Source organism: Zalophus californianus, chromosome 13 (assembly GCF_009762305.2).
Source record: "Zalophus californianus isolate mZalCal1 chromosome 13, mZalCal1.pri.v2, whole genome shotgun sequence".
Lineage (NCBI taxonomy): Eukaryota > Metazoa > Chordata > Mammalia > Carnivora > Otariidae > Zalophus > Zalophus californianus.
The window spans coordinates 79,987,864-80,059,952 of record NC_045607.1 but is presented as its reverse complement, the minus strand read 5'-3'; the positions used below and the strand labels follow the sequence as shown (position 1 = coordinate 80,059,952).

General features: G+C 35.3%; 1 long non-coding RNA gene across 1 annotated transcript; it reads left to right on the top strand.

Annotated features, from left to right (window-relative positions):
- The first annotated feature begins 22,211 nt into the window (after nt 1–22,211).
- LOC113934239 lies at nt 22,212–48,742 on the top strand. The gene is made up of 3 exons (XR_003523600.1): nt 22,212–22,317; nt 34,194–34,265; nt 48,617–48,742. It is a non-coding gene; the product is annotated as an uncharacterized LOC113934239 (long non-coding RNA).
- The last annotated feature ends 23,347 nt before the right edge of the window (nt 48,743–72,089 follow it).

Here is a 72,089-nt window from a genome sequence, read left to right as displayed (position 1 = left end):
AAGCCATCTAAGATTCAATGTAATAACAGATTCCAATGGCCTTTTTAACAGAAGTAAAAAAACAAACAAAAACACTCCTAAAATATATATGGAGCACCAAAAGTCCCCAAATAGCCAAAGAAATCCTCAGAAAGAAGAACAAAGCAGGAGGTATCATATTTCCTGGTTTCAAGCTATACTGTAAAGATAGAGTCATCAAAACAGTAAGGTAGTGGTATAAAAACAGATAAATAGACCAAAAGAACAGAATCAAGAGCCCAGAGATAAACCCAGGCATATACAGTCAACTACTATTTGAGAAAAGATCCAAGAATACTCAAGAGAAGAAAGTGCCTTCAATAAATGGTGATGGGAAAATTGGATATTCCCATGCAAAAGAATGAAACTGGACCCACAGCTTAGGACACCCACAAAAAATCAACTCAAAATGGTTTAAAGACTTAAATGTAAGATCTGAAACCTTGAATTTAAAAAAAAAAGGAAAGAAACAAGATTAGACTTGTGGTTACCAGAGGCAGGGAGTGGGGAGAGAGGGAATTGGAGGAAAGTGGTCAAAAGATCCAAACTTCCAAATATAAGATAAATCAAGTACGAGGAATATAATCTATGACATGATGATTACAGATAACACTGCTGTATAATACATAGGAAAGCTGTCAAGAGAGTAAATTTTCAGAGTTCTCCACCACAAGGAGAAAAATACTTTTTTTCCTTTTTCATTTTTTTGGTATCTCTATCAGAAGATGGATGCTAGCTGAATCTACTGTGGTAATCCTTTTACAACATATGTAAATCGAAGTATTATGCTGTATGCCTTAAACTTATACAGTAATGTTTGTCAATTATTCCTTAATAAAACTGGAAAAAAGGTTCTTTTTTTTTTAAAGATCTTTTATTTTTTATTTGACAGAGAGAGAGAGAGCACAAGCAGAGGGAAGGGCAGAGGGAGAGGGAGAAGCAGGCTCCCCGCTCAGCAGGGAGCCCGATGTGGGGCTCGATCCCAGGACCCCAGGATCATGATCTGAGCTGAAGGCAGACGCTCAACCGTCTGAGCCACCCAGGCACCCCATAAAAATGTTCTCTGTCATTATCAAAGCAGCTTAAGAGCCACAATTTTCGTGATTCTCTAATTTGATGAAATTAGTAGTGAACAATGTTGTGATTCCATTTCTGCTGTTTGCAAGTCTTGCGACGTTAGTCTGGGTCTCGGGCTGGTTAGCCAGAAAATTACAGGGATGAATTAGATGATGTGGTAAACAGTCCCAGTGCTGGCAAATATTTCTGCCTTTGGCCCCGTTCTGAAATACAATCATGTCTCCCTTGAAGTCGAGAGTGACCTGAGGACCTCTCTGAGTAGTGATCCAAGAGATAAAGTGACATGTATCAATTCTGGTCCATGCCAAAGAGACATTTATCAAATTTGGTCCATTTCCCTCCCACAAGGATGTGGAAGCACATATTGAGGGAGAGGTGTCACAAGATTGAAGGTACCTGCAATGCTAAACCACCTCATGGGGGCAGTGTGCTGGGGAATTACCTAGGCTTCCCTTCAATGATGAACTTTCACTGTGTTAAGCAATGAGGTTCTTTTGTAATTTGTTACAATAGCATTACCTAAATATTCTGATTGCTATAGATGATTTCTAGATTGTCTTTCAGTTCGATGAATTTGTGAGCCACGATAAAATATGCTTGTCTGGGGGCGCCTGAGTGGCTCAGTTGGTTAAGCGGCTGCCTTCGGCTCAGGTCATGATCCTGGAGTCCGAGGATCGAGTCCCGCATTGGGCTTCCTGCTCAGCAGGGAGTCTGCTTCTCCCTCTGACCCTCTTCCCTCTCGTGCTCTCTATCTCTCATTCTCTCTCTCTCTCAAATAAATAAATAAAATCTTTAAAAAAATATGCTTGTCTGAAAGTGCAACAAAATAAATAAGGAAAGCCACTGACTCGTGAGTCTGGGAATTTGTTTTTGTATTTTTCAGAGATTTATTTATGTATTTGAGAGAGAGAGCAGGGGTGAGGGACAGAGATAGCAGGAGGGAGTCTTAAGCAGACTCCGAGCTGAGTGCAGAGCCAGTCAGGGCTTGACCTCATGACCCTTAGATCATGACCTGAGCTGAAACCAAGAGTCCGTCACTTAACCTATTGCACCACCCAGGCACCCCAAGGCTGATAATTTGAAACAAATGTCATTAGATACACAATTTGGGATACTTCAGAAATAGCAGTTAACATCTACTATAAGTCTTCTAATGATACATCTTAGAAGTCTGCCAATAGATTTTATATCTTGCAATTATTTTACAATATTTTTTTCTCTAGTAAAGTTACTTGATTTAGAACAAACTTAAAATGGATAAACAGTGTTCAACAAATTTAGTGTGGATGATCGGATTCAGTCAAGCTTGAATAATTCTTGACACATAATGACAGTATTCATTTGCAGCAATGGATTTGGTTTTGGCCTTATGAAAGATGGATATGATATAGGATGGAGAAGGTTGTTAGCTTCATGGTGGAAATGAAATGTCAGCTATCTGTTTTGTTGTCCATCAACAGTTCAGGGATGCCAGCCATTTTAGGCCAGGTCATATTTCATTCAAAATCAAGTTGGATGAAAATAATCTAGTTCAGGTTATTATTAAGTTAATAAATTAGTCTTTGAAGCTATCTGACTACTTATTAGGGTTTTAACCTTATATTTATATAAGTACTGCACCTTGATCCATAGATTTTTTTAATATGACACACCTTCTACTTTTGCAATAAATTCTTCATTTTTAGAGTTTTTGAGCTGAAACTTTTTGCCAATAAATGAAAAATACCAGTGTTTAAATATATTGATCTATTTAGTATTTATTGCACTCTGAGAATTTCCTTTTCTTTCTTGAGATGATAGTGGACTATATATCTCATTATGTCTTTCCAATGAACACATTCATATGAATTCAGAATATATATGAAAACTCCAAAAGTAAAAATCTTTCATAATAAAATCTTTTATTTTTTGCTCAAGTGCTATTTCACTTCAATGGAAATGAAATTAACCATCAACAATATAAAGAAACAGAAGTAATCTTAATGCTCTATCAGTCTCTCTGCTGTCTTATACTTCCTTCATAGTAATTCCTTGGATAATTGTTAATGCCAAATTACTAATCATTTTTTATGTGTAAAAATCATGACAGCAAGCTTCAAATATTTACTAAATGTTTATTCAGCTTCAAAAATATCTACCTTATTATTATCCTAATTATTATTGTCTTTCTCTTATCAAATGCCAATTATGTCAATTCAATTTATTTAATAAGCCCTTCTTTCCCTGCTAATTGCTAAATGTTTCCTCTATCATACATAAAGTTCTCCTTTAAGTTTGGGTTTATAGCTGCGTTTTAAAATTTTTATTTCCCAGTATGATCAGTTTATTGATGAAGAAACTGAGTTAGAGATGACTGAATACTTTTTCCACATTCATACAGTTTATAAGTAGACCAAGGGCTATTAGAAAACACAGTTGGAACACAAATTATCCTTGAGTGTCTCCATTCAAACAACCATGCAAAAGCAAGAGACTGTCAGAGTTGAAGCTACCTTGTTGGACATAAATGAAAGGGTCAGCTAATTGCTGAAGGAAAAATACGTTTAGTCCTTTTAAGTCAGAGCAGGTAGTTACAACTCTTCCAGCAACAAAGACTGGGGTTGAGGAGGGAGACAGACTCAGTACAGATTGTTCCTATTTTGTCCATCTCAGTGAACGAGTAAGGAGAAAACGACAGTCATCTTTGGCCTTAGTCAAAGAGTACAGACAGACTTTCTCGTGAAAAATGTTAAATATTTAATGAAAAGAGGATTGAACACAAGCCATGGGTTAAAGGTTGATAGTCTCAAAATTAGTTTTATTTGCTAGGCATGTTTCCCAGTCCCCTTGTGCTCAGAAAGCTGGTTGTCAATGTACAATGTGTGCAGCAGTGTATCACACACTGAGCTAAAGGTACTGGCAGGACTAGAAGTAATTGGCCTGTTATAAATTACAGGACAAACATATGATTTGTCATCCCAGAAGGAGAGGCCTGAGAGAATCATGCCAGGTGCATAGCATAGATCAGTGTCAATATTCATGATTATACCTGTGAGTAAACCTATTTCATTTTTCTGTACATCCAATAAATTGTATATCTAGACAGAAGATTTATCCGCCATTAGGTAATGATGGCTGGTACAGAAGTAATTTTTCTCTGTATTTTTTCAGTGATGCTTGCTACCTTTCCAGTAACAAAGATCAAGGAAAAAAAAATGTTGGAAGCCTACATTTAACATGCTGGGTGTAGCTTTATTCAAATTTCATCATATTTTAGATTAGTAGACAAAATGAATAGGATGATATTATGAGATGAAAAGGCACATGAGACTTATTCCTATCTTTTTCTTTGTCATCTTTAAGGGATTTATGCCCCACTAGTTCGGGATATTTTTCTCTCTATATCTGGAACCATCTGCTGCCACTTTTTCATTTCAGGTTGCTGCTTCATTTTATATTTTGAGAGGCAATAAACTCAGTCATCTACTTTTTTCAGCCTTCACAATCCGTACCGTAGAATAACTATCTTCTAGAGGGTTTCAAACAATTTTTGGGCCTAAAAAACATTTTCTCTATTTTCTCTCCATAATTTCCATTTTTTAGGCCATATTTATTGTCCAATGAATCGTCCCTCCTTCAACTAATTGTTGTATGTGCTCTATTATTGTATATATCTGGAAACAAGTAAGACATGTTATTTTACTATTACATATAGTTCAGATGGCACCTATTATACAATAATTAAGTGGACGACCTTGTTGTCATTGTTCACAGCTCTTTAATTTAAAGCTCCCTAAAAAATTTAAGAAAAGACATGAATTTTCTAAATGCTGCCCACGGGGGCTCCATGATTCTATGTACATAACCATCCACGGGCACATTTATAATATGGTTATGTAGTATGAAGTTTGATCATGATTTTGTTAATTGTTTAAATCTGATCACTAATTTTTTAATCAGTCAAGTGATTTTTTTTTTAAATGTGAGTGCTGTCTCAGGAGTTGATCTCCTCAAGATAAATTCCTACGTCAATCTACTCAAGAGTTAGAGAAAAGGAAAACAGATTCCTATAGGGCATATTGAAATTTTTCTTTAGGTGTCAGATAGGGACTTGTGTAGACAAGAACAGTCATTGTTGCTGTCTATTGGCGTGATTTGTAGAGTCTGTCCTGTCTGACTTCTATAGACTTGAATGTTTGTGTCCCCCCAAAGTTCATATGTTGAAACCTAATCCCTGATGTGATAGTATTTGGTGAACAGATCATGGGAGCAGAGCTCTTATGAATGGGATTAGTGCCCTTATAAGAGTGAGCCTCCTTGAGCCATCTGCTATGTAAGGACACAGTGAGGAGATGGCAGTCCGTGAGCCAAGCAGGAGGCCCCACTGGATGCAGAATCTGCCAACACCTCGATCTTAGATGTCCCATCCTCCAGAACTGTGAGAAATAAACTTCTGTTGTTTACGTGCTACCCAATCTACAGTATCCTATTATAACAGGACAACCTAAGGCACTGACCTAGCAAAAAGAGCTGTTTTATTTTATTTTTAAATTGTAATAATGAAGCTGGTTTGTAGGTACAGGGATAGAACAAGAAGTCATAGAAAATCCTAAGGGTGATACTACCATAATATTAGTTCTTCAGAATTGAAACATTAAAGTCCTTTGATTTCTACCTTTCATGCCTCCTGTTCTCATCCCTACAGCTAATGGACTAGGTTCTACCGAGCCTTCAATATTTCCATTGCTCTCATCACGGAGCGGAAGTTTTTATTTCATTCCTAGATACTCCTTTCAATAGTCTCCTAGCTGGGCTCTTTCTGTTCAGCTCGTCCTGGTGACAACGTCATTCCTATCAGGTCACTCCTCTCCTTAAAATCCTTCATTGCCGTCCCAGACTCTACTATAGAAAGCCCAGACTCTTCATCCTTCTATGCATTCCCAGTCATCTTTCACTGTTACTTTTACTTTTTTTCCCTGCTCTTTCTTACCTTTAGGCCTCTGCTCATGTCTTTCCCCCTATTTGGAATGTGCTAGCTCTATATCTGATCATTTAAGGCATACTTCCTCCAAAGGCCAGCTGACAAACCAGCTCCTCTGAAAACTTTCTGATCATCCCAGCAAGAAAATATCTTCCTTCTCTGAACTCCTGAACCTTTTGTACAACTTGATGCTTTTAACATCTGCTGATGAATTCTAAGTGCCTTGAGTTCTTGGACTATGGACGCTATACATTTTTTATTCCTTATGATGTCTAAAAGATAGTTTGATACATGTGTGCATTTAATAGATATTGTTACATATATGAATTAATGTTCCTATGATTTAAGATCAGCTCTGTGCTTTGCTGAATAATTTCATTTCTTTTTTTTTTTAAAGATTTTATTTATTGTTTTGAGAGAGAGAGTATGAGAGGGGGGAGGGTCAGAGGGAGAAGCAGACTCCCTGCTGAGCAGGGAGCCCGATGCGGGACTGATCATGACCTGAGCGGAAGGCAGTCGCTTAACCAACTGAGCCACCCAGGTGCCCTCGCTGAATAATTTCTAATAGTTTTTTTTTTTTTTTCATAGTTACTTCCCCTAAGGAATCTTTCTAGACATGATTTTCCTAATTATCCTTCCATGAAATAATAATACCACAGATATACCGTATATCTATCTATGCAGGTATAGTTATAGCTTATGCATTAAAAAAAAAGCGCAAGATTTTTGTTACTTGTCAAGAACCAAATTTTGCTCTTTGGAGGGTAATACTGCTTCCTTTGAGAATACGTGATTTAGTTTTTTTTCTTGAAAGCTGTTATCATTTGCACATAGAAAATCTTGCATGCATTATGATATTGCAGAGGAATATGCTCAGGAAAAAAGGAGAGAAGGACGGATTATTTACTGAGCATCCAACAATTTGCCAAACACCATGCTAGATATTTTGCATATATTATTTTATTAAATCTCCTAAAAAAGCCTACAAGGTAAGTTGCACAGTTCTGCTCAACTTGCCACAAAGAATCCATTTTCTCCTATAATTTCTCGCTCTGTTGATATTAACTATATATGATTTTCCTTTCAAGATTTCTTAGTATCTTCTTGAGTAGTGAGTTTTAGTATGATAGTGTACTGTACGGGCCATGCAGCATCTACAACAAATCCTTCCTCCTTCAAACTACTGACACTTGTATATATGAATTATATTTGTAGGATGCATATTATTGTTTTGTGGAAATGAGTCTTACTTCTTTAACAAAATTTGAAAACTGCTGTTTTGGTATAATTCCCCTTTACTTGATTTGATAGGTGAAAATCTGAGTCTGAGAGGTTAGATCGCCTCTGGTCACAAATTAACTTAGTTGCACAATGGAGGTAGATTCCAACTTCTTACCCAGGGGACAAATTAATTACCTAAAGAGAGTTTATATTTGCTCTAAGGTATTTTGTTAACTCCAGTTAGATCTTATGGTAATTGTTTATTTAACAGATAATGTCTTTGCATTCTGATGACAAAAAATCATTTGACTAATCTTCTATAGTCTTTTGATTAGTAAGATAACAGTATTTACTCCAAACTGAAATATACTACTCGATTTACTGTGGTAAGAATTGTTTTTCCTTAGCATGAGAAAGTCACCTAGCTAATGACAATGTTTTAAGTGGAACATAATCTAAATAAACTACTATTTTGATATCTTTATGACACACTTGTATTTATCAAAACACTATTGCTAAAATTAAGTGATGCTGACTGAAATTATTTTTAATTATATTTCATATACATTTGTGTTAGATATAGGGTCTTAAAGATTATTTTATATTTGTTAGAATCTGGTTTCTATGGGAACTGCTTCCCCCCCCACCGCCTTTTTAGAAGATCAGGTAAAATGAAAGTGTGAATCAATGATACTTACATTTTTATTTTTTAAAGTCCGTCATTAACAATGTGAGGTATACTTTTAAAATAGCACATCAAATGCAGTGCTATCCTATTTTTCAAGAACTAATAAGTTGAATGAATTGCTGGTTTACAAGAAGGGTGAATAAAGATGGATTTTCTTTTTTTTATGATTCAGGTTAGACTTTTTTTTTTTAATTTTATTTTATTATGTTATGTTAATCCCCATACATTACATCATTAGTTTTTGATGCAGTGTTCCATGATTCATTATTTGCATATAACACCCAGTGCTCCATGCAGTACGTGCCCTCTTCAATACCCACGCTTTACTTCTCTATCTGCCTAAGTCCCACTATTGCACCACTCACAAACCTGAGTCATCACTCCCTCCTCTGAATGCTGGGAAGAGCATTTTACTTATTGTCTCTCATGGCACACATATCTTTCTCCCTTGTTCTCCAGTTGTCTGTGTACCTGTTTGATCTCTGCCATAGATTACCAGCCCTCCAAAAACCGGAGCCTGCAACTGCTTCATTTTTCTGGGCCTTCTTTCTCTCCTGACTACGGCATGTAGCCCAAGATTTGATAAATTCATGACTGGATGCAGGCACAGTGACGTGGTTTTCTTCATTTTGTGGCCTTCTATTGCTCTCAGAATGCAAAATGGCACTTTCCAATTTCCTCATTTTTCTCCAACTGGTTAGGCTGAGAGAATGAAAGGATGTCATTTTGACCCAAAATTCTGCCAATGCTGCTAAGACGGTACCGATTAATTCTAATTGCAGTGGCAGGTTTTAGGGTGTTGGCTTTTCTTTATTAAGATTATAACCAGCAACTTAATTCACCATCGGTCACAATGTAGCTGTCAAATGGCAGCAACTTTTAATCAATATCCACCTAGATTGGATTCAACCTGGTGACCTAGAGGTAAGTATTAATCCCTTGAGTTATCACTTCCTTAAGAAAAGAACATTTATTTTCTTCCTTACTCAGGCATTTATGATTGCTCTTAAAACCCCCTCAGTGCCAACATGTTTGAGAAGTGAAATTTCATATACAAATGTTCACTTTCACTTTACAAAGGTTTATTGATATGTTTAGAGGCATATAATGTGTATTTTCTTTCACAGAGCATATCTTAGTAGTAGAAATATTCTTCGTTATTGTATATGCTGATCTAAATGCAAACTTTCAAGACAGAATTAAAAGATGTGTCAGTGTCAGTTGGAATATTTTAAAGTGCTAAAGAAATAGAATCAAACTTTTTCACAATGAAATATAATCTCTTCAGTAGGTCTCCTTCAGTAATTGTTTTAAATCAGGAAAGTTTGACTAGAATACATGGATCATGTTGAGCAAAAATGAATAATCATGGTAGCTATTCTGTTTGACTTTACTGAAAATAGGATGGAGCACAAAGTTACAGTTTTAACTGTTAATGGGATTACACTTTATTACAGAAATGAAACTATTTTTCTAACTTTGCACAATACACATTGAGAAAAAAATATTCCTAATATTTGTTAGGTGCACTCATAAATATGTTAAGGGGTTTTCCTAAAGCATGGCTTTTCTATTCAGCCACATATATGCCTGGCTACAGGGAATTCATTCAAAGTATGAGTAAGTGCCAGATCTTTCCACTGTAATAACATTTGTCATGCTAGTATCCAACTGCCTCTACTACGACTTGTAACTATCATCAGTCTAACCAGATTCTAAATTCCAGCCACATGGGAGACTAGCAGGACATAGGGCAGGGAAGCCTGTAATGGGAAGTCTGAGGAGGCAGCCTCACTGAGCTCTAGGACAGATGTACTCCTTTAAGGAGACCCAAAACTTTCGGGATAAATTCGCTGGACTCATAGACACAAACTCAGTAGATCTAGAAAATAAGGATAATGTCTTGATATTTAAAAGAACAGTTTTTTTTTAAAACAAACATTTTTAAGAAGGAATTAGTACTATATTTGTGATAAATCTTTGCTGTTTTCAAACAACAAGGCCTGATTGAATTCACACCCTTCCAAAGCACTGATTTCTCTTGGAGCTATGGTGCCTTAATCGGGATTGAAGTAAAAATATAAACTGATTTAGAAAACATTAAGTATCCAGAGTTTAAAGATATGGATGTGTCTTAGGTTATTTGATGTGTTTACTGGAATTGAGCTAGGGAAGCTGAAGGACTCCATTTTAGAAAGATTCCACCTCTGCTGTTTTTCTGGTAGGCCCCATTTACTCATGTTCTATATTTTGTTTCTGAGTAAGCCAAAGAAGCTATGTTCCCACTTCAACAGAGAAGCAAGAAAGTTAATCATTCTCTGAGTTTTGTCCTAGGCCCAAACACTTCATAACATCCAAGAAGAGCCAGATCCCGAAAATCAGCTTCAAAAAACCTCAGCCGAGGCTGGCTTCAACATCCCCTACTTTGGTAATTTACGGAATAACATCTATTGTTCACCTGACACTCACCTCTGATTGGACCCCACCCTGGATTCCTGAAGGAACACATATCCTAGACCCCCTTCCAATATAAACCCCTAACCCCGGGCAATGATGAGACCCATTCTCCATTCCTTTCTGACTCTCCCAGACACTCTCTCTGCTATTCTGTTTCTGTCACTCATGCTATTCAATAAACTCTGCTTTCATTTTCTCTGGCTCACATTTGATTTCTATCCTATGTGAAGCCAAAAACTCTTGTGGCTGGTCCTATGGCAGCCTCCCCTGGGTCCTCTGACCCAGGCTGCCTGCATCAGAATCATTATTAGGGCACAAATAGTTTGCTGTTGTTACTGTTGTTTGCTTATTTGTTTTTAATAGAGAACTTGAGAAAATGACACAACATTTCAGGTAGAAGAATACATAGAAAATCTTGAGAAAAAAACATATAAGTCCTAGTTGTCCTATTAGATATTTTACGTAATTCAAAGATATGAGAATTAAAAGAACATGATACTAGTACAGAGATAGATTATAGGCATAGAAGAGAGTGAAGAGACCCAAGGATATTTGTGAATTTAGTATATAATAGATGTTGACAATTCAAATCAATGGGGAAAATAATTTATTCACTAAATATTGTTAAAACAAATGTCCCTACACCTCTGAAGAAAAACAACAACAACAACCGCCATTAACTAATGCGCGGTAAAGGATTCAGTTCTTTTTACCTCTATTTTAATTATTTTTTTTTTTTAAGTAATCTCTACACCCAACATAGGGCTCAAACTCACCACCATGAGATCAAGAGTTGCACGCTCAGGGTGCCTGGGCAGTGCAGTGGGTTGAATACCTGACTCTTGGTTTCAGCTCATGTGCGGTCTCAGGGTCATGGGATCAATCCCTGCGTTGGGCTCCGTGCTCAGTGCAGCGTCTAAGACTCTCTCCCTCTCCCCTGTGCACGTTCTCTCTCTCTCTTTCAAATAAATAAATAAAATCTTAAAAAAAAAAAAAAGAGTTGCAAGCCTACCAACTGAGCTACCCAGGCACCCCTACTTCTTTACTTTAAAGATTCCCAGATTAAATAAAGATTAACTCCAAAAATGAAATAAAAGATGCAAGAGGAGAACATGAAAGGTATGTTATTAATCCTGAGTCCAGGATGAGATAATTGCAGTACAAAATTCAGAATCCAGAGTTTAAAAAAAAAATATTTGACTACATATAAATTAAAACATCAATTGAATAATGAAGAAAGAAAAAAATTCAAGAACTGGGAAATATATTCACAAAGTAGAAGATTAGAAAGCTAATGTTTCCTATATTAACAGCTCTTAGCCATCAGTAAGAAAAGACCCCACAGAACTGAATAAAAACATCATGAAGCAATTCAGAAAAGAAAAAAAAAATCAACACAAATAGTCATACAATAGTATGTGTCATCCCATATAAAATCAGTAAACTAAATTGTTTTACCTACCAATTATTTCAAGGACAACAAAGTTTTATGTGGAATTTCTTCATTTTGAAATATTACTCAATTTATAAAAAACTGTGCTGGCCAAACAAAACAAATTTGGCCTCTGGCCATGGGTTTGAGAGTACTACCTACCAGGCATAATTTAAGAATTACGAGATTCCTTTTTCAGACATCTAAGGATGTCTGCTCCACAGCATTGAGCAATCTCTGCAGAATTTGGGAGGGAATGATTCACGAGGATGGCAGTTACCATCTACTATCTACTTTATTTACACTGACGTTAAAGAGCACCACCTATCTGTGGAATTATTCCACAATTAATGGTAACACAGAATTTTCTGGGAAGCTTGAGATTAGAACAATTTACATACTGAACAGAGTGGAATTCTGGGTAACTACTAAAGGTAGCTAAATTTCTTACTATTCCCATGCCTATCCAGCTTAAGTTATTTTTCAGAAGAAAAGTATGAAGAGTTCAAGAATTGTTTGTTTTTTATCAGCTTTACTAAGGTCTGATTTGCAAATGTTAAAATGAACTATTTAATAAGTTTTGAAAAATCTATATGCTTATACATCACAAAAAGTATCGTAACATTTTCATCATTCTAAAAAGTTTCCTTCTGTACCTCTTTGGTCAGGCTTTTCTTGCACCCCTATCCTCTGACAACCACTGACCTGTACTCTGTCACTATCATTTTGCCTTTTTTGAATTTCATATAAATGGAATCATATATTATGTGCTCCTCTGTCTTCATTATTTCATTTAAGATAATGATTTTGAGCATCAGACATGTTTGTAATGTGTTTTATTCTTTTTATTAAAGACTAGCATTCCACTGTATGCTTATACCTAGAATACCATTGTATGGTATTCCATTATATGTTTATTCACCAAATGATGGGCATTTGGGTTGTTTCTAGTGTTTACCTATTATGAATAAAATAGCTATAAAACAACAACAACAACAACAACAACAACACACAAGTCTTTGTGTGGCCATATGTTTCCATTTCTCTTGGGAAAATACCTAAGAGTGGAATTTCTGGGCTGTATGCTGTATGTGAATTTTTAACTTTATAAAAAAACTGCTGAACAGTTACCAAAGTAACCATACATTTTTGCATTCCTGTGAGAAATGCATGAGACTTTGAATTGCTCTACATCCTCACCATCATTTGGTTTGGTCAATCTTTTAAATTTTAGCCATTTTAGTTGTGTGTATATTATATTCAGCCAAGTACCAGCCCCCCCAAATATAACAACTGTCATTTTATATTTAATATTCTTATAAGTTATGCTATTGTGAAAATTTTCTTAATTGTGATAAAACCTTATATTTGCTTAAAAACTTGTTTTGTGAAGATATTAACTTAAGAGGAACCCCTTCTAAAAATTGGGCACCTGGGTGGCACAGTCGGTTAAAGTGTCTGACTCTTGGTTTCAGCTCAGGTTGTGATCTCAGGGTCCTGAGATTGAGCCCCACATGGGGCTCTGCACTCAAAGTGGAGTCTGCTTGAGATTCTCTCTCCCTCTTCGCCTTCCCCTCCCTCTCGTGTGCACTCTCTCAAAGAAATAAATAAATAAATCTGAAAAAAAAATACCGGACACCACACTATTTCTCCAGAAGAAATATATAGATGGTTAATAAACACATCAGAAAATGTTCAACATCACTAATCGTTAGGGAAATGCAAGTCCAGTTTACTATTTTATACCAATTAATATTATCAAAATAACAACAGAACACTGAAAATAACAAGTATTGCTGAGAATGTAGAGAAACTGGAATCTTTGTGCATTGCTGGTGGTATAAAATGATGCAGCTGCTGTGGATACAGAATGGTGGTTCCTCAAAAAATTAAATACAGAATTAACCTATGATCCAGCGATGCCACTTCTGAGTATACACTCAAAAGAACTGAAAGCAGGATCTTGAGCAGATATTTGTACACTTGTGTTCACAGAAGCATTACTCCCCAAAATCAAAGGTGGAAAGAACCAAGTGCCCATCAACATATGAATGGAGAAACAAATGTGTTACATAGAAACTTTTAAAATTTATATAATTTCTGACATAACAGTTGTATTTTTAGGGGTCTGTACTATAGAAATAATCACACAGGAATGCAAATATATAGGTATATATTCAGATAGATAAACAGACACAAAGAATTCTTATAATACTAAAAACTTATAAATAGTCTAAAGTTAATAAATAGAAGACTGTTAAATCTTGGCATATTTGTATGGTAAAAAGAGACACTGATTAGCTTTCAACTTACATTTTAATATATGCTTTCAAAAAACTTTTTAGAAAACCACTAAAAAAAAAAGGGCAAACAAATGTATAAATTCCAAACCAATAGAAAAAAAAGAAAGAGAATTTTAAAGATAATAATTTCACAAAAGGCAGGACAAAGAAAACTGTCAGTTGCAAACACAAAATAATATTCTAAAAATACATCCAAATATATTAGTAATTTTAATAATTTAACAATTGAACTAAAAAGGAACAATGTACAAATATTCTTGGATTTTAAGACCAATAAAAATATTATGCAACAATATGAGTGTAACTATGTTGGAAGAGAAATATCTGGAATTACTTAAAGGCTAGCTATGCCATTTACCATCAAACTATGTGTCCTTACGTATATTTCTTTGCCTTTCAGAGACTGCTTTTCTTACCCCAAGTGTATATATACTTTACAGGTGTCTGTGATGATTATTTATAGTGAACAAAATGTGGCTAGCACAAACCCAATCCACAGAGACTAGGAATACTTTTTAAAAATTACTACTGAAATTTATTCTTGGCATATGAATATGTCCTAAATTAATGAGTTGATGATTAGGGTTGTCCAATTTTTAGATGGTACTCTTAGTTCTTTTTAAAAGTATATCATGCATTAAAAAAAAATAAAAGTGTATCATGCATTTTCAAATACTGTCTTCATTTTTGTAATAAGAGAAAAGGTTAGTACTACTTGGGTGAATATGAGATGTATTATCTTTAGCAATTAAACTCACAGGATTCTTTGCTACTGGCGTCATTTCTTGGAAATAATTAAGGTGATAAAACACCCAATTGGATGTACTAGTAATAAGTTGGGAGAATTAGATATATAGTTGAGCTGGGGTTAGGGGGTTTTATCTCATTTTGTGTATATTATAGTACCTAGCATATTTTTGATACTGAATGAATATTAATAATGAGAGCAGTAATAATTTCAATTTAGTTTTCTATGTAGAATACAGATGTAGCAGAAATTTCTGCTGAACTTTTTCTCCTAATGCAAATTCTCCGTATTACTCCCAATTTATACCTGCTATTGACTAAATCTATGTTCTCCTGCAAATTATTTAATATCTTTGTATCTATGATTCCATCTATAAAATGGGGATAATAATACAGATCTATTTAATTATTTAGTTCTTCAGAATGCTGAGATGCTTTATTCAAGTTAATTATACGAAAGGTACTTCAAGTTCAGACTATCATTAAACATATTTGTATGATTTAGTACAATATGACCTATCAATTACACATGGCACTACACGGAATGTGGAGGATAAAAATAAAAACAAAAACAAAATATCAGAATTACTTTAGCAGGCTAGCAATAGGTGTAAGTTATTTAATATAATAGAGAGATTTTTCAAAGCTGCTTGATGTGATCATTTAAATGGGAAAGAATTATCTCAAAACTATTACTCTCCCCTTGTTATATAGTTTAAAACTAGCTGAGATAAAAATGAAATGCTCTGTTTTAAAATTTATGTGCTTTACAAGTATATCGATATTTATAATTTTTAATATATAAGAATATTTATTAGAATTAATGTCAATAATTTATGATGATGCACTGATGTTTATATTTATGTTTCACTTAAAAATACTAAAGTGTCTACCATGAATTAAAAAACACAGAATAAAAACAATAAAGTGGTTTTTGTTTTTAAAATAGAAATTAATTAAAATGACAACTGAATTAATATTGAATATATATCAGACAGTTTGGGCAGCTTAGACACATTATGATAATCCTTAGAAGAAATGCTATGAAGTAGGAATTAGTAATTTAAATAAATAATTTGCCTAAGTCACATAGACAATGATGGAATCCATGTTTTTGGATATTTGTGAATCCATAGTCTAGGCTCCTTTTTAGTAATTCTCTTAAATTAATAAATATCATTTTTACCTCTATTATTTTAGCTAATGGATATATTTACTGATAGATTCTCTCTCTCTCCTTCTTTCTCTTATTGATAGACATTCATTTCCTAATGGGAACATCTTTTACAGTATGCCCAGTATCATTCCACATTGCCGTTTGCGATTCTTCACAGTCTCTCTCTCTTTTTCTAGTATGTGTGGTACCTACAGCTAGTTTTGTCCCAATATCCATTCTTCTCTTTTTCTTTGATAATAGAACCTCTAAACTGAGCTGAACACATGGTCACCAAAGACTTTTATTTCTCAGTTTCCTTTGCAGTGGTTGTGCTTTTAGGACTACATTCTGATTTACAAAAGAAAGCAGGAGAATCATGGGGCATCTTTCTTGAGCTCACCCAAAGAGAAAGCATTATGTGCTCTTTGCCTTCATCTGTTTTGCCATTTTGTGTCCTGCAAAATGGATGTTGTGTCTTGGACCATCACAGTTGAGGCCATAAGTGATGGAGCAACGGGATAGAAGGAATCTGGGTGCTAACACTGCTAAGTACCATGTCCATGCTGGCAGGGCTGGCTACATAATTTGTGGGGTTCTATGAAAAATGAAAATGTGGGACCCTAGCTTTAAAAAGTAAGAAAAATGCCATTAAAATACCAAAATATAATGTTTTTTTCCCCTTTTCCTCACTCTGTCTCTAGACTTGTCATGATGTCTTTATTTGGTATTAATATTATCCTAAGTAAGAAAAAAATGTTAAATTATTACCATGAATTTTAACATTCATCTTCTATTGTTTATAATGAGAGGTTTTTTTTTTTAAAGATTTGTATTTATTTATTTGACAGAGAGAGAGACAGCGAGAGAGGGTACACAGGCAGGGGGAGTGGGAAAGGGAGAAGCAGACTTCCTGCCGAGCAGGGAGCCCTATGCGGGGCTCGATCCCAGGACCCTGAGACCAGGACCTGAGCTGAAGGCAGTTGTTTAACCAACGGAGCCACCCAGGTGCCCCTATAATGAGAGTTTTAAATGAAAATATAAGAGCATTTAACTTGTATGCATAATTAATGAAATAATACAGTATGTATTTTGTATCTCATATATGTTCATATCACAATTGTGGAAATGCTGAACAAAACTAACTCAACTATTTTTATTTCATTTCATGAAAAATGTGCATTCTATTGATGCTATCTACCTTTGGTTTGCTGATGAGTAAGAAAGGAAAAGGAAATATGGTTGCCCCATCTTTCCCTTTTCTTCCTTACCACTGCAGGACATGGGCAAATACCAGCAAGTAGAATGAGTGAAAACCGATACAACAGGGTTCCTCGATGATTTGCATTTCTTAAAATGCCACTGCTTTTTTTTTTCCCCTTGCATTTGCAGCAAGTTCTAATTTAACCAGAAGGCATGGGCTCTCTTGGGCTGATCAGTGCTCCCACTTATTTAGTCTTAGAGATAACATACTTATATTGCACTCTGAGTCTCACTAATCTCAAATACATTCTAGATTCACTTGGATTCTGTACTTACTGGGCATCACAAAAGTTCTATAGGAATGGGGTGGGAAGGGGTGGCAGCGTGTACTTTTCTGCTCAGACATATGCTCCATTTTCCCATTGGCCTTCACTAACCAAACATCAGTTTAAAGATAAAATTATTCAGTTTCAGCATGGCTCCTGAAGAGCATTCAATCTAGGAGGCGTAGAGTGACTGCATGGGTTGCATGCCTGTTAAGCTGGTCCTGACCCTGGTCTGCTTCCAGAGCCTTGTAGATTTCAGATTCTTATTTGAGGCTCTGCTGTGTGGGGTCTTCTGTCAAACCCAGCTAAAAGTCTTTAGTTAGATAAAGCACCTACCTTAAAGTCTGGCATACAATAAAAACTTAATAATAGTCATAGTTATTATTAGTAGTATTCTGTCATGAATATCATTGTCTATAGCTATTCTAGTATTGTCAGTTATTTCAACTACATACCCAGCTCACACACCAAAGTTTCGTATGTATGACCCTACTTCTTGAACATGGGTAGGCTGACTCTAACAAAATCCAGCCCAAGACAAATGCATTTTCTTTGTGATATTTAGCCTAAAACTTAAACACAAAATCCTATGTTCTGAATCCTTGTGATAGGAAAAAAAGGAAAAAAAACAACAACAAATTTTTGTAGTTTTTGTGTTCATCAGTCTGAATTATCTCTGCCAGACTGAGATTGGGAAAAAGGGATACAGCTATTTACTGATGATATTAAATTTGGTTTAAAAAAATGGTAGCTTCTTAGCTCAGTATTAAGTTACAAAGCCTCAATGGATTTGCTTCGTTAGAATACTGGCTACAAGACAGGGAGCCAAGTTTTCCAGAGGCCTGGTAAGAGGGGGATAGAGGTTAAAAGGAGTCACAAGGCCTCATTCACCCTAAGATAAAAATAGTGAATGTATAACTATAGAATTAAGTCACTGGTACTGAATAGACTAGCAGAAATTCAGAAAGGAGAAGAGAGTTAATCCAAACTGTAGAGGTCACTTTCTTAGACTTTAAAATAAATGCTAATAAATTATACCCCTCTCCCATTGTTTGAGTCCTTCAAGAGCGGGAAACAAGTCTTATGATTATCGTCCCCCAGTGCTTAGCACGGTGACTTGCACCCAGTTGACACTCCTTAGATGTTTGTTTTATTCTTTCCACAGCAAAACACAAGACAAGCTCAGACAAAAAAACGAAATGAATTGAGAACATACTGACACCTTCAAATAGCTGTCAAGAATTTAGAGGCCATGTCTTAAATGGTTTGGACATCTGGTGAAGTAACACAAAAATAGAAACCCCAGTAGGATTTTTCAAAACTGAAGTAGGAAGAAAGAGATCTAGAAGCAGCCCTTGAAATCCCTATAGGAACATAATAAAGAAAAGACTTTAAATAGAAGCCTTGAACAGAAAACTTCATATGCTACAGGGGTTTAAAAAGGTGGAAGGAGTTCGTGTCTCTGATAATACGATGAAGGTCTTTATTCTATGCAGATATAAAGAATGTTGATATTACAAGACTCACTAGAATAAGGACTCACTTGCAAATATATAGTCAAATCCTAACCATTTAGAAATTATTTCCTGTATTTCCCCGACAATATATTTTTCATCTGTCTATGGATGAAACTATCTGCTAGGGTAATACCTAGAATATTCGTATCTTTACGCATTTCAGAAATTAAGAACTTATTGGAAAAAATACCTACTTAAAATATAAATAATATACATTAACTTGCAATCTGTATTGCATAGATACAAATTAATTCACAAAAATATAATTATAGCAATATCTGAGTCAAGTTCTCTAACTGACAACTTTGTCTAGGAACATAACATGGTGATAAGATTTATTAAGTCTTGGTCCTAATCTACCTGTCTGCATTACATTCATCAGTTTGGCAGTTCTTCAAGATTCTGAAAGATATAGTTGGCTATATTTTAATGCACCAAGGTCACAGAATTTAAATGCCATCTCCAGCCACTTAAAACATGATGTGATTTCAGTGATGAGAATTAGCAAACGTGTTTTGTTTGCCTTCCTTACCCTGTGTAGAGGAATGCAAATCATAATAGTAAGCAAGCAAACAAGCAAAACAAACCTGAACTGTCAACAAATAAAATAAATGCAGAGAAAGTCTGAAATTCACTGACCCATCCAGAACACACCTACTAATTCTGTTGTCTTTCTATTTTAGAAGTCCTTCTTGTTTGTGTTTTCGGTCACATTTTTTGTATCTTTGAGCTTCCAATACCTCTCAGGAAGTGAGATGGGAATCTTGGAAGAGTATTGAACATGGACCACTGAACCGAAAAAAGACAAGTTTTACTGTTTTCTCCTGTGATGACATCCTCTTGTTTCAGTGACTTTTGTGGTGTCTCTACATAGTTTCCCTACCCCTAACCCCTGGCTTAAGTATAATTGACAAATAAAATTATAATCTATCTAAAGTATACATCACGATAATCTGATACACATATACATTGTGAAAGATTCCTCCCATTTAGTTAATTAACACATCCATGGATGTGTTAATTATATATATATGTATATATATAATACATATTGTGTGTGTATATATATATATAGTGTGTGTGTGTGTGTGAGAGAGAGAGAGAGAGACAGAGAGAACATGTAAGTTCTATTCTCTTAGCAGATTTCAATTCTACAATATAGTCTTCTCAATTGTGGTCACCATGTCACATGTTGGATCCTCTAATCTGCTTCTTAAGGCTGAAAGCTTGTACCTTTTACCAACCTCTCCTATTTCCCCTACCACCTAGCCCCTGGCCATCACCTTTCTACTCTGTTTCTATGGGTTTGACTTTTTTTTAAGATTCAACATGTAAGTGATACCATACAATACTGTCTTTCTCTGACTTTCTTACTTCACTCACATAGGGTTTTGAGCAATGTACCTTTTGAGTACATGGACTCCATGTACTTTATCAGCCATCTAACCATCCAGGAGTGTGTACATATAAAGCAGGGCTGGCTTATGAGTTTGTGATCAAGCTCCCTGAGCTGGAGAGTGACTGTAAGAGTTTTTTGTTTTACATTCATTTATTCATCTTTGTCAATTCTGTAAATTTGTGGGAAATGTGAGAGGAAAAGTGCCCAGCTACAGAAGAAGAAGGACCATACACCTTTTTTTTTTTTTTTTTATAAAAAAGGCTTATTTTAATACCTCAGATATTGGAGCTAGAAAGTAATTAATATATTATCTGGTCTTTAGGATAGTACTTTTATTTTTGATCACGTGGTCATGCTCAGAAAAAAGGGAAAAAAGAATCCATTTTACTTTATTTTTTTTTATTTTAGAGAGTGAGAGAGAGCGAGCAGGGGGAGAGACAGAAGGGGAGGGTCAAGGAGACTCCACATTGAGTTCAGAGCCCAATGCAGGGCTTGATCCCATGACCCTGAGATCATGACCTGAGCCAAAATCAAGAGTCAGATGCTCAACCAACTGAACCACTTACCTTATTTTTTATATTTTTGGATATTCCTAAAATAACCATTCAAATATTTAAATCTCTATTTTGGGAAATAAATTAAGGGAAAATGTCATTTAATTTTTTCAGAATGAATATATACAACACATACTTACTATATATTTATTATGTGCAAGGGTTGTTGCTGGGTACTCTGAGGGAAGACAGATCAATTAATGCTAATTCTCTTAAGGAGTTTATGATCAATTGGAAAAAAGAAGGAGCCATAAAAATTTAATATACAGTATAAAAGTTCATTAAAATATACAGTATAATGTTCCATACAGTTGGAACAACATTTCAGGAGAAGAGGAAATTCTTGGAAATTTTAATTTTACAACTTCAAATACTTCACTTAAAAAAGGAATATGGCTTTCATTTGGCTGGATGGGTAGGTAAGCATGTCAGATTCCCAGAGAGATGAATAGTGAGAGATAAGAATTCTGGGATGGGAAGGATATTTACTAGAACACAATAACAATGTGACACTGATTATTGTACAAGAAAATAAACTGTTCTCCTTTTATTATGCTTCATTATGTGAAAGCACTGTACTAGAAAATACTTGTGTTACCAATGCATGCCAGATTCAGTTCCTGCCCTCAAACTGCACCTTTTATGGTATAAAAATCTTGGATTTTTGGCATAAATTATTTGGCATTAAAATCTTAGGACTCTCTGAGGATGTTACTAAATTAAAAACAGAAAGGATTACAGGATAGATGGTAAGCCCCATGTGGTAATATGAAGTTCAGTCATCCAAGACCTCCTCAAAAAGTAGTATTGGTTTAGGCTCACAGTCCCAAAGGCATACAAGTCTCAAGCAAGTGGAGAGTAGCAAAGATCCAGCCTTAAGAAGCAACACTATGTTTTTCTTAAGTTTTTTTTCCCCCAATTTCACTACGGAAGGCTGTATAATGTTCCTGTCTTGATGGCCCTGCATTATTAAAGCTCAGGCTTCTTTTTTTTTTTTTTTTTTTTTGAGAGGGAGAGGGAGAAAGAGAATCTTAAGCAGGCTCCAAGCCCAGTGCGGAGCCTGATGCGGGGTTTGATCTCACAATCCTGATTATGACCTGAGCTGAAATTAAGAGTCAGACACTTAACTGACTGAGCTACCCAGGTGCCCAAAGCTCAGATTTTCTATCAAGAATTGGTTGGTGAGGAAATTAGAAACAGAGGTGGAATTAAAGTCCTTTCCCTTAGAGATCATACTGATGGCATTTATCAGGAATTATGGGGTAAGTACAAAGTAGCTTGGGATAACAGCAAAATACAACAAAAATGTGTTCCCTTGGGAGAAAAAAATGGCATTTTTTTTTAAAAGAACAAACGCTACTGGATTGTCAGTTTCTCCGTATATTTTCCCCTCTGGTAACTATCCCAATACTATTCTGTAAAATTACTTCCATCTTTGAAATTACTAAGATGTGATATAAACAGAGATAAATAGGCATTTAAATTTTTACTGATTCCTTTAAAATAATTATATATTCATTTATAAAAAGAAATTCAACTGATTTTTATTATAGAAATCTATTCTTCATATAAATTGAAATTATCTAAAATTGTTCTATGTTTTACTTAACCCTGACATTTGCTGAATTTGAAGTAGGTGAGGATTTATTTGCGACAATTATACAAAATCTACTCATTTCCCTCGGGTTCTTAGAAGAAAAATGAAATAAAAGTTCAAAGGTGGTAAATTAGCCTGACATCCTGGCATTCAGAGTGGACTCCATCCCTCATACCTGGAAAGAAATACTGCTGGTACTCTTTCAGAGAGGAGTTAAGACCTGTGGATTCTTTAAAGTATGTATTCATTCACCCTCTTCTTTCAATCACTGAAATAAGCAAGAAACTGAACATGAAACCTGGCTAACCTTTTGAATTATAGTAGTTCCCTCCAGGTTTCAGTAAATCATTTCTCCTCTTACTAATTAGTGATAGTAAGAAAAGTATCATGGATATCAGGACCCTCCGATTACTATGTCTTTAACCAGGATCCTACCCTAAACCAAGGCCAGAAAGAATTCTAAGTAAAATTGAAGGAAATCTTTCCTTCAGAGCTGTAAAATGGTGTTGGCAGGACTGATGAGATATGGACCAATCCCATTCTCTTAGTGAGCATACAAGTTAACCACATTTTTTTAAGTTCTTTTGCATCTAGTAGGGCCAATGTGACTAGTTCTCACTGACAGATCAAGGGCAGAAGTGAAGTGTTACTTCTGAGCCTAACTCGGGGATCTGCCCAAGGCCTATCAAATACATGTGTATATATGTGTGTGTATACACGTACACAGACACATACAATAGAAATTGTATGTGACTCACAAAACCTAACTTATTAATTACTTACTATCTGTATATACACACATAAAAAACTGTAGGTTTATACTAATACCTTGATTCCAAACTGAGAACATAAGATTTGTTTTATCTCCTGAATTTTCTTTGATGTGTAAGTTCTTTCTCTAACATTGAGCATCCTAGCTCCTTGGCTGGCCTCTCTCCTCCTTCTTTTCATCCACCTCACTTCACCCCAAAATTCCCAGTGGGACAAGATGATGGAAGGACCAGGGCTCATAGTTACAGGGAGGTCGGGGGAGTCTCTGAGGTCAAGGGATGTTTAGGATGTGGCTTTGCAAAGAATTTCCAAGTTATTTCTTATCATTTGGAGAAGGGATTTGGGAGATCACTTATTCTATACCCCACATCCACAACTGCCTTCAACTACTCCACAATTTCTTTTCACCAATAATTCAATAGGAGAAAGGAGGAAAATTATAAAGGAAGTATTCACATAAAAAGTATATATGGATTTTTAAACTGGTTAAACTGTGATAAACCACATCCATGATAAAATCATTACTAATTAAGTTAGAGATACAATTTTTCACGTATTATGTTGACAAACATTAACAAGGTTGGTATCAAATATTAACAAGATGTGGGAAATGCTCTCATGCTTCAGGTGAGAGTGTAAATTATTAAAATCTCTTTGGATGATGCCTTAGCAGTGTCTTTGAAATTTAAAAGCTACCACCTTTTGACATAATAATGCCAGATAAAAAATTTTTGTTTTTAGGTTTACTTGCATGTATGTTCAAAGCCACAAAGGTAAGTTTATTGCAGCATAGCAAAAGTGAGGGAATAGAGGCAAGTTTAAAAAAATGAACTAATGCAGGGGTGCTTGGGTGGCTCAGTTGTTAAATGTCTGCCTTCGGCTTGGGTTGTGGTCCCAGGGTCCTGGGATCGAGCCCCACGTCAGGCTCCCTGCTCTGCAGGAGGCCTGCTTCTCCCTCTCCCACTCCCCCTGCTTGTGTTCCCTCTCTCGTTGTCTTTCTCTGTCAAATAAATAAAATCTCAAAAAAAAAAGTGAACTAATGCAGTTTGTATTTTACAAGTGGAAGCCACCTTAGGCATTTAGAAATACCATTTCAACATTTCACTTAGTATTATTGTTCACAGAAATATTTATGAAAGAAATGTAGCAGCAAAAATATCTCATCTCCTAAGAATGGGAAAGGTTTTGGTATAATTAGATTTTAGATATTGTTTAAGTTAAAAAAAAACTTTTAAATTATAAAAACAATATATTATTTATTTTTGTAAATATGAAGTATATATTTAATATTTAGAAGAAAATATAAAGAGCAACTGCTCATATGTTCATAATTTGATAATTTTCCTAGCATTCCTCTTTTTTTCTATTTTATACATATATGTATTTCTCACAACATTGAATCATCATGAACATTTTTTTTAAGATTTTATTTATTTATTTGACAGAGAGATAGAGAGCACAAGTTGGCAGAGCGGCAGGCAGAGGGAGAGGGAGAAGGAGGCTCTCTACTGAGCAAGGAGCCCGACGTGGGGCTTGATCCCAGAACCCTGGGATCATGACCTGAGCCAAGCAGTCCCTTAAGTGACTGAGCCACCCACGTGCCCCGAACATTTTTTTCAAAACATCATTAAATCTTTTATAAAAAGAATGCTTTCAAAAGTTGCCTATTGGTAATCTTGGCAAAGTTTCGGGACACAAAATCAATGTACAGAGATCTGTTGCATTTCTGTATACTAATAATGAAGTAGCAACAAGAGAGATTAAGAAAACAATCCCATTTATGATTGTATCCAAAAGAATAAAACACCTAGGAATAAATTTAATTAAGGAAGTAAAAGATCTGAACTCCAAAAACCATGAAAGATAGATGAAAGAAACTGAACATGACACAAACAAATGGAAAGATATCCCATGCTCATGGACTGCAAGAATCAATGTCCATAATACCCAAATCTACAGATTTAATACAATCTCTCCCAAAATACCAACTTTTTTTTTTACAGAACTAGAATAAATAACACTAAAATTTGTATGAAAACAGAAAGGACCCCAAAGAGCCAAAGCAATCTTGAGAAAGAAGAACAAAACTGGAGGTATCACAATCTCAGATTTCAAGTTATACTATAAAGCTACAGTAACCAAAACAGTATAGGACTGGCATTAAAATAGACACATAGATCAGTGGAATAAAATAGATCCCAGAGAGAAACCCATACTTATATGGTCAATTAATCTATACATAGGAGGCAAGAACATGCAATGGGAAAAAGACAGTCTCTTCTATAAACGGTGCTGGGAAAACTGGACAGCTACATGTAAAAGAATAAAACTGGATCACTTTCTTATGCCATACACGAGAATAAAATGGATTAAAGATCTAAATGTGAGACTGAAACCTTAAGTCTCCTAGAAGAAAACATAGGCAGTAATTTGACATCAGCCATAGCAACATTTTTCTAGATATGTCTCCTGAGGCAAGGCAAACAAAAGCAAAAATAAACTATTGGTACTACATCAAAATAAAAAGTTTCTACACGAGGGCGCCTGGAACAAACAATTATGACTTTTTTCTATCTTGTTCACAATTCTTATTTATACATACAAACATATCAAGACTGCTAGTAACAGGCATTTGTTAGGTTAAGTGAGATAAAGATGGGTTTGTGACTACTAGTCTCTAAGGTTATCAACAGGGGGAGGGCTTTCCTAATAATGCATGCATAAACACAAAACAGGAAGAAGCCAGAATTTTTAAATAGGAGGAATAAGTTTCTGATTTTACTATAGGTGAGTTTTTAAATTTTTTGGAGGTCAGATGCTTCTTAAAGAAACCAAATGTTTAGAGGGGAGGGGGGTGGGAGGATGGGTTAGCCTGGTGATGGGTATTAAAGAGGGCACGCTCTGCATGGAGCACTGGGTGTTATGCACAAACACTGAATCATGGAACACTACATCAAAAACTAATGATGTAATGTATGGTGATTAACATAACAATAAAAAATTAAAAAAAAAGAAACCAAATGCTTATATGCTCATACATATGAAATTTAGCATATAATACTATGGAGTCCATGAATCTCTTAGAGCCCATTTGGAGAACACAAATTATGAACCTCAAGGGGTGCCTGGGTGGCTCAGTTGTTAGGCGTCTGCCTTTGGCTTGGGTCGTGATCCTGGGGCCCTGGAATCTAGCCCTGCATCGGGCTCCCTGCTCCGCGGGAGGCCTGCTCCTCCCTCTCCCACTCCTGCTGCTTGTGTTCCCTCTCTCGCTGTGTCTCTCTCTGTCAAATGAATAAATAAAATCTTAAAATAAAAAGTTTCTACACAGTGACAGAAATGATCAACGAAATTAAAAGAGAACCTGCTGAATGAGAGAAGATTATTTTCAAAGGATATGTCTGATAAGGGGTTAATATCCAAAATACATAAAGAACTTATATAACTTAACACCAAAAAACAAAATAATCCAATTAAAAATGGGCAGAGTACTTGAATAGACATTTTTCCAAAGAAGACATATAAGCAGCCTACACGTAAAGACGTTCAACATCACAGATGAGCAGGGAAATGCAAATTAAAACCACAATGAGATATCACCTCACACCTGCAGAATGGCTAGAACCAAAGAGACAAGAAATAACAATTGTTGGCCAGGATGTGGAGAGAAAGAAACTCTCATTCACTGTTGGTGGGAATGCAAATTGGTGTAGCTACTGTGGAAAACAGTATGGAGGTTCCTCCAGACATTAAAAATAGAATTACTGTATGATCCAGTAATTCCACTACCTAAAGACAATGAAAATACTAATTTGAAAAGATATATCCACCCCATGCTTATTGCAGCATTATTTATAATAGCCAAGATATGGAAGCAACCTAAGTGTCCATTCAGAGATGAATGGATAAAGAAGTGGTATATATACACAGTGGAATATTGCTCAGCCATAATAATGAGATCTTGCCATTTGCAACAACATGGATGGACTTAGAGGGTATAAGGCTAAGTGAAATAACTCAGACAAAGACAAATACCATATTTCACTCATATGCAGAATTTAGGAAAGAAAACACATGAGCAAACAAAGAAAAAAAAAAGACAACAAAACTACTCTTAAATACAGAGAACAAACTGGTGGTTGCCAGAGGGGAGGTGGGTGGGCAGATAGGTGAAAAAAAAAATCTGACTATCATTCCATACATACTTCCATACCAAAATGTATTATGCATTTAGATGTTTGTGCTAGATGCATGAGTTGCTTTGGCTTTTGCTCTTTATACATGTTACTATATATGATGTTGCAATGAGCATCTCTGAGTATAAAGTCATGTCCCCATCTTTGAATGTTTGGTATGAACCGGTGGTAAATTCGTAAGTCTGCTCACAGAGTATAGATAACATTCCTAGAAAAGACTACCAAACTGATCTCCATAAACGTGGTACCAGTTTATAGTCTCAATGAAAATAGATCAGTGTCCTTAAACATTATAGTTGGTGGCACTGCTTAACAGATAACGGGAGTTGGAGATAATTGATTTGGGTTGAAAATTGGTTTGAGCTAATACAGTGCCTTCTAGTTTAGGATGGGAAAAGATCAGCCTTTAGATTTAGACAGATCTGAGTCATAATCAGACTTCAGTTAATTAACATCATAAGCCTGATTTTCTTTACCATACAACGATACTACTAATGATCATCTGAAAACGTGATCTGAGAAATAAGGAACAAATATTAACATCATTAAGTTTCTGGACCATGCTTTGTATTTAGTAAATAACAACTTTTATAACCATCATTATTGGTAGGTAAGCAGAAAATTTATGAGGAGGGAGTTTATTACAACACCACGTTTCTATTAACTACATCCTAAAAATTATCTCTCCTCATTTATGCACCTGTCACTAAAATGTGCAATTTTGTATTAAGCATTTACTATTGTGATCATGGTTTTTCTTATTACTCAAATGTTAATGGAATACCTCCCAGTGAAAAATACCAAGAACAAATGTAAAACTCTTGGGATAGAGTCAGATTCAATTAATGAGAGATCTAAAAGTGAACATGATTTTTATCACAAAGTTTTATACCTGCAAGATTCATAGGACCTTCCATGTGTTGTTTTATTTCCATTACAACATTGAGTACTAAATGAAAGGTGGGGTAGGGGGAGCTATCTGTTAAAAATCTAATGTTCTGGAGTTTCTTTCCATTATACCATACTAGATCATGGGTGTGCCACCAGTTTTCAATAATCATGAATTGAGCTGCATTTAGAATGTTCAGAAGATCAGATAAGGCTTCTTTTTCTTTTTTTAAGATTTTATTTATTTATTTGCCAGAAAGAGAGAGAGAGTACAAGCAGGGGGAGCGGCAGACAGAGGGAGAAGCAGGCTCCCCAATGAGCAAGGAGCCTGACATGGGACTCAATCCCAGGACCCTGAGATCCTGACCTGAGCTGAAGGCAGACGCTCAACCATCTGAGCTACCCAGGAACCCCAATAAGCTTTCTTTTTAAGTAATATATGACAAGTAATATATGAAAAGGCAAAGAAAGTTAAAGACAGATGGAAAGAATTGAAATAAAAAATCTCAGCTCACCTATAACTGATGTTTCCTATATCTACTTCCCAAAGGTAACTGAATAGTTTCTTATGTATCTTTTTAGGTTCTTCTAATTCATAGGCCAGACTATAGATGTAAATCAATATCCACAGGATTATATCTAATATGTGGCATACTATATATTCTATTCTGCTCCTTTGGTGTATTTCTATTTTATTTAAAATAAAAGAAGATATTTTAAGAGAAAATATAGCACATTGTTTTTTTATTTGTAAAAAAGGTATTTTATTCTATTTTATTAAGAGAAAATATAGAACCCTATTTTCATAAGGCATAGTTTTTTATGTATAAATATAACAGTTTATTGACCCAGTTCACTGTAGATGGATATTTAGGTTGTTTCTAGGTTTTTCCCCCAAGTTCTTTTTACTGTGTGCTACTGAATAAAGGAAATTTGAGAGAGAAATTCTTCTTAATGAGTTATAAAATTATCTATGTGTGTAATTTTAGGGTATGTGTAAGAGATAGGGAGAAAAGGAAAGCTAGAATTTTGCAAAAAAATGTAGGGTTTCAGCAATACAGTTTTGCTCAAAACCCTCTATTTTGATCTTTCAATACTTGTGCACCAAATAAGCAGAAAACATTTTCAATGGGCTAAAGCCTGTATTCTCACAGGCTCTCCACTCCATCAATTGTTAGAGGAGGAATGATTTCTACAGTTGAGAACAGAAACCCAAAGGCAACGCTGTTGGCTGACACAGCAACATCTTCTGTGACATCAAAAACAACCTGGAGAAGGAAGTGGTGATGGAGATTGTGTCAAGGAAAGGAAAGGTCAGGGTGAAAACCTTCTCAGAGTTGCTCCTCAGAGATGTTAATGTGTACAGATTTGGGCTGTTTAGATGGATGCATCTGGAAAAAAATATAGTGTTATATGGGAAAAGCTGCAATGGGAGTAAAGTGGCAATGCTTGGATCACTGAATGAAGCAAAATTAAGTGTTGTTCAGTGAGAGGAGAAAGGTCTCTTCTAATGCATCCAAGAGCTCCTATTTTTACAGTTCCTTGTGTGGAAGCGAAAGCATTAGGGAACTAAAAACCTTGCCTGGGTTTCCTGCAATTTGACCACACCAGGCTGTTTGTGGAGCAGCACTCTGATGGGTTTTTAGCTTCCATGTGAGGTTCATGATGGCTTGTTTAAAAAAATTGTTGTAGTGTTAGTTTGTCAGTCCAGGTAACTCAAGGGTCTTCTTTTAAGGCCTAAAGTTCTAGAAATGCGACACCCTTTCACAGCCATCAAACATCACCCAATAACATTAATGTGCTTAAGAACAGCAAAATTTTGCTTTCCATTTTTTTTCTTTTTTGAAATGGCGTGGCTCTGATTTATGAATATTTAGCATGTTTTCTTGCGAGATATCATTCAGGGACTTGGGTTATCAAAGATTTTCTAAGTTTAATGATTCAGATGTAATTAAATGTCAAGAAAAACTTGATTAGGGCCCAGAAATTCAAAGTAAAGCTATTTTGTATTTTGGACCTGTCATTTACTTTGTATTGTGAACTATTATAACTCCTGAATTTTTTCAAAGAACAATTATTGTTGATTATTGAGTTCTCTTTGGGGAACTGAAGGGTGAGTTGTTTTATAAATTGGGAAATTTCTGTTGTTTTAAATTGCAATGTTTGTTCAAATGAGAAATAGTCCCTATTTTTATTTACTTATGTTTATTTAAAAATAGTCTTTCTGTGAATGAAACTTTAAAAATAATAAAGTTTTTCTCATTTTATGTTCATCCTATTAGAAACCTTGTTCCGACTGTACTGCTTTTGAAATTCCAAGAGCTGCTCAATCCTGTATTTTAGGACTGGCCCCGATCCATTTCCACTCAGCATGCATTATAAAAAGAAACAAAGAAAATAGGTCAGAACTGTTTAAAAATACAGAACCCAACAGATTCAGGTTAGATCTACCTATTGCCAAACAACTTTTATTTAAAATGGAAAAAAATCAAGTTTATTTTGAAATAAAGATCCATTAAGCAAGGGTGTACTACTCTATGAATTATCAAAAGACTATATGAGACTTTTCTCATTTCTGCTCCTTGTGGTGGTGACAAACAGAAGGTGCTCTAATGAAGTCAAGATTGACACCGTGATATAGGTCGAGAAAGAATGAAACCATCTCTATATTTCTCCAATTGAAAACACTAGGAAAATACAAAAGGTCTGGTCCTGAAGGCGAGGGGCTGGGGAAAAGGAAAAGGAAGGCCATTAGGTGAATGGACTGGTTCAACCTGGCTGGCTGCCCAGAGAGGGCAATGAACTTTCTGTTAGCATCTGATCCTCCTCAGCCCCTTGAGGGACCAAGCGAGGCCTCCTGTCAAAGGGCTCCCTTGGAAAAGGCTCAAAAATCTCAAAATCCGTTCTCCTCTGCCTTGCTTTCATGGCCTTGTGCTTCTTTCTTTTTCCTGGGCTCCTCATTGATGATTCCTCCCTGTCTTTGGTGCAGTCTTGCCTCCCATGTGGGTCATTTGGACATGACTATCCTACTAACTCTTGAACTGTGCTCTTATTCCTTTGCTATTTTTACCAACTCTTGGTAAAGTGACAGCTGCAGCAGACCAGGTTGAAAAAAAACAAAACAAAACGGCTTTTCTTTCCCAGTCTTTGAAACCTCTTACCCTTATACATTGTCCTGAAAGGTATCATCCACCCATGTAAGGTTAACAGTTAACACTTTCTTTTCCACCCACTTTATTGTAGTGCAACACTTTGAAGGTGGTAAAAAAATCGACTTTCAAATTCACCCTTTATCCTGTTAATACATACAATTTAAAGGAAATTATTTTTTCTTTTTTCTTTTATCTTTTTAGAAAAATTGTTGGCATTACGATGTGCTACATTAATGTAATTGTTTCAACTTACAGTTTATCAAATCAGCAAAAGCAATCTTTAAATCAGTGTCATTTTTTTAGCCTTAAAATAAACTGTTCTCTGAATTTGGACAGCTTATTTCTGGCAGTTTGCAGATGGACAGCCTCATGGCATTGCTGAATGTATGCATTAGAACATAATTAGCTACATATAAAGATAGGTTCAGCTCTTTCTAAATGGGTTAATCAGTTCTCACTGAATTCAGGAAACTCAATGCTCAATGTCTTTAGACTTGTTGGCCTAGACTTTAGGTAAGTCAGACATAAATAAACACACACCCTAATGGTAACTAGTTTTGTCCTCTTCAGCCTATCAAATTATCAAAGCATGACTATTACCCAGTCATATTCCAAGAGACTTCTTTATTTTGATTTTTTTTTTTCATTTGTAACCAAGAGCTTTACATGTGCATCATTACATAGATATTTGTGTACTGCGCTGCCTTTGCATGCTGGTTTTGCGGGAGCGGAGCTCATTTGCTTATTAGTGAGTTCAGTTATTAGACTACCATCTATAAATTAGTTGTAAAATATAACTCAACTAAAACAAGAAAACTGGGCTGCATCTCTGGCTTTCATCCTGTACCCCACCTGTTCCTTAGATCTTTTGTTTCTTCTGCACTACATGGCATCTAGGATCTCTGTACCTTCAGGGCTCTCTACCTGGCTTTGCTTCTTTATTTCTATTCTCTCCAAGGATGTTCTTATCTAGTCCTATGCCTTTAAACATTATATGTTGATGGTTCTTTAATGTGTATCCCAAGGACTGATCTCTCCCCTTGTGTTCTATCTTCATCTGGATGTGCGATAGATGTCTCAGACTTACCATGCGCCAAATAGAACTCTTGAGTACTTCCGTGGTTATCCCCTACTTTCCAGTCTTCTCTATGTCAGTAAAAGACATCACCATCTACCCAGATTTCCAGCAGAAATCCTGGGAGGTATTCTCGATGGCTTCTTTCAACCTCCAATCTAATCAATTAGAAGTACTATTGACTACTTGTAAATATATCAGATCCTCTCGGTTCTCAATCTTTACTGCCACTGTTTAGTATAAATCACCATCATTTCTTTCCTACCTGAAAGTTACCTACAGTAACCTCCTAACTGGTCTCCATGCTTTTACCTATGCCTCATTTTCTAAATGTAAGTGAGACCTTCACATGTTTGTTAGTTTTTTCTTTTAAATGAAAGTATGAAAATTCTGAAACAAATTCAAAGTAGAGAGAATAGTACAATGAATCCCCATGTGTTCATGATCCAGATTCAATAATTATGAATTACCAATTGTTTTCAACATAGTTTTACATGACTCTCCTCCCTAAACTGAAATACTCTGAGGCAAATTGCAGACATTGTAACATTTTATCTGTGAATATCTCAGTATATATTGCTGAAAGATAAGGACTCCTTTTTTAAAACAATCCTATAATATCAAATATCCATTCAATGTTCACATTTCTATGACTATCTTAAAATATTAGTTAATGATTCCAAGTAAGTTTTGCATATGCATTTGACTATTTCTTGTCTCTTTAATTTATATATTCTTTCTCCTCCTTTCAACATACATATCAAAGTGAACTGTCGTTTGAGCTGGAGAGGGCCCCTTATTTTGCGTTTTTGTAATTGCATGTCCTGTTACATGGTATTTTCTAACATTTTTCTCTGATTTCATGTGTTTTCTAAAACCTGGTAGTTAGCTCAGGGACCAGGTTGAATTTAGGTTCACATTGTGGCAAGAAGAGTTCATAGTCGATCTTTACATTTCCTAGTGCGATTCATCAAAAGTCACACAATATCTGGCTGTCTTTCTGAGATGTTACAGTGATCAGTAGATTAGGTTTCATTAGCCTGATGCGTTCTTAAAAATGTTCTCCACCCATAATTCACTTGGTTTTAGCTATTGCTGATGACTGTAGCCTAAATCCATTTTTTTTTTTGTTAAGGGTTCCAAATAGTTATATCCTAATTTTACATTAACTTTTCATTTATTTGCTGGAATATGTCTAAAAGAAAAACTTTCTCTCATTATGTAGATGTTAGTACCAAGGTGAGTTTGTTTAGGAAATGCAGAATGAATGGGAAATCTTTCTCCTTATTTACAGATTTTTAGAAGAACAGATTGTTTCTAGCATCCTTCAAGATAATGGATTTTTTTTCTTATTGGGTACTATTATGAAATCATGGATTTTAATATATTTATATGATTTTAAATATGTATCTGTCGTGATTATTATTATTGCTATTGTTCAAATTGTCCCTTTTTTGGCCAGTTGAACTACTTCAAATTGGTTCCTGAGCTTTGATGACAGGACCCAATGCTTCTACTCTTTTGTGATGATAAGGTAGGTCTTCTATGCTCTTCTTGTATGTATCCTGCCCCAAATCTGGAAGACCCCAATTTTCCAAAAATAAATGGAAAAATTGGTTTTCCAAAAAATTTTAAATTTTTTTCAACCAAAAATAGGTTGAAAATAAAATATGCCATGAATTTATATTCAATTTCCAATTCCAATATTAATTTAACTTCACTAGTCTTATATTTGCATATCTTTTCTCTTATGGTGAAAGTCTTGGATCCTAACAATAGTAATGTAAGTACTTTTTGCTCTTCCTAGTGTGTGTGTGTGTGTGTGTGTGTGTGTGTGTGTGTGTGTGTGTGTGTGTGTGTGTATCTGTATAAGTGAGTTTGTCAAATACAGACATATGTACACATAGTTACAGAATAAGAATATGATTACTAGAAGTGGCTTAAGATCTTTACAATGTTTTTGTCCTTAGTCTATATACCACTGGAGATGTGCAAATTACTATGTTTTAAAATCACTTAACATAAACGCTTCTCAGCCTTTAGGCTAGGATCAGGTGTGAAATCACTTGATATAATGCCTGTTGGTGTGGTTTAGCCCGCTGATACGCAGTTCACTTTATATGTTTTATTTTACTTTCAATTCTTAGGGTTTATTTCTGCTTACATTTGTTATGTTGTATTATTATGAAAACATTTACATGATTCCAAAATCAAAACTACAAAATAAGGTAGTCAGAGAAGTCTCACTTCCAACCCAAACTATTTCATGCTAGTCTTCTGCCCCCCTTCCATGTAACCTATTCTTTTAAATTAATTTTTGGTTTATCTCACTTTTTCAATAAAGGGTATTTGTGTGCATGTGTATTCATCTGTGTTTTTCACCCTTCTTGAAGATGACTAATAGCATACCGCACGTACTTTTTTTTATTTTATGGTATATGCTAGATACCACTCTACAGTCAGTGTAGAGATGTTTCTCATTCCTTTTCAGAGTTAACTAGTATTCTGTTGTGTGGCTATACCATAAGTTATTCAACCAGTCATCTTTTTATGGACCTTTAGATTGTTCCAGGCTTTTGCTTTATAAATACTGTCTTCCTCTCATGTAAAACTTTTTAATGGCTTCCCACTGTTTTTAGATAAAAATTCAAACTACTTTGCATACCCTACATGGCCCTGTATACGGGGTCTTTATCTTAATTTTCCAACCTCAACCCATACCATTTCCACCCTGCCTAGTTATAGTCTCACCTCACAGGACTTCTACTCTGATAAGAATGCTCTCTTGACACATATCTTCATGGCTGATGTATTTTCATCCTTCAGATTAGGGAAATTCAAATATTACTGGCCCAGAATTATCTCCCTGAATTGTCCTATCTATGGTATCACTAATAGTTACTCACTAGCTAATTACTTTGCTTATTTTCTTCTAATATGTAATACAATCTGCAGTGGGATATGGTATATCATATTATGTCATTATTATACATCATATTGCATTATATTATTTGTTCATTTGCTGCTTGTTCTCCCACCTACATATCCTTCTGACCAGTGATTTTTTTCACAACTTAGATAGTATCTGACACACAGTATGGTCTCAAAAAGCATTTCTTGTCCTAACGATGGAGGGAATCAATATCAAACAAAATATGCTACTGTGGAAAAATACCTATAAAGAGCTTAGCAGCTTAAAACTCCAAATGAGTACTAACTTGAATCTTGTTGTACATAACCATGATATATCCAAAAGTGTATGTCTTACACAATCTGTCAAGTGTCAGGGGGTTAATGTGCTTGTGGCCTTACTTGAGCATTATCTCATCAGATTATAATATCTAATTTTTTGTACTTTAGGAACCAATGCAGTAATATTTGTCTGTGATGTGTATCTCCATTAAACTATGAGGTCTTTACTTTAGAGATTCTAGCTAAAGGTTTTACCATATCCTTAGATTGTTGTCCACAAGTGTGAGAAGGTATCAGACATACGGTTGTCCTAACAAGAGAAATACTGTTATTTCCATTTTAGAGATGAGGAGACTATCAGAAATGTTAAGTGATCTGAAAAATGGCACATATTAGATGACTTTGCTGGGACTCACTATCCCGTCTCCTTAGCTCTAATCTCATGTTTTGTGTCTGGATATAATGAATCTGGAAACCTAACAAACTGGACTTCTCATGACTTCTGGCCAATAAATTTATGGTTTAACAAGAAATGTTAAGAACTTTTCTAAGAACTTACATTTGTATAGAGAAAAGTCTGTCTGTGTTGGTGTGTTTTCATTCACTTCTATCTCTTCAGTCAGAAATTTCCTCGGACTCCATGACCCAAACACCCAAGATTTAACCATGGGATAAATCTTTGACAGTCTCTACAGTGTTAAAAAGTATTCACAAATACTCATAAGTTTTTGACCTAGTTAAAGTCTCATAACTAACTTAACTAGTTTTGAAATGTTCTCTTTTTTCTGTTACAAAACAGCCCATTCAGCATTACGCCATTCCTCACACTCGCCACGTCTGTCAATTTTCTTTCAGTTTTCTGTCAGACTGCCATTTCCCTCCAGCCTCGATCAGGCTGCCCCTGTGCTGTACAGAAACGGCCTAAAATTCTTAGCTGACAGCACCTTTAAATGGCCAGGTACATATATTTTTCCTCATTGTAGCCACAGCAAAAATATCCAAAGCATATAAAACTTATCTTAACAAAAAAATGTGAAATTTATATCAAATCATTTTTGTCACAATACTCAATTTCTGTGTAAAAAAAAAAAAATATGTGTGTGTGTGTGTGTGTGTGTGTGTGTGTGTGTGTGTGTGTGTGTGTATCTACCATTATTATGACTTTCATGACAGCCCTTCTTTCTTTGCCAGGTTATGACTTTTAGTAGAGGCAAAATGTTGAAAAATTGAAAAATTGAGTCCTTATTTTACTTTATTTCCCAAACTTCTCTAATTTTTAGAACAATTTGGAACATATAATAAATAAACATACAGATGCCCAAGGTTTATGCTTCATGCCTAGAGTTGTTCATGGACCAAGGTTAGACTGGAGCCTAGGAATCTACATTTTTTTTTTTTTTTAAAGACCACTTGATTCTGACATTAGGCCTAATTTGGGATTATCACAGGTCTAAATGCTCTACCATTTACATTCTGAATTCCTTGAAGGCAATAAATATACCTTTGTCAACTAAAGAATGTTCTAAAACTTAAATATGCATATGAGTCATCTGAGGATAGTGTTACAATACAGATTCTGATTCAGTAGTTTTTGGGCAGGGCCTGAGATTCTGCATTTTGGAAAGGCTCCCAGTTGATGTTAGTTTTATTGTTCCATGGAACACAATCTGAGTAGCTCTCAAGCTCTATGTAATTTTTAGAATCACCTGGAAATTAAAGTATAAATAGATAGATATAAAATCTATCTATCTATACATATATATATAGATTTATATCTCCCATACCTGAAGGTCACTCCAGTTCAATGAAATCAGAAGCTCTAAAAAGGAGAGGTCAGGATATAAGTATATTTTAAAAGATCTACAGGTGATTCTAATGTGTAGCCAGGGTTTAAATGCTTCCTCCATACCCTTCCCCAATCTACATATGAAGTAATAGATAATTGCATTATCTATATTCTTGAAAGCACCAAAAGAAGGGGAGAGAGAAAGTGATAACAAAGAGGACATCAGTTACAGTGAAAACAAACTAATGCTATCATTTCTTCCCATCCGCAGAGCATTTCATTATTTGGAAATTTGTAGTGACACAAGTAATACTGAACATTGTCACTGTACATTTTATTTTTCATAAATTCATTCATAAAGCTGTATTAACTGATATTTCTGTAGCTGCTATTATTTACCACTGGTATCCAAAAATTGGTTTTACTTTTTAAAAAATTTCTGTTCAGAAATAAGTAATTAAAAAGCAATTCTGAATTCTGTTCCTCGTTGCGAGAGTTAACTGGTCCTGGACATCCCCTCCTACCACAAACGAGTAGAAAACTACATAAAATATAGGAAAGGGCTGTTTTCAGACATTGGAAACAAGCAGTCCAGGGTTGTTATCCATGACAAAAGAAAGCGAATAAGATGGGCACCATGATTTCCCTGGCTTTCTGCCTAGAGGCATATTCTGGATCATGACCCAAGAAGGGGCTCTCAAGAGAACGCTAGTCTTGCTAAAATGAGATGACAGAAGTCAGAGCTTAGGGAGGCTAAGGTGGCTGGAATTTGTGGGACAGACTAGTAAAAGGGAAGAGAGATACACAGAGAAGTAGCATCAGTAATCTGCATAGGATTCACAATGAGTCTAATGCTGAATATTAATCTACACAGCCACGGAATGAAAATCGATCTGGCTGGCAAAGGATCACCAAGTATGTATAAGCTAAACAAATAGCAGAGCCTATATAAGACTTGGGGATACACAAGCTACAACAAGGCAGATTGGAGGGATCTTGTTGAATACTCAAGAGGATTTAGTATAGATTCCTCAAGAGTAATGTTTTAGCAGCAGGATTAAAGAAGCCCTACATTGGAACAACCACCACACAGCAAAAACAGGGCCTCAAACAACAAAATAGTGCCATCATTTCTTCCTCAAAAATATCAAGTGGATCCAAAATTACTTAAGTATCTGCTAAATAAATGTCAATGTTCTCTGAAAGAAAGCAACACACTCTAGACATGCAATAATGTAATATTACACTGTCTAGCATCCAATACAATATTAACAAGAAGGCAAAGGGGCAAAAAGAACAGGACCCATTATCAGGAGAAAAAAACGAAAAACTAAAAATAAATGCATGAATGACAGAGATATGGATTTATCATGATCATAAATGAAGATCTAGCTCACATATTTAAACTCACATTTTAGAATTTAAAAGCAAGGGGTGGGCACACAAAGTATGTGCTAGGGTGTGATACCTGAAATAACAAATTTGATGCTAATTCGCTTTTATCTGAGTTATGTGTAACATTGCCAACCTATTTATGGTTAATAAGTATCACTGTATAACTTGCTAGAGAATAAATTTAGGTAAGATACACGTTACTAAGAAGTAGAGAGGAGCATCTGTGACAGAAGATAAACACAACTTGTATTTATTTCTTACTGGCTGAGATCAATCTTCTACCATGATATTTATTATTTCAAGATACGTTAATTCAAGATATGTTGTCATATCCTTAATTACTTCCTGACTAAAGTAATTGGAAAATTAATTTTGGGTCAGGGTTACAGAAGACTATTTGAATATTCTCCAAGACTTTATATCTTTTCTGCAATCATTTATGGAGATTTCTCTTAAAAAGAGTTAAGTTAGCATTCCTAAAAACAGGGGCTTAAAAAATACGTTAAAATCTAACATTCAATTATGAAACTTTATCAAGTCTTGTATTACAAGTTATAATTAATTAAACAATTGTTAGTGCCAGCTAGAAGTTGTTGCTGAAGTTTTTGTAGCAAGTGTTTTCATTTATCAAAGGATGTTCATATTCATTTCTATTGAATATCTATCATCTATCTATCTATCTATCTATCTATCTATCTATCTATCTTTTTTTAAATGCCCATCTAATAGCAATTTGACATCCCTCTGTTTTCCCTCTTCACATAAAGAGAATTCCTGTGTGGTTAATAATTATTAAGAATACAAGAACTTAGGGAGGCCATAGATGCTCAAAACTCGGGCTTTTGATGGCTAGCAGAGATGTACTAACAGAATACGTTCTCCCTCCTCATCTCCAAACATGACTTCTCCATCTCTAACCATGCCTGCTCATTTGCCTTCCCTCAACATTATTTATCTTTCCATTCCCACACCTTTTCTCTTTGGCATCTTACCTCTTCTCGTAATTCCAAGTGCTATCTGTTGATATCCTCCTCATCTGTCTCTTCAAAATAGGCTTCTATTCTCATTTTCAGACTTGTACAACTTAACGTGAAGCAGATAAAATGTCTCCATCACCTGCGATTCAATGTCCTGTTCGCAACCTATCATTTTCTACTAAAATACCTTCTTTCCATACTCAGTTCCTACTTTTTCAAGTACCACTGACCCAAACAATCTTCCAATATCCATGCCTAATACCACTATAAGATCACATAGTTTCTCTCACTGGCCACATTCTCTCACTGATCACTTCTTGAGTTTGATTGACTATATATCCTAAAAATATTTGTTCCTACTTTTTACCTCTTTGGGTCAGCCCCTCATTATCATTTGCATGGACTAATGGATTTCTCAACTTGACACTTGACAAGTTGAGCTGAGTAATTCCTTGTCGTCGCAGGCTGTACTATGCATTGTAGTATTTTTAGAAACATCCTTGGCCTCTACCCAATAGACACTGTTAGAAGTGCCCCTCTTTCCCCAGTCGTGAAAAACAAAAATATCTCTAGATGTGGATAATCATCTCCAGTAGGGGAAAACTGCTTCCCACTGAGATCTACCACACTAATACGACTATATCCTAACTTGTTCTCATGTTTTTTAGCCTCAGGTTTTCATCGTCTATGGAAGTAGATTTTCCAAAATTAACTTATGACCAAAATTCCCTGTTTAAAATCCTTCAGTGATTCCACATTGCCTAAAGAAAAAGTAAAAATTCTTTCAAGACTTTTATTGCCTCACTGATCCATTTCCTTTTGGCCTATGAATATTGATGAAGGAGACAAGGATTAACCCCAAGAAGCTTTGTATTTCATATTACATGACGTAGACAGGCACATTCTAACATTCTCCATGCTAAGCTTTAACCACAACTGTTAGGTATTTTTGACTAATTTGGAAGGCTATTTAATTTCCCCAATTCTATCTGTTCTCGATGTCTTATATTATAGTTCTGTATAGTTGGACCAAACAGAAATCCTTGGTCCAATAAGAAGGCAGCACATTCATTTTAATTATTGTTAATGAAGAAGCTTACTTAGAAGAAGTCAAAACATAAGCTGCAAGCTGTTAATTTTAATTCCTATTCTTCTTCCCAAAGAATGTTGAGAAAACAGAGGAACAAAAACAACTGCCCTACAGAAAGAACAGCGTATATTCCAATGCACAACTGAGAAGCATCTGCATTAGTCAGAAATGCCATACCAATAATCTGACCTATTGTTAGAAAGTACATTTTTTTCATTGTTTCCCAGTGGGACTTTATGCCAATCAGTATTGATTGTGAGAGTTCCAAACTTCTATTGGACTCTTCTTGTCTCTTAGTTGACAATTATTTCAGCCCAACAATAAGACAATTTGGAATTGTGAACATAAATTGATGCAGGCTGGGTCAAACCGTCTGATACCTGGACAAACCTCCTTTGAGTTGTGCTCTCATTTGATGTCAGAGCATAAAATCCTTTCAAAACAGATATTTATGCAAGATTTTTTATATTATTCATTTCTACCTCATTTTGGAAAGCACTGTTTTACTTTTTAAAGAAATATGATACATCCAGTTTACCCTAAGGACTTAAAATGACTAACTGAATGATAGCTAGAGTTTACACGAATGTATGCATAATGTGGTGTGAGCTGGACTCAAGGTAGGTGGAAAGAAGGAACACACAGTGGCAAAGGGAGTATGGAGAGGAACAAAAATGGGAGGCTACTAGGCCTTGGTGGAATTTTACTTCTTTGAGAGAGAAACTAGTATAGATTGTTTTGTTTCATCTAACGCAGCATCTGCAAAAAGCTCCCAGGAAACCAGCTATGGTTCCTCAGTTCCTGGCAACTTCATTTAAAACTTTTATCAGTATAGCATAGTGCTTAAAAAGTTGGGCCCTGAAGTCAGACTCTTTAGACTCAAATTCCAGCTGCACAACCTGCTGGCCATGTGTTGTGCGGTAAGTCCCTGAACTTTGTGGCATGTTGGTTTTCTCATCTGAAAAGTTGGGTGGATAATAATGCCACTTACTTCACAAGGGTGTGATACTGAATTAATAATCCATGCAAAGTGCTTAGAAAAATGCTGCCCATGGAGCAGCCATCCAATTAAGTGTTGTCTATGATTATCCAGGACAGTCTCATAAATCTGAAAATCAAGACAGAGACAAAAGCAGGTAGCACCTCAGTAGTCAATCTCAGATGTCCAAGGCGAACACTACCTAACACAAGCTGGAACGACTTCTTTAAAGAACTGTTCCCTTTCCATCTGTTTTATCTTTTTTTAAACCTCTGTTTCATCTTCATGTGAAAAGTTCTAGTGCTCAGTTCCTTCCCAGTTTACCTTATGGTTATGGTGTATTTAACACTTGGCCTAAGTTTAGAGTTTAGAGGAAGTAAAACTGGTTACAGCTTTTAATTTTTAAAAGTCTTATGTGATGGCTTTCAAATATGACTGCTCATTAACATGTCCAAGTCGTTCCAGAACAGCTTGGCCAAAAAGAGCGTGAATTTGTCTCCTAACCTGAGCCGAAGGCTGACGCTTAACGACTGAGCCACCCAGGCGCCCCTCTTGCCTGATATTGTAAAGACTTGAGGAGAAAGGTACTATGGAAAATATTACTGTTGTTATTATTAACAATAGCAGTAACAGACCACTGTAGCTGTGACAGAATCGAAAGGAAATGCATCCAAGTGCTTTTGCAGACATTTTGAGGTTCACACAGGAAAAGCTTAAAAATATGTCTCCTCATGTATTTTGGCCAAACCAAACCTGTCTCTTGATTTATGTTAATTATGTCTGAAAACCCAATCCCCGAGGCCTTGGTCTTTTCATCCATTTAGAATTCATTCTTTTGCACTGGCTAGTAATTACTGGCCAATGTCCTGACCACCCAGCTGTGCTCCGACAGTGTTACCTAGCTTTTGCGTTCCCATCTTCCGCTGAGGTGAGCACTCCTTCCTGCTGCTTAGTGACCGTTAAATCACCCAGCAAAGACACAAATACCCTGCTTCTTAATGCAGAAAGAGCTGGTGGTGTAAGGCTTTTTTTTTTTTTTTTTTTTTTTTTTTATGATGCAAGTAAACCATATATGAATAGGAAATTAGTTAAACTTCTCTGGATGTTCATTTTTCTAGACTGAATTTAAAGGTCCAGATCAGATGGCCAGGTGAGGCATCTACAAATTCTTCCACATAATGCTCCAAATGAGTGCTAAATGGCTAAAGGCGGGGGATTCATCTTCCTTAAAAACAAGTCTGAAGGTTAAAAAGCCAAATACGTGTCACTGTAAAAATCACTTATTGTAGTGTCTGAAGTTCTGTCTTTGAATTAACACCATCCCTTTATTCCACCATCTACAACTTGTACACAAAGGGATGGTCACTACTTGGGAGACAACAAATGGTTAATGTTCAGCATGACCGACGGACAGCAGAAATAGTTACAGAGTAGTGCTAAAAGTGTGATTTTAAAGGCCTGATTTCCTCACTTAATTTGTAATTCCTTACCATCTTTGAACTCTCCTCATAGAAAAAATTAGGTTCTCAGATAGCCATAAGATTGGGAATTTAAATGAATTATTAAGTTCATACAGAGCAAGATACGAATGTCTAAAATAAAGCTTAGGTATCCACATTTTGGGTCGGGTCAAAAGAGCCAACTCCCTATCATGAAATAATGTCTTAGCACCAGTAGATATTGTCATTTTTGACATATCTGTTGAAGAGAAGTTTTGAGTGGGAAGAACTTTAGATTCTACTTTGTAAGAAAAATCATAAAGGGACCCAGATACTTCCTATAGCTAAAGAATTTATCTGCCCTATGACTCTGGAAGCCTTGAATTTAATATATTAATGTTTATTACAAACATCTAAAGCAATAGTGTAAGAATGAGAAAATGGACTATCCATGTATCTGAAGAATGAAAGTTATATTAAGTGATATTCATTTATTGTTATTTTCCAAGAAACTGCTGAGCTATTTCAATTTGCATATAGTGTTGATGGGGAAATTAAATTGTTTCAGCATCAACTTAGGTGGAATGGGATTCCTGGCTCTTTAGAGATGCACTGTCCAATACAGTACCGTTAGCTACGTATGGCTATTGAGTACTTAAAATGTGGCTAGTCTAAATTGAGAGCTGTGTTGTAAGTATAAAATAGACATAGGATCTCAAAGGTTTAGTATAAACATGTAAACTTTATCATTATTAATTTTTCATTTTTGTACTTTAGATGTTAAAATAATACTTGGAAGAGAATAGGTTAAAGAAAATGTATTATATTTAAATTCACCTATGTCTCCTTAAATTTTTAGGGAAAAGTTAACAGTTTAAAAAAACAAAATTTTAAACTGTTCCTATAACCATATTCCATTCCTGTTGGATTGTGCTGCTTCAGAGAACTAAGTATTATTAAGCGGATAGGGTGCCAGGGGGAAGATGAGGGCAGCCTGCAGCCTATATCCAAATCCATCCCCTTATTCTGGTATCTGAGCAATATGGAGAGAGAACTACAGGTAGGAGCAGAAAGAGAAGTTTTCATGCGACACTTTGAAGACATGGTCATCCCTGCTCGGGAACCAAACTCAACAAAAGGCAAACTGGGAGCGAAGAGCATTTTCTCACGTCGCTTTAGGGCAATGGAGCATGACTTCTTTCAGGTCTTGTTCTGTGCGGCAACTGGGAGAGTCCTTAGGATATGGCGATGGCCCCCAGAGGCCTGGGGAAACATGGCCGGTGCCAGCCAGACACAATGGAATCCAGGAGACAGCTGGCAAAGCAGGAGAACTACCAGGGGTAGCTGACTTTCTGCAAACATATGAGAGCCTGCAGAGGGACATCAAACTGTGCTGGGCTGCAGAAGTGATTTGGGAAGATGTTACCAAGAGCCGTATTCCTATTGCCATTTTCTCTTTCCAGTCGTATCTGTAAACTAGTGAAGACTGGAGAACACTGTATTCCTCAGACTTATTCTTAGTGTCAAAAGTTAGGGGGGAATAATCAGATTTAAACTTTTATCACCACCTGCTTATAATTGTTTTTAAACAATATATATATTTTTCAATTATCATTGTTTTTAGGGCTACCAGAATCAACTTTTACTTCTGGAATACATTCTTTTTTTTTTTTTTTTTCAACTACTGAAGTTTTATATTTGTATAAGTGTTTGGATAAATCCATTTCTCCCTGTGGATTCATTCTACGTCATTTTGTTTTTCGATGCTAGGGCTGGTGAGTGGACTTTTCTTTGATTTTTGTTTGCGTAAGACCCAATTTTTGTAATAAATTCCTTATTCTAGAATACTCATGGTGGTTCTGCTTCCATGTTTGGAGCCTAACTGATGCAAGTAGCTAGGTGAAAACCACTCTGGGCACCTCCTCCAAATGCTGCCTTTCTGAATGGAAAGGAGACGATAGCTGGAGGTGCTTTCTCTGTGGGTATAGTGGGGAGGACTTGGAAAGCGGGGCTGGGGCCTTATTTTGCTAGTCCTCTAAATCTAGAGATGGGTGGTTGAGTTTGTTTCTGTGAGAACATTTAAAACCTTCAGCTATGGATAGCTATTTAGAAGCCACCGAAGGAGGCTATTCATCCAAGAACAAGTAAGGATTCCACTGAACTTAACCACAAAGGTAAGTCAACAAATTCACTGAAGAATATAGGTTGTCTAGTGCGTTTTTCTCACTTTTTCTGTTGTTTACTTCATCATGTTTATTTGAAAATTGACTCTATATGACAATCCATTCTGTCAAGTTTATTGTTAAAAGAGTAGGAATGGTTAATGACTCTGTGAAATTATGGATTCCTATTGTTACTAGGCTGATACAATAAGCCCCAACTAAATCTTGTAATGTATGACACATACATATGTGGCATTCACTGGGGTATAAATGATTGTATAAATGCTGATGCTGTGAAGTTTGCTTTCTAGACAAAATGAACATCAGCTCAAAAAACAATAAGGTAAATAGTTTGAATTTAGCTAAGGGCTTACTCCCAACAAAAAACAAACAAACAAAAATAACTATTTCTTTTCTATAAAACTATAAGATGGACCAATTTGTATGAATTGGGGACCACAACCTGATTTAAGGCAAAATCACTGATCTTTTTTAAATGAATGTAATTCTATCACTTTGATTTATCTTCTATTGACAAGAAATAGTTATCCCACAATCTTCTAAACTTTTGAATAGGTACTTTGCGAGGAAAACATTAAAAATAGTGCCTATTATTAATATTTCAACATTAATAATAACTAACAAATATAAATCCTACTGTGTACCTGATACTGGGCTAAGTTTGAACCCTAAGTGGTGTATAATATTACTCTGATTTCACAAATGAGTAAATTAAAGGACAAATAAGTTAAATAGCTTACCCAAGGTGACATGACTCATACAAGCAGAAGCCAGAATTTGAATGCAAGCAGGTTAGCTCTTAACTCCTATACCATACTAGCAGGTTCCATTGAGCTATTTGAAGATTGGTAGCTCTGGCTGACTTTGGTTGTTTGGGATGAGCTTCTCCCTGTTTCCAGTCATTTGGTAAGAGTTCCCAGCAACTGACTCTTCAACTGTATGCAATCAAGGTAGGACTGTCAATCCAGGTAATTTTCTGCCTTCTCTAAGAAAAAATGATGGCCAAATGCTCTCTCTTCCAGGAATACAACTCTTAAGCAGAGTGCCACAAGTTAGGGAAGGGACTGAATCTGAGCTATGTCCATGGTAATTCCTTGAAAGAAACCCTCCATTAATTCCCAGGACACATAATTCCTTGAAAGAAACCCTCCATTAGTTCCCAGGACACACATTCCTGGTTCATCGTTCATGAGGACTAATCTTTCAGCTTCTCCTTTAGTATTGTTTGCTCTTTATTATATTTATCCTTTTATTTGCTTGTTTTGCCGTATTTAGTTACAGTTGCTTTTAGTCAATAAAGAATTCTAAGAGATGTGCATGCGTAATTTTGGATATTCCAGAATAATTGCAGTCTCAACATTCTGTTCTGCTGGTTTCCCAAGTTCTTGAATCTAGATATTCTAATTTCAATAGCTGGATATCCAAATTGTATTTCTAATATCATGTTGTACATAAAGAACCAGGGTGATCATTGCACTTCGTTAGACTGTTTTTTTGCTGTTGTTTTGGAAAATGTGGCCATTCTGAATAGATTGCCCTTGAATCATGAGTAACCACAGATTAACTGTATTCTTCCACTTTACTGAGCTTCACGGACTTTTTGTGTGTGTGTGTGTGTGGTTAAGTTTCCTTTATTGATTCCAGCTCCAAAATTCTATTCCTGTGACCTGTCTTACCTTTCACATCTGAGGATTCTACAATAATTGACTTTTTTGGCATTATTTAAAAGTTAAGATATAATTCACAAACCTTTACATAGTATTTACCCTTCTGAAGTGCACAATTCAGTGGGTTGTTGTTTTTTTTTTAGGTATTCACAAGGTTGTGCAACCATCACCATTAATTATTTAATTCCAGAACATTTTCATCACTCCAAAAAGAAATCCTATTCCCATTAGCAGTCACTTCCCAGGATCCTTTCCCTTAGCTCCAGGAAATTACTAATTTACATTCAGTTAATGTATACTGTTTAAATATCCTAAAAGTATTCATTTACAAGATAACTTTTATTCAGTCAACCTATAATCAATGTTTAACATTTTCTACTTTTATACACTGACTTTAAAGTAAAAACAAAACAAAATGTATCTGTGTCCTAATAGCTACTGAGAGAAAATAGCTACAAGACATTTAACTCTGTAAGTTTTTCAGAATCCCTTAATTCTCTTTTTTAAACTATTACTTGATTTCTGAGTCTGAGAACTTATATAATACTATGCTTACATTTTATCTGGATCTAGGCAAATAAAAAAAGGCAATAGATTGAAAGATTATGCAAAGTCAGATTCCATAATCTTCCCCAGAATCGTTTGTCCTTCTAGAGCTTCCAATCACACAATTCCTTGACCTAAAATAAGTAAGAAAAATTTCATCTTTAATTAAACAATTTGAAGAAAATTTAAATTCTTTTGAATATATACTCTTTCTCAAGGTCTTCCTAAAGTCCTATCTGAAAAAAGAAACAGTTTTTCCTATCATGTGTTTTGCACTGAAGATGCACTTAAGAACTACAACTTAGGGGCACCTGGGCGGCACAGTCAGTTAAGTGTCTGACTGCTGGCTTGATCTCAGGGTCCTCAGATGGAGCCCCACGAGGTCTCCATGCTCAGTGGGGAGTCTGCTTGAGATCCTCTCTCCCTCTGCCCCTCCCCCTGTTCCTGCTCTCTCTCTCTCAAATAAATAATAAATCTTTAAAGAACTATAACTTAATGATGTGTATTTACCCAAGTATAGATATTAAGTAATAATGTCTTTATCTGTTTTATCTGTTTTATTCTAGAAAAGATTTTAAGTAGCTATATTTTTCAAGTTAGTAATTTTGACTTCAGGATGTATTGTTCTTAGGCAATATATCAACTCAGCTTCTGGAGGACCTCCACCTTTTTGGGAAGTGGAAAGGCTCCTGGTGAAGAACTCAAGGCTCTGGAGTCAGATAGCCTGGACTCAAATCTTACCTCTGTTCTTACTAGTCACATGAACACAGGGGAGTCACTTAACCTCTTTGTGTCTGTTTCCTTATATCTAACATGGGAATAACATAACCTACCTCAAAAAGTTTTTATCAGCAGATGAGACAATAAAAATAAAGTGTTTAAAATAGTGAGTGATATATTCCATGGGCTCATTTAAGGCTGGCAGTTGATATGAATTGAAACTATCCTTCCTCACCTCACCAAATGCGTTACTGAGACAGCTCCAGTTTAGAATACATCCAAGCTGACCCCCCCCCCCCCATGAAAGGTTAAGAAGGCTATATAATCAAAATTGTAATCATGGTAATAACAGTTAGAAATTGCTGAACAGGTCTGTGCCGACATGTTGATATAGCCTTTACTTGTTTTTGTTTGTTTCTAGTTTCTCAGCAACCCTGTAAATTAAGTGGTATTTTCATTTTACACACGAATAAACCACATTTCAAACTGTCTAATTAACCTGCTCATGGTTTGCAAATTCTTTACATTTTCTTTCCAAAAATTTGCCTCTTAAAGTGATACCCAGTGACTATGTGAGAATTCCAGAAGCCCAAATAAATATGTTTTCTGGAGCTTCTGGAATGTTACTCTTCAGGTATCTCAGATTTCAACTTTGTTATTTGGCTTTGTAATATCTTCTTTTCAGGGAAGCTTAATTAAAGCACTAAAGAAATATGTGTAGCAAACAAACAAAGAATGGAGAATAATCATGGGCAGAATTCATTTGAGTAAAGCAGAGCTGATGTTTTCAGGAATTTGTCATGAGGGTAGTGGTAGGGTTGTTAAGATCTGAATGAAAGACCTCTCCTTCAAAATTTTAACTCTATTTCCACAGATGGAGAAGATAGGCTCCATGAAGAACCAAAACATGTCCTGGAGGTTGCTTCTACTAGATGAAGGTAGTCTTTGAGGCACCTGGGTGGTGCAGTGGGTTAAGCATCTGACTCTTGATTTCACCTCAGGTCGTGAGATGGAGCCCCAAGTCAGGAAGCTTAAGATTCTCTCTTTCCCCCTCCCTCTGCCTCATCTCCTAGCCAACCCCCCAACTCATTCTCTCTCTCTCTCAAAGAAATGGAGGTAGTCTTTGAAGCTCCCCTGGGAGAACCACATAAATTCATCTCACTTGGGTCCACCTGTGGAATCTGACAGCTAGGGGAATGGTGAATCCGCTGAGGTCCACATATGTCTACAGGGGGATAAACTCTCCAGGAGAAGCATCACAGAGCATCCTAAAGCGGGGATTTTACCAAAAATAAGCTACTGAGAACAATATTTTATATATAAAATATGTTCAAGTTTTTAAGGGGCACTTTTATATTAAACCATAAATACCATCAGAGTCCTACCATGGAACAGACATCATAATCTAAAGTATTTAAACAATTAACAAAGGGACGGTTTACAGAGATATACGCAGAACAGTAAAGAATGTTAAAGCACTCAGGAACTAGCAACAATCAGCAACCATCGGCGAATTCAGAGGACTGATTTATTCTTCATTCATCTCCAAACCTCTAGTGTCTAGCACAGTAATGGTCACATAGTGTGGTGACCATCATCATGACGGCTCTGACTTAATGGCAGCTTTTCTTGTGCTGTCCACTAAGCTGGACTGTACACACCACTGAATACACTCTCAGCCACTCTGTGATGTGGTGACAACTGACTACATTTTATAAGATATGAGAGAATGAAACTCAAGACTCAAAGAATCGGTAGAAAATTTACACAGGTTAAGATGTGCAGAATTAAAAATCATGTTGGACTGACTCAAAATAACATGCCATCCTAGTTATAGTAAGTAAAGGCCCATTTTAGAGATTAAATAAAATATTTCTATTGTGTTAACTATTAAATTTCCCTTACTCCAAAAAAATAGCCAACAGTTTTCCATCTAAACTCCAGGGAGTAGTTAATAATAACAGAACTCCCATTTCCCGGCAGGAAACTGTTCACGTTTTGTCTCCCACCCAGATCACTAACTCCTCAAAGGCAGATCCCTTGTATTGCACAGCTTTATATCTCTCAGAGACTCTCCTACTTTCTAAATACTATACATACATTCTTCCTATGCTTTTTTCTGCAGTATCTGGCATGGCTACAAGCCTACCTCTCACAGAGTTTCTATTATAATTAGGTTCCAGAGCAGCCACTGTTATATTCTGAATGTATAATGCAACTTATATTTACTTTTCAAATCAAAATTAATTTTGTTTTCCCATTGTCTCTACCTCTTTTGAAAAATTTGGAGATGCCCAACACGAGCCTCGCGAAATTACAATTAGCAATTATTTCTAAAGAGGGCAAATATTGGACCTGTCTGACTCATGTCTCTTTTATAATCCATCAGATGGATTCCTAAGAAGTGTTTCTGACCTTGGCAGATAAAAGTGAGAGAAGGAATCCTCAGTTTGCTGACCAGTTCACCTGACCTTGAAATCAATGAGACAGATTCGTTCAAGACAATCTTGCAAACCGCTTAGCAAAGCATTGAAACTCCTCTGCAACTTGGACCAAATCTAATGCAAAGTTTTCCAGTCTCTTTTCCTATCACTCCAGACACCCATGCACCATAAACTCCAGCTGCAGAGAATGGCCAAGGAATATGCTGTATGCTGTGCTCTTATCAGTCTCCCCACTTTTCACTGCTGACTTCCCTCTTGCTGGATGCTGTGCCTCATGTGGGACTCTGACATAGAATACAGCTATATTTGGCCATCGAGCCTACTGGTAAAGAGTGTATGTTCTGGAGGCAGCTCTGTTATTCTAGTTCTGGCATGTCTTTGACTAGCTATGTGACCTTGAGCTTGGCATATAACCACTTTGAGTATTAGTTTCTGCATCTGTAACACAAGAAAAATACCATTCACCTCAACACAGCTGTTGTAAGGATCAAAATGAGATATAAGAATAAAATGCTAAGCATAATGTCCAACACACAATAAATGCCCAGCAAGTAGTAGCTACTATATTTTTTATCCAGATTAAATATTTTCTTTTGATGGAGTCTTCTTACACTTCCCCAGATGAGATTACTCACTTTCTTTTTCCTCTCTTAGCACATTTTGACACCATCACGATGGCACTTTTTTCTCTGTATTATAATTATTTATATGTCTGTATTCCACTATCAGAACATGGGTTTTTAGCTTCTTTATATCTACAGCATAGTTGCTTCATGTGTACTTATAAAGTATTGGAATGAAATAAATGAATAAATGGTGAATGGATGCTAAGATACAAAATACTCTCATATGAAGCCATTGATTATTCTAAGGTGACCAAATTACTTCAAAGTGAGTAATTTAGGTAATAAGAGACTCTGTCTTAGGATATATATCTTAGGATATACCCAATAAGACCTATTCAATAAAAAGGCTTGGCAATATGATCTTTATGATTCATTTAATCAATCATTCGTCTCTTTCTGAAGTTGAGAAGTGGAGAATCCTTCTCTCATTTCTATATTTCAACAATAATGAGAAAACAAACCAGTCCCCGGGATTGATGCCCAATACCGTTAAAGTGATATACATTTTGCAATTCTTAATTAATTTGTGGCAAACACAAAGCAGTCTCCATGGCCAGCTTCATCTGCATACAGCAGCATAATCATTTTTTCTCTTATAGTAAAGATTTTTTATGAGTCATAAGTCTTCTCCAGAGGGTGTGGTTATCATCTGATAATCACACCCTTGGGAGATTAAAAACACTTATCTTTGGATCATGACTTGCAATGCCCCAGGGGTGTGATTATCTCAGGAAACTCACACTCTCTGTCATGCCTAATTGCTTAATTATTATAGCGGCGAGTTCACACCGCCATAGAGGAGCTAAAAGTTGTGTCAGCATTTCCAGTATAAATTCCTTTTCCAAGAGTATAACTCAGCCATTTAAAAAAAAAAAATCTATGTTCCGTTGAAGCACTGCACTAAAGGTCTTATTCAAAGAAATATATTTCTTCAATACATTATTTTTATCTCAAAAATTGGGTCCCTGTCCCCCTAGTGAGTTGACCAAAGAAATAAATGTTAATTAAATGTCTTTAAATCATATATTTTTCTGGGCATTTGGGAAAATAATACACATTCTAAAAGCATAAATATGATTTCATCTATCTAAATAGCATGAACGGCTCATGCAATTTCCAGTTTCCTTGGAAATACACTTTTTAGAATCATTCATAAAAGACTTTTTCCCTTTGTAAGTAGGACAAAATAAACTGTAGTTGAAAAAGGCCATATATAAGTTCCAAACCTCAGACAAATATTTTCTTAGGTCATATATTGTTAACTTTCTAAAGAGGACGGAGGAAAGGGCAATTACGTAGAAGATGGGAAACAAGGAGCGGTGGCCAAAATACTGCCTAGTTGCTTTTAACAAGTCCCCTCAGTCTTACTGGTGTCTCAAAGGTGACAAATGTCTTAAGGCCTGGAAGAGGCTATTCATGTGGATCAAATTCCTAAGAGACCAAAAATTATAAGCCACTCTGCTAACTCTGCTAATGCGTTAATGTACAGGATGTGTATTAAAACCATTAGCCATAATTCATGTGAAGGAACACCTTCTCAATAACAGCATTCCTAAAATACTAATAAATTTTTTTCCCCATAAGCACAGAATTGGATAAAGGAGGACAGTGTTCAGTGGTATTTCATATAGAATGTGCTGTGGGCTAAACACTTGTTCCTTGCATCAGAAGACACCCTTCTGTTACTGACAGTTACTAAAACTCTGGATGCAGGATCATTTCTAGGAGCAGTATATTAAAATTTGACCTTTTATTTTCTATGTCCTAGGCCAGTATGCCTCAAAGCATGCATTTGGAAATCTTAAAGTTTTGGACTAACCCTCCTTCCAAAACAGAAAGAAAACCTTATTAATTCCTTAATTCCTCCACCCAGCCTTTCAGTTTATTTGGTGAAGTGCTTGAGCATTTTTTCTTCAAAAGATGCTGCAATCTCTCCATTAAACGTCACAGAGATGGACACCTGACCCTCCAGGGGAAACCACCTTTGCCAGGGCATTTCTTCTGATATCAGTCCTGTCTTAAACTATTTGTTCTTCTAATAATCAATCAATCAGTCAATCTTCATGGAATTTAGAATGAAATATAAAATGTCATATTTCTTTAAAAATAGCAACAAAAATGTCTCCCGATAATGAAAGCGTGTGTCCATTTCCCCCGCCACACAAAATAAAAGTGGTTCTCCTCATTTATAATTGGAATGTGCTATGCTGTTAGATAGGAGGTCAATAAATGCAAGTGCATTTCCTGATATTTCTTGAAAATTTGAAATGCTGAATAGTATCTTAACTTCATAGAATATAAGCATGTGTGCCAATAATGAGGGCATTAAATAATCTATCAGGAAAAGAGGCAGAAAAAATAGATAAAAGCCAAAAGAGAAACTAAAAGATTTTATCATTTTCATCATTTCACATATAAATTTTACTGTGACTCCCATGTGGAAAGTTTATAATCATTTTGTGGACACGTGTGTTAAAGTGCCCACTACACAGTTACCAGTAATGAGGTAACCATAGATGATACATCTGGTGTTTTGTGAATCCGGAGATCAAGATGGTTCATTAAAAGAAGAAAGAGTAACAGTTGCTAAGTAGAATGATACTCAATATAGGAGCCAATTATGTATATTCTATTCTGTGAATGTTTTACCTTACATGTTATTAAAGTGAAAAAGGAAAGAGAGATTCACAGGTCTTTGAAGATGATTTAGAGATAGACAAATGAGGAAATGAGGTCCTGAGAGGAAAAACGCATTGCAGCATATTACACCACTATTCTGGAACAAACAATTATGACTTTTTTCTATCTTGTTCACAATTCTTATTTATACATACAAACATATCAAGACTGCTAGTAACAGGCATTTGTTAGGTTAAGTGAGATAAAGATGGGTTTGTGACTACTAGTCTCTAACGTATCAACAGGGGGAGGGCTTTCCTAATAATGCATGCATAAACACAAAACAGGAAGAAGCCAGAATTTTTAAATAGGAGGAATAAGTTTCTGATTTTACTATAGGTGAGTTTTTAAATTTTTTGGAGGTCAGATGCTTCTTAAAGAAACCAAATGTTTAGAGGGGAGGGGGGTGGGAGGATGGGTTAGCCTGGTGATGGGTATTAAAGAGGGCACGCTCTGCATGGAGCACTGGGTGTTTTGCACAAACACTGGATCATGGAACACTACATCAAAAACTAATGATGTAATGTATGGTGATTAACATAATAAAAAATTTTAAAAAAAAGAAACCAAATGTTTATATGCTCATTCAGATAAAATTTAGCATATAATACTATGGAGTCCATGAATCTCTTAGAGCCCATTTGGAGAACACAAATTAAGAACCTCAAGGGGTGCCTGAGTGGCTCAGTCGTTAAGCGTCTGCCTTCGGCTCAGGTCATGATCCCAGGGTCCTGGGATCGAGCCCCACATCGGGCTCCCTGTTCCGTGGGAAGCCCGATTCTCCCTCTCCCACTCTCCCTGCTTGTGTTCCTGCTCTTGCCAACTCTCTGTCAAATAAATAAATAAAATCTTTAAAAAAAAAAAACCTCAAATGCACAGAGAAGGCATATAATAGATAATTATTACTGATGACAAATGTAGGTAAAATGTCCCCCAAAACTGCTGTGGGAAGACAACACCTATTTGAGTTTTGACAAATTTATGTAGCTATTCAATTGCCACCACAAACATGATATCAAACATCACCCCAAAATATTTCCTTCTTCACCGGTGCAGGCAATCCTTACCCCATCATTGGCCCCAGACAACCCAAGACCTGCCTCCTGTCATTGTGAATTAATTTGCTAGAGTTTCATATAAGTGGATTTGTATAGTGCATACTCTTTTCTGCCAGCTTATTTTGCTTAGCATAATGTTGAGATTCATCCATGTTGCTGGATATAATAGTAGTTTGGTCCTTTTTGCCAATACTGGTCCAGTATATGGATGCACTATTGGTAGATAATTGTATTACTTTCAATTTTTGGCTATAATGAACAGAGCTGCTATGAACATTTGTGTGTGTTTGTGTGAACAGATGTTTTCATTTTTCTTGGATATTCACAATCACAATTATTAGGTCATATGGAAGTGTAGATTTAACCTCAAGACACACTGCCAAAATGTCTTCCATAGTCCGTGTACCATTTTACATTCCCACCAGCAATATGATCCTTTCAGTCCACATCCATGACAATTCTTGTTAAGGTCAGTCTTTAAAATTCTAATAACCCAAATTAAAAAGTGAAGTGGGTGTGTACTTAACTTTGAGTTCCCTTGATGACTAATGACGTTGAGCATCTTGGGCTTAGTGGCCACATGTATATTATTTTATGTAAAGTACCTTTTCAAATATTTCACTCATTTTAAAAGTTGGATTGTATGTTTTATTTTTGAGATTGTAGAGTTCTTTATATATTCTGGGAAAACATTCTGGGAGATTTCTGTTTCTATATCATCTATATACAACTTTTTTTTGGCTCATCTGGGACTTGCCTTTTCATATTGTTAATGGAAAATTTTGAAGAGTACTTTTTAATTTTGTCTTATTAATTGATAAAATCAATTACATATTATCTTTTTTCCCCTTTATTTTATATACCTTTTATATCCCTCCAGGAAATTTTAGCCTAACTCATTGTCCAACACATTTCCCCCTATAGGGGGGTGTGTGTGTCCATGTATTTTTGTGATGTAAGGTAAGGGGTGAGGCTCATTTTCCTCCTTATGAAAATGTAATTACGTCAATTCAATTTGCAGAAAAAAAAACTTTTCTTCTTGAATTGCCTTGCTTCCTTTTGTAAAAATCAGTCAGCAAAACACACGAATCCATATCTGAACTCTCTAACCTCTGCCACTGACCTATTATGTCTGACTTTTGCAAATATTATACTTGTTTAGTTTAGTCTAGGTTTATAATATATCATAAAGTCAGATGGTTTGTTTTGGAACTATTTCTTTTTTCAAAATTGTTTTAAATTTCCATATGAATTTAACCAAGGAGGTGAAAGATCTGTACACAGAAAACTACAAGACTCTGATGAAAGAAATTAAAGAAGACACAATGGAAAGATATTCCAGGTTCATGAATCAGAAGAACCAATACTGTTAAAATGTCCACACTACCCAAAGCAATCTACAGATGCGATGCAATCTCTATCAAAAGTCCAATGGCATTTTTCACAGATACAGAAAAAAAAATCCTAAAATTTTATGGAAACACAAAAGACCCTAAGTAGCTAAAGAAATACTGAGAAAGAAGAAAGCTGGAGGTATCACACTTCCTTACGTCAAACTATACTACAAAGCTATAGTAATCAAAACAGTACAGTACTGGCATAAACACAGATACACAAACTAACAGAACAGAAAAGAAAGTCTAGAAATAATCTCTCATATACATGATCAATTAATATTTGACAAAGGGTGCAAGAATACTCAATGGGGAAAGGACAATCTCTTCTTATAAATGCTGTGAAAACTGGATAATTGGATAACTACATGCAGAATGTAACTGTACCCATATCTTACACCATACACAAAAATTAACAAAAAATAGATTAAAGACATAAAACCTAAAACCATGAAGCTCTTAGAAGAAAACATGGTGGGGTCGCCTGGGTGGCTCAGTCGGTTGGAGTGCCTGTTTGACTCTTGATTTCAGCTGGGGTCACCCCCTCAGGGTCATGGGATCAAGCTCTGCATCAGTTTCCATGCTTGGCATGGAGTTTGCTTGGAGTTTGCTCTCTCTCCCTCTCCCTATGCCCTTCCCCCTGCTCACACACTCTCTCTCTAAATAAATAAATATAATCTTTTAAAAAAGAAGAAGAGGGGCACCTGGGTGGCTCAGACAGTTGAGTCTGCCTTTGGCTCAGGTCATGATCCCGGGGTCCTGGGATGAGCCCCACATTGGGCTCCTGCTGAGCGGGAAGCCTGCTTCTCCCTCTCCCTCTGCCTGCTGCTCCCCCTGCTTGTGCTAATAAAAAAATCTTAAAAAAGAGAAAAAAAAGGAGGAGGAGGAGGAGGAAGGAGGAGAAGAAGGAGAAGGAGGTAAAGAAAGAAGAAGAAGAAAGAAAAAAGAAGAAGAGTAAGAAGAAGAAAACATAGGAGGAAAGCTCCTTGACATTGGTCTTGGCAACAATTTTTTGGATATGCCACCCAAATCAAATGCAAATCCAAAAGCAAAAATCAACTAGTGGGACTCCATCAAACAAAAAAGCTTCTGCTCAGCAAAAGAAATAATCAACATGAAAAGGCAACCTACAGAATGGGAGAAAATATTTGCAAATTGTATATCTAATAACGAGTTAATGCCCAAAATATCTAAAGAATTCAAACAACTGAATAGTAAAAAGCAAACAAGCAGGAAAAAACCCACGTAATTAAAAAACAGGCAAAGGACCTGAATAGACATTTTCCCAAAGACATACAAGTAGTCAACAGGTACACAAAAAGGTAATCAACATCATTAATCAGCAGGGAAATGCAAATCAAAACCATAATGCAATATTACCTCATATCTGTTAGAATGACAATCATTAAAAAAACAATATTATAAGTATTGGTGAAAAGGTGAAGAAAAACCTGTATGCTTTTGGTGGGAATGTAAATTGGTGGAGCCACTATGAAAAACAGTATGGAGGTTCCTCGAGAAAATAAAGTAGAATTACCATATGATCCACAATCCCACTTCTGGGTATATACCCAGTGAAAATGAAAACAGGATCTTGAATAGTTACCTACATTCCCATGTTCATAATAGCCAAGATATGTACAGAATGTAAGTGTCCATCAATGGATGAATGGAGAAAATAGAAGTATGGATGATAACATATTAATATATGTGATAATATATATTGTATAAGTGATAATATATATATTATTATCAATATTAATATATCAATATTATTCAGCCATGAAAAAAAAATGCCAGTTGCCATTTGCAACATGGATGGAACTTGAGGGTATTATGCTAAGTGAACTAAGTCAGGCAGGGAAAGACAAATACTATATGATACCACTTACATGTGGAATCTACAAAAAAAACTGAACTCATAGTAACAGAGAGTGGAATGTGGTTACCGGGGCTAGATGTGAAGGAAGCAGGGAGATGTTTGTGGAAGGGTATAAACTTCCAGTTCTAAGACAAATAAGTTCTGGGGACCTAATGTACAGCATGGTGATTATAAATAATAATACAGTGTTATGTTCTTGAAAGTGGAGAAGAGTAGATCTTAAATGTTCTCACCACCAAAAAAAAAAAAAAAAAGGAACAAAACAGTAATTATGTGATTTGAAGGAGGTCTGTGGTGGTTACCACTTTACAATACTTTGTGTATCAAATCAACACCTTAAACTTGTACAATGTTATGTATTAATTATATTTCAATAAAACTGGAAAAAACCCTAATTTTCATATAAATTTCAGAATCAGCTCATGACTTTCCAAAAGAAAAATGCTTACTGGAATTTTGATTAAAATTTCATTGAGTCTATAGACAAATTGTGAATAAAATTGACATCTTAATATTATTGAATCTTCCAATTCACCATTGAAGCTAGTCCTCATTTGTCTTCTGTTTGGAGATTTTTTTTTTTTATTGCTGATTTATCTCTTTATGTGTTATATTTGTGTTCAGATCTTCTATTTCATCCTGTGTTAATTTAGGTAATTTGTGTGTTTCTAGAAAATTGTTCATTTCATCTATGTCATCTAATTTGTTGGTGTACAACTGTTCACAGTATTGTCCTATACACATTTATTTCTGTAAGGTCTATATTAATGTCATAACTTTCATTTCTGATTTTAGTAATTTAAGCCTTCTCTTTTTTCTTGGTCAGCCTAGATAAAAGTTTGTGAATTTTATTGATGTTAAAAAATGTGAGATAAAATTGAGGAATGCTTAATGAGAATGAGAAAAAAGAGAGAAGACTCAAATAAGTAAAATCAGAAATCAGAAGAAGGAATAAAACAGGAAAATAAATTAAATCAGAACTGGTGCTGCATAAACTATTTGTCTTTACACCAGTAGTATAATGTTTTGTATACTATGGCTTTGTAATACCTTTTGAAATCAGAAACTGTGATGCCTCCAGCTTTGTTTTTTCTCAGGATTGATTTGGCCTTGTATGGTCTTTTGTGGTTCCATAAAAATGATAGAATTTTTTTTTTATTTCTGTTAAAAAATAAAAAAGGCAATTGGGGTGTTGATACGGATTGTGTTAAATATGTAGATCACTTTGGGTATTGCAATATTAAGCCTTTTAATCCATGAACACAGTATATCTTTCCATTTGTTTAGGTCTTATTTCTTTGAACAATGTTTTGCAATTTTCAGCATACAAATCTTTTACCTCCCTAGTTAAGTTTACTCATAAATACTTTATCCTTTTTAATGCTATTGTACATGGGATTGTTTTCCTCTTTTTCAGATATTTCATTGTCAGTGTATAGAAACACAACTGCTTTTTGCATGTTGATTTTGAATCCTACAACTTGTTGTAATTTTTTATTAGATTCCACAATTCCAAAAAAGTTGAACTTATAATTTTTTGTCAACTTAATGGTTGTTTCAGTGAGGAAATTCTTAGAGCATCCTGTTCCACAATTACCATGATAAAATCCTTCCTAAATCATACAATTTGGTATCATACTTTCCATTTTATCCAATTCAAAATATTTTCTAATTTTCCCTGTAATTTTTTTTGACTCATGGTTTATTTAAAATTATGCTATTTACAGTTCAAAAACTTTTCCATATATTTTCCTATTACTAATTCCTAGTTTCTGTTTCAGTCAAGGGAAATACTCTCAGCCATTTTTAAAAATTTTTTTAAAAGCTTTATTTATTTTAGAGAGAGCACATGAGTGAGTGGGGGAAATGGGGCAGGGGAGAGACAGAGTCCTAAGTGGACTCCACACTCAGCACAGAGCTCGACTCAGGGCTCAATCTCAAGACCCGGAGATCACGACCTGAGCCAAAACCAAAAGCTGGACACATAACTGACCGTGCCACCCAGGTGGCCCTAAGCCGTTTTTAGAAAATTTATTGAGACTTGTTTTATGGTCTTGAATGTGGTTTATCTCAATGAGTATTTCCTGTGCACTTGTGTGTTCTGCATTTATTGGGCATTGTGTTCAACAAGTGCCAAGTAGGTCAAGTAGGTTGAATGGATTTTAAGGTCTATTTACTTCCCGTTTTTCTATCTGTTTGTTCTATTAATTATTGACAGATGAGTGCTGAATTCTCCAAATTTAATTGTGGATTTGTGAATTTCTTTTTTCAGTATGTTTTTGCTTCATGTATTTTGAAGCTTTCTAATCAGATGCAGACACCTTTATGATTGCCATGTCTTTATAAATTGATCCTTTTGTTATTATGAATTGTCTTCTTTCTCTCTGTTAATTATACTTGTTATCTTTATACTGTCTATTGTCAATACATATTAAATTCAGCCTTTTATGATTAGTATGTGTATGGTATAGCCTTTTTTATACTTTTTCTTTTAACAAAATCTGTATTATCACCTGTATCCCTATATTTAAAGTTTATTTCTCACTGACATATTTAGATCTTTTATTTAAATAGAATATTAATAGTTTATTTTTAAGGTAATTATTGAAATATTTGAGTTTAAGCCTACTACCTTGCTAGTTGTATTCTATTTTTCCCATCTGTTCCTTCTTTCCTAATTTTAACTGCCTTCCTTTAGATTAATTGAGTCATTTATAGGATGCTATTTATTTCTATTATCGGCTGTGGCATGGGCAGTAACATATTAGTAGATAATTCTGACTCTTTCTAGAATTGTTTTTTTACTTGTTTTGGGAATTTGTAGAGTAACCTTTATTTTAGTGATAATTTCATCCCACTACTAATTCATGACCCTTATTGGGTCTCTACTGAATATTCTGACGTCAAAAAGAACTCTTCATGCTGGCTGGTTGTAACTCAAATGACTTCTAGCCTTGTATGAGTCTTGGGAACCATCTGGTTCAGTTCCAGTTACTCTTTGTTAGACCCTGTGACATTCTATCTTATACACACACTGCTTAATATTTAGCAAGGACTCAAGAGGACTCCAGTGCGTATTTCTGGAACTTCTTTTCTACATGACTTCCTTCTTTCTGGAACCCATGACCTTTTCATCACTCCAGCCTTCCTGAACGCCAGTCTCTATTTCCTCAAACCAGTGAGGCTCCCATTTTTTCCTTGAAATCTCCTCCATACTCCCACCGTCCAGAACTCCTTCAGGTGAAAAGCTGAGTTAACCCTAGGGCTCAGTTTGTTTGTTTGCTTGTTTTCCTTTTCTCAAGGTTCACAAACGTGTGTTGCCTTTCAATGTTTTAAAGAGTCTGATATATTTTTTTCCAATTCCCCATGTGCTTATGGTTGGTGTCTTTTCCTCTAACAAGGTTTGTATTCGTTTTCTAGGGCTGCTATAACAAGATACCACAAACCTAGTGGCTTAAACAACAGAAATCTACAGTCTCACAGTTCTGGAGTTTAGAAGTCTGAACTCAGGGTGTTCGTAGGGCCATGTTCCTTTTGAAGGTACTAGGGAAGGATCTATTCCAGGCCTCTCTCCCAGATTCAAGTATTTCCTTGGCTTTGGGCAGTGTAGCTCCAATCTTCACATGGCATTCTCCCCAGTGCATATCTGTGTATCCCAAATTTCCCTTTTTATAAGGACACAAGTCATATTCAATTAGGGACCCACCCTACTCAAATATGACCTTATTCTTAGCTAGTTACCTCTGCAATGACCCTTATTCCAAATAAAGTCCCACTCCAAGGTGCTGGGGATTAGGACTGGGATATAGTTATGTATGTATTATAAAATATTTTTTTGTTAATAAAATATTTTTGTTTGTTTAAAATCTCAGTCTTCCCTCCTTTCGGTACAAGGTTACCAGCATGCTTTCAGTGCCTACTGAACAATTCTACCACTTCTATCCCGTAAGTCTCCATGAAGGTTATTGTTATCTAAAGTTGTATGCCATCTTTTAAAAACAGTTCACATCTTTTTAGAGTAAACTGTTTTTTTCGGTATTTAATTATCTATTTCTGTGCTGATTAAGGTTACTTTTATCCTACTCCTTCCTTCTGAATTTCTTTCTTTTTGTTAAAGTACATTCTCTAGTGTTTTAGAATAGGATCTATAAAAGCTAAATGGTTATTCTTTGTATGTCTGAAAACATGTTTAATTTTTTTTTCATTTGGAATGTACTTTAAGTGACCATAAGTTTTGAGGCTGACAGTAGCCTTTATCAGCATTTTGAAGATATAAAAGAAAAAAATAATTTTAAAAAGGGATATAAAAAGTGATGAAATAGACAAAAATTGCAATAGATAAAAATTTAGCAGTTCAGTAATTTCATGAAATGTAAATGGGTTAAATACTCTAATTAAAAGATTATATTTGTTAAACTGCATAAATATACATACAGACATGATATACTGCTTACAAGAGAAACATAATAAGCTCACCTATGCAGAAATAAAATTTTGTAAAATTGAACACTTAAAATTGAACACCTAATCTACAAACCTAGAAGTGGACGTCCTAGCCAGTGTAATAAGTTATGGAGGAAAAAATTAAAGCTATAACAACTGGATAAAATAAGTAAAATTTGTATAGAAAGATAATCTAAAAGAATGTACAAAGTACTAAAATCAGTAAGTGAATTAATGAAGGTCATAGGATATAAGTTAAAAATTATGAAAAATTCAATGGAATTCTGTGAAATACTAACAAAGTTCGAAAATAATATTTATGACAGCATCAAAACTAGGAATTAATCTATTGAAAGACTTTATACCGTCTCTACACAGAAAGTCTCCACACAGGAAACTGTAAAATATTACTGAGGGGAATTTATGACCTAAATAAATAGAATGTTAAATATGTTAATATGTTAAATATGTTAACATAACATGTTCATAGATTTGGAAATCAGTATTGTAAAGTTTCAATTTTCCAACTTGATTTAGAGAGCAATCCCAGTTTAACCTCTAGCAAGTGTGTGTGTACATTTCTAAGCCAATTCTTATATTTATATGGAAACGTAAAGGACCCGTAATTACCCAGGAAATCTGAAGAATAAAGTTAGAGCAAGAGTGAGGGGGAAAGAGAGAGAGAGGAGAATATAATGGGACCTGATTTATTACAAAAAGACCATTGAAATGACCAGAGAAGACAAAAAAACAAGGGCAGACTTTTACGAAGCAGTGCTAGGTTAGCTGAATACCCACACGGAACAAAATAGCACAAAAGTCAATTCCAGACTGATGTAGACGAAATATGAAAGATAACATCACAAATTTTCTAGAAGATAAAATAAGAGAATATTTTTATGATCTGGGAGAGGTGGCAAAGATTAGTTGAGCAAGACACCAAAAACATTAAGCATAAGAAGAAAGATTGATAAGCTGTACTCTACTCATTAAAAGGAAACAAAAAAATTCTGCCCACCAAATGATAAGATTAAAACCATGAAAGGCGATATCTATACCAACTAAGTAAGTGTATGCAAAAATATCTAAGATAACTATGAATCAATAAGCGAAAGGTAGGTAACTTAAAAACAATGAAAATACTTGAACAGAAATATCCCAAAGAGAATGAACATCAGCCAATAAGCACATGAAAAGATTCATAACATCCTTAGTGATCATGGAAGAGCAAATTAAAACCTGGTGTGTTAGTGTTAACACACAAGATAGACAAAAAATAAAAATGTTTATTAATAAAACTTATTTAATAGATAATGTAGTAATCACTGATTACTCAAGTAGATAACATACAATTTAAAATATATGCATGGTGGTTTAAAAAATGTAATAATATCCCTGTATTACAAAGTCAAACTTAATTTAAAACTTATTTTAAAGGCCAAATTTTCTGAGTATTTTGTAATGAAATATAAATAAATAACTGTAGGTTGACCAAAATATTAACTAGTTGGAAATTAAGAAATGCACAGCAGGAAAAGCCTGTGTCTAAGATGACAATAACAATGAATACTTTATGCCTACTAACTCATTTATAGTAACCATAAACAGGGAGGCAGATACTATAATTATTCCTTGGAAAGTGAGGCTACAGGTATGTTAAGTGACCTGCCTGATGTGCTTCCCCTGTTTATCAGAGTCTGATGACTACTCTGGAGAACAGATTTGTTCCCCTGATCTGAAGCCCCTGAGGGTTCAAACAGACAGGTTCATTCTGAAGACCTGAATGGCATCATCAAATGTTACAGTGTGTAGTCATCTTTTATATTTTCTTTAGCTCTATTCTGTTTTCTATCAGTTCAAACCTATTATTACCTATATGCAGCATTTCCTTAAACATTATATTCCAGGCCTTGCTCCCTTTTTCCTTTACGGGACTAATAAGGTTTTGTTCTTTCAATATGGGGAGGCATATTTTCTGTAATTCAAAAAGAATTGGTGGAAGATTAGGAAGAATATGCTCACTCTTACATTGTGCATCCTGAGGTAGAAAACACCAGAAGTATTTAAAACAGAGATGCATGGGGTACCAATGAGCAATAAGAATATTTAGTTTAGTTGTTGTTTTTTTAAAATTTTATTTATTTATTAGAGAGAGAGAGATCACAAGCAGGGGAGAAAGGTAGAGGGAGAAGCCGACTTTCCACTGAGCAGGGAGCCCGACGCAGGGCTCGATCCCAGGACCCTGGGGTCATGACCTGAGCGGAAGGCAGACGCTTAACTGACTGAGCCACCCAGGTGCCCCTAGTTGTTGTTGTTTTTCTTAAACCAGAGTCAAGGCAGCCATTTTTTTAATCCTTTTTTTTTTTAAAGATTTTTATTTATTTATTTATTTGAGACAGAGAGAATGAGAGAGAGAGAGCACATGAGAGGGGGTAGGGTCAGAGGGAGAAGCAGACTCTCCGCCGAGCAGGGAGCCCGATGCGGGATTCGATCCAGGGACTCCTGGATCATGACCTGAGCCGAAGGCAGTCACTTAACCAACTGAGCCACCCAGGCGCCCTCAAGGCAGCCATTTTTAATTATGTACTTGAGAAAATGGTTGTGTCTATAACTGATAGATTTTCTCAATTGTAGGTGAAAACAAACAAAAAAATACACAATTTTTCTTGGTGACTACTCCAATCTCCACCTCATCCAAAGCACATTTAAAAAACAACTTTATCAGAAACCCATGTTCACACTTATTAAATGAAATATCATTTATAGGACCTCAAATGTGAAAATATCTACATGGCATGAAACAGCCAATAACTGCTTGTTTTTTAAGAAATGCCACCTCACATGCTGAAAAATAGGTTATTTCAACCTCTATTTTGTTGTTGTTGTTGTTTGTTTAGTATAAAATCTGTTTCTTTAATCTTATAGATCCTTCTTGAGTTCATGGTTCATTCCTGGTTTAATTAATAGAATTTTGGTGTCCTCCAAATATTCTTGGGGTCCTTTAAAATAATATGATCACAGCAAAAAGTAAAGTACCATCTTATGGTCACTGGCAAGTTTAGAGGATACTGATACACTTTTTAATATCATATATAAAGGAGAGGGACTAAAATTTTGGGATTACCAGGTAATGGGGTTGTGAACAGAATTGTTCGTTGAGTGACTGCTATCCACACTAACATTTAATAACTTTTTTGAAAATGTATTATATGGTAGATACTATGATGTGTGTTACATTTATTACTAGCTCATTTGCTTTTTACAATAATCCTAAAATGAGTCTCCTCATTTTAAAAGTGATGAGATCACAGCTCATAAGATGAGAAGCTAAAGGGCCTAAAAAGACTGTCTAATAATTAATTATATATGTTAGAGAGTAAATTATTCACACAGCTAGAAATGGTAAAATCAGACAAAATATCATGTCTCTCAATCTACTGTTTTTCCCCACAACAGGGTTTTCTTACAATGCCAATGTCAAACTATTGACCATGTAAACTTTTTTCCCCCAGTTTTATCATTTTGATAATTCTTCTGGAAAAAGGCAAACTGCATATAGGATTTGCAACTTTGTTAAGACACTAAAGTAGAATTGGAATACGTGGTTCCTGATTCTCAGGGGACTGTCTCATCATTTGACCGCATATGTTCATGATCCAATTTTAGAAACTTGGCCAATTCAAATTAAAACATTCCAGTTTGCTAATCACCCTCCAGGAATGACTGCCCAGGAGATGGGAGAACATATGTTGGTAACTGATTCAGCCTTATCTTGCTCCAACTACATTTTATTATAAACAAAATAATTTATGTGTCATAATTACAAGGATTCCAACCATTATTTTCAGAACAGCTTTTCTTCCACTAAGTATGAGGAATTTAATCACTTACTTTATCAAAATTACATGTCACTGTTACAGAGCTAATCTCACTTTGTAAACTCATTGTCAGACAGTTTGCAGGTTCGAGGTGTTCTGAGTGTACACTGTGCAATCAAATAAACTAATTTGCATTTTTAAATGCACTTTATGTTTATTTTGATTTTCTTCATGTTAATAATATTTTAGTTCCTTATGGCTGATGTACCACAGGCAGTACAGAAATTACTGGATTTTATGAATATTTAACACAAGAAAAGCTCTTTTTGGATGATGTTGTGTCTTTTCAATATAATAAGGGATTAAATTTGTAGAAAGCTTTTTTTTTAATTTGTAGAAGTTTTAAATAGATGTTTTATACTGATTATAAGCATCTTAATATTTCAAGAGCTCTTAAGAGAATTCTATTCCTTTTTGGATACAAAACATGATATTTCCCCCTCATTTTTGAACACAATTGCTAAGTGTGTAAAAGGTCAGATGAGTTGTCCAAAGTCATACAAGAAGTGTTAGTCATAGAAGGGAGATGAGAATACAGGTTTTCTGTTTTCTTGTATATTTATTTGTTATTTTTAAAAAATCTGATGAAGTATTGTCCTAGTAATCTGCAACTAGTATGATTATTTTGGATTAAATGGTAAGGAGGGGGCAACTCGGGCTATTTCCGTATCATTCTTAACTAGGAGTATATAGCACATATTACATAAATAATTTTGATGATGAATTGCTGAACACTGGATGATAAATATGAAAGAATATCAAGTTTTCATATACTGAACATTTGGAAGACATCATTTCTCTGGGCCACGTAAAACCACTGGCTCCCCGTGTATCTCAGAATGTCATTCTAGGAACAAAAATGATCTTCACCAAAATTTATAATTCCATGCATCTCCAAAACACATTTAAAGTTTTTGTAGAATACTCATCAATAAATTCAATTTGAAATTCTCTATTCCAGGCATTTCAGACATTTCGTCCTTACATCACCCTTTTCATTACATAAAACACGTATTACCACTTTCCCATTTTATTATTTTATTTTACCATTTTTATTTCAATGATTAAAAAAAAATCTGAGGGTAATTTAGTTTAAATCACTTCCCCAAAATTTCATGCATTTGAAGTGATAGATTTGGAACATCTCCCAGGTATTAATTCAGGTTATGGTTCTAATTCACCATATTCTTATGCTAATACTCTTGTTATACAATGTCCTGCTTGCAAGTCAGCTGTCCTTGACTAAATTTTGCTAACTGTGGCAGTAATAGAGGGAAATTAACTTGCTGTCAAAAACAGTGAAGTTGGAACTTCCTATCAGCGAGTTTTCAAAAACACTGTTATTCCAAATAGTGAGCCACTTGACTTCTAGCAGACATGATTTCCATGGATAGTTGGGGATGATCTAAACTCAGGCTGTGTTAATTTAAAAGAGAGAGAGAGAGACAATAAATTTAAAAAATAAGTAAATGAATAAAAACAGAAATAGTGTGATACAGTAAACTTAGTATTATTAAATAAGGAATTGATTAACTACTATTTTAAATTCATAATCTTGGTGAAGAAACTGGTGGCTTTAAATGATACTTGAAAGCCTGTACAGAGTTCTGATTTATTTGTGGTGACTGAAATAGCATAGCTATTTGATATAATTTTAGAAGACAGTTATTTTTCAAGGGTGTAGTTTTCTTACATTTTATGAAAGTAAAAACACCAATTTTGCTTTGAAATTTCATTCATATGTAGTACCACTGTCCAATATTCAGTAGTTCCTCTAATTCTTTTTAACTTTTATTTTAGCTTTTTAGAAGTTAAGAGGTCATGGGGAGGCTAGAACAATATTTATCTAAAAAATAAATCATTACTATTTATACACTAGCTTACATTGTTTTTTTACTGCAATATCAATAAAGATTTAGTGTTTTGTATTTTCAGGAAACTTTTATTCTAAATTGAATATTTTATTCTAAATTAAAGGGAAATTGTTACTATAATCTCACTCAATTCCCTAGAATCTACTCTTCCTCCAAATATAAATTGAACGTCTGGATATGTAAGTGTTCTTATTTGTACTTGTTTGTTTTCAAAAAGTCAAAAAATGTATTGTGTGTCATTTTTTTTAAATGCCATTGAGTGACTGAGGCTGGTCTTTTCATTCACAAAAGATGGGTTTTCACAACTTTGGACACTGTATAAACTATTAATTTAATACTGGACTCTGGAAATCCATCATGCCTCTGCTTTGCTACTTCTGTCCAAAGCAGCAGAGGTGGCCATTTCAATGAGAGGCTGCCACTATCCGTTAGTGACATATCTTTCTTATTCTTGATTTTCTAATCTATGTTATTATGAACTGAATCCCTCCCCCACCCCCAAATTCAAAGGTTGAGGCCCTAAACCTACTGTGACTGTATTCTGAGATAAGGACTTCAAAGGTAATTAAGGTTGAATGAGGTCATAAGGGTGGGGCTCTAATCCAATAGAACTGGTATCCTTTTAAGAAGAGGAAGAGACATCAGAGAACTCACTCTGTCCTCAAGCACAGAAGAAAGGTCATGGAAGGACACAGAAGAAGGCAACTATCTGAAAATGAGTAAGAGACCTCCTCTACAACCAATCCTGAAAGTGCCTTGATTTTGAACTTCTACTTTCTAGAAGTATGACAAAATATGTTTCTGCTGTTTAAGGCTTGCAGCCTGTGATATTTTATTATGGCAGCTGGAGCACACTAATACATATATATGTTTACATATACATATATATCCACTTTTTCTTAACTTTTGTGACTTGTAATTAAGCTTTTTATTTTTTCTCTTTATGCTAACCTGTCTCAGAAGTGCTGCTTTTTGCTGCCTGGTAGCATCTTTAACATTCTACCTTCCACAGAGAGATAATATCCAAACTAATAAAATTAGAAATGACTCTAAACTCTAGGAACTATATTGGAGTAAGAATAGAACAACTATCCATCAAAAAGTAGACTTACGTGATCTCTATGAAAATCCCAATCCTATTTTTTTTTGCAGAAATAAAAATAGCTATCCTAAAATTCATATAGAATCTCAAGAGAGCCAGGTAGCCAAGACAACCTTGAAAAAGAATGAATTTGGAGTTCTCACACTTCCGGATTTCAAAACCTATCACAACAATAATCAAAACAATGCAGTACTGAAATAAAGACAGACATATAGAGCAATGGGAAAGAACAGAGAATCCAGTAATAAGCTCACATCTAAATGGTCAAATGAGTTTTGGCAAAGGTGCCAAGATCATTCATTGGGATTAGGGAGACTGCATATTCAGAAGCAACACAATAAAGTGGCACACTTACTTTACACATATACACATACACAAATATGTGTATACTTTACACATATATACACATATATACACATATACAAAACTTAACTCGAAATGAGTCAAGGACGTAAGTGTAAGAGCTAAAACTATACAACTTCTAGAAGAAAACAGGGGAAAGTCTTCATGATATAGGACTTGGAAATCATTTCTTTGATGTGACATGAAAAACACAGGCAGCAAAAATTAACATAAACTGAATTACATCAAAATTGAAAACTTTTGTGCATCAAAGGACAGAATCAAAAGTGAAAAGGCAGCCTACAGAATGAAAGAAAATATTTGCATATCATATATTTGATAAAGGTTTAATATCCAGAATACATAAAGAACTCCTACAATTCAACAACAAAACAATCCAATTTTAAAAATGGGCAGGGAAGCCTGGGTGGCTCAGTCGGTTAAATGTCTGCCTTCAGCTCAGGTCATGATCCCAGGGTCCTGGGATCACGTCCTGCATCAGGCTCCTTGCTCAGCAGAGAGCCTGCTTCTCCCTCTGCCTGCCACTCCCTGCCACTCCCCCTGCTTGTGCTCATTTTCTTTTTCTCTCTCTCTGACAAAAAAAATAAATAAAATTTAAAAAAAAATAAAAATAAAAAATGGACAAAGGACTCAAACATTTCTGTAATAAGATATAGAAATAGCCTATAAGCTCATGAAAAGATGTCCAATATTAGGAAAATGCAAATCAAAACCACAATGAGATATCACCACACACACTATGATGGCTACTACCAAAAAAATAAATAACAAGTGTTGTGAAGGATGTGGAGAAAAGAGAATCTTTATGCACTATTGCTGGATATATAAAAAGTAGTTACTATGAAAAACAGTATGGGGTTTCCTCAAAAAATAAAAACAATTACCATATGATCTAGTAATTTCATTTTTGGTTTCATACCTATTACAAATAGAATTATGTCTCTCAAAATTGTTAACCCCTAGTACCTCAGAAAGTGATTCTATTTGGATATAGTCTTTAAAGAGATAATTAAATATAAATGAGTTTGGGCCTAACTTAATATGACTGGTGTTTTTATAAGAAAAGAAAAATAGGATACAGATTTACCTAGAAGAAAGACCATGTGCCAACACAGGAAGAAAATGGCCATTTATAGGATAAGAAAAAGAGCCTAAGGAGAAATCAAATGCTATGGTCTAAATTATTATGATCTCCCAATATTCAAATGTTAGAATTCTAATGCCCAATGTGATGTGTTAGGAGGTGAGGCCTCTGGCAGGTAAATAGGTTGAGGGTAGAATTTTCATGAATGAGATTACTGCTCTTATAAAAAAAGATCCCACAGAGCTCCCCAGCCCCTTCTACCATGTGAGGACACAATGAGAAGTCTGCATCTTGTAAGATGCCTCCATGCCTCTAAAACTGTGAGAAATACATTTCTGTTATTATAAGCTACCCAGTCAGTGGATTTTTGTTATTGTAGCTTGAAGGGACTAAGACACTTGATTGAGCATTATTTATACTCTGAAGCATTATTTGTAATAACCAAAAAAGGTGAAACCAATCCAAATATCCACGGACAGGTGAATAGATAACCAAAAGTGGAATACTATTCAGCCTTTAAAAAGGTAGGACATTCTGACACTTGCTACATGGGTAAA